Source organism: Onychomys torridus, chromosome 14 (genome assembly GCF_903995425.1).
Source record: "Onychomys torridus chromosome 14, mOncTor1.1, whole genome shotgun sequence".
Lineage (NCBI taxonomy): Eukaryota > Metazoa > Chordata > Mammalia > Rodentia > Cricetidae > Onychomys > Onychomys torridus.
The window spans coordinates 46,761,662-46,833,750 of NC_050456.1; the positions used below are offsets into that span (position 1 = coordinate 46,761,662).

Below are 72,089 nucleotides of genomic sequence, written 5' to 3' on the forward strand. Positions count from 1 at the left end.
AAAATCCTATTTCCAAATAAGGTTATATTCTGAGATCCAGGTAGATTTGAATTTGGAGGAAATTGAAACCCATGTGTAAGACTTTGAAAAGCCAGGCTTTTATTCTATGTGTCATAAGATGCCACAAGTGGGTTGGAAGTAAGGGAGTGATTGATATTATACTTTTTAAATTTTTTTTTTCAAGACAGGGTTTCCCTATGTAGCTTTGTGCCTTTTCCTGGAGCTCACTTGGTAGCCCAGCCTGGCCTCCAACTCACAGAGATCCACCTGGCTCTGCCTCCTGAGTGCTGGGATTAAAGGCGTGCGCCACCACCGCCTGGCAATATTATACTTTTAAAAAGCCATTCTGGATAAAAGGGGGCCAAGTGTTAGGGAAATAATAATAGCAGAAGAAACTAAAATTCAGAGAAGCTGCTCAGGTCATACAGCTTGTAAATAGGAGAGGGGGAATTGCAACCTGGGTAGTCTGGCTACAGAACCATGCATTTAATCACCAAGCTGTAATAATGGTCATTAAAATTTAAAAGGAAGGGCTGAAGAAATGACTCAGTGGCTATGGAGACTTACTGATCAGTGCAGTGCAGCCAGATTCAGTTCCCAGCACCCACATGGTTGCTCACAACTATCTCTAAGCTCAGTTCTATGGGACCTGATGCCCTTTTCTGGCCTCCATGGGCTCAAGGCATGTACATGGCAAACATGCAGACATTTAGGCAAAACATCCATACATATAAAAGTGAAATCAAATTCAAATAAATTTTTAAAGAAGCTAAGATATTTGAAGGGGTGAGAAAACAGTAATAATATTGGCAAAAAATGTTCCATGTGATTTCTGCACAACCCCCATTTAGTCAAGCTTTTTAAAAGAATGCTTTCTTTCTTTCTTTCTCTCTTTCTTTTTGGAGCTGAGGACTGAACCCAGGGCCTTGTGCTTGCTAGGCAAGCACTCTACCACTGAGCTAAATCCCCAACCCCAAGAATGCTTTCAATATCAATGTGTGTCTTCATCCATATAAGGAAACAAACAGTTTGAAAGTGCATGGATTATGAAGAATATGTTTACTTGGGCACAGCCAGGTATTTATTTATTACAAACATTTTTACAAGCTATGTGAAAATCAAAACCTGTCTAAAACTGGGCAGTGGTGATACATGCCTTTAATCCCAGCACTTGGGAGGCAGGGAAAAGCGAATCTCTGAAAAAATAAAAAATAAAACAAAACAAAACAAAAACACCAGACAAACAAACCCCCAAACAACCTGTCCAACATTTCCCCCTAGAAAGTACACTTACCACAATCTTCCCTATTGTGTCTGTGTATCCTTGATCGACTTTCAGGTTAATTAGGACATAATGCATTTATACAATGCTAATTTGTCAATATCCTGATTAAGAATAATCAAATGAATTGTTTACTTTCACCATCAAATTTTTTTGTAACTAAGCAGTAATAACAGTTGACATATGTCTTAATTAGGGTTCCTATTGCTGTGTCAAAACACTATGACCAAAAAGCAAGTAGTGGAGGAAAGGGTTTATTAGGCTCACACTTCAGCATTGCTGTTCATCGCTGAAGGAAGTCAGGACAAGAACTCAAACAGGACAGGATCCAGGAAGTGGGAGCTGATATAAAGGCATGGAGGGAAGCTGCTTACTGTCATGCCTCCCATGGCTTGTTCAGTCTACCTTCTTCTAGAACTCAGGACCACCAGCCCAGGATGGCACCACCCAATATGTACTGGGCAACCCCCATTGATCACTAAATGAGAAAATGGATCTCATGGAGGCATTTCCTCAGCTGAGGCTCCTTCCAATGATGACTCTACAGTTTGTGTCATGTTGACACACAAAACTACCCAGTACAACATTGTACATGTTTTGGTTTGAGTATCAAATGCCTCCTGCAGGCTCATGTGTTGACTGATTTATTGTGAACTGTTTGCACTATTTGGGGAGGTCCTGGAAACCGGAGATGGAACTTAGCTGAAAGAAAGATCACTGGCTGTGGGTCCTTGATGGTATCTTGTCCACACCCCCTGTATCCCTCCCTCCATCTCTGCTTTCTGTCTGTCATTAGGTAAGTAGCTTCTGCCATGTGCCTTCAATACTATAATAACCTGCCTCACCACTGACCCAGAATCAACAGAGCCAAGGATTATGGACTAAAATCTCTGAAACCATAAGCCAAAACGAATCTTTCTTCAATTTATGATATAAACTATTTTGGTCATAGAAATTTAAAAAATCTAACTAATATAGAAAATTGGTGTCAGAAAAGGGAGGTCACTGTTGTGACTATTCCTGACCATATGGTTATGGTTTGACTATCAAAGCATTTGGAACAGGTTGTAGGAGGAATTTGGAAACATTTGAAAATGCAAGCTTCAGAAACTGTATAATGCTGTAAGCAGAACTTAAGCACAATTGTGGTAGATACTCTTATGACCAGAGGCTGAAGGAAACGCACAGTTAGGTTCTGGGTGAAAATGAAGTTTCTAGGAGGAAATGAAAGCTCTGTTGTGAAATGGACTATCATGAATTATATTATACTCTAGCAAATAACTTATATTTTGCCTGTGTCCTTAGACTTTCAGTAAGGCTGAATTTTAAAGCAAGGGACTAATTAATTTGAGAAAATTTAAATACGGCATAGGACTCAGGTACAGGTCTTTCTTTTCTTTTAAATTTTTATTTTTTTATTAAAATTTATATACCATGTATCCTTATCATATTCTTTCCCTGCCTCCTTACCCCACACAACTTCATGTTCTTTCTCTCTCAAAAGCAAATAAATAAATAAAACAAATTGAAAAAATACTAAGACATAAAAATACCAAACAACAACAAAGCACACAAGAAACTCATGGAGTCTGTTTGGTGTTGGCCAATTACTAGGTGTGGGGGCCTTCCTTGGCAGTGTGGTTGACATGACTAGTGACACTCCACTGGAGAAAATGGATTTCCTTTGCCCCCTGAAGATATCAACAGCGAACAGCTTCTGGATTAGGAGTGGGACTTTGTTTCCACCTCCCATTTCCAGTGGTGGGATTTTGTCTAGTTTGAAGCTGTGCAGGTCTTGTGTGTGCTGTTACAGTTTCTGTGAGTTCACATGTGCATCATCAGTACTGTTGTGTCTGGAAGATGGTGTTTCCCCAGAGCCACCTTTGGCTCTTACCATCTTTCTGCTTCCTTTCTGCAGATACTGAACGTTAAGGGGCAAGACTTAAGAAAGACATCCTATTTAGGACTGAGTGCTCCAAAGTCTCTCACTCTCTGCAGTTACCCAGTTGTGTTGATTATGGTCTATTACAAGAAGAAGCTTCTCCGATGAGGGCTGAGCAGTGATCTAGTCTATGGGTGAAGGAATAGGATGTTAGGAGTCATTTTATTGTGATGTTCCTTTAGCAGAGTAATTATGGCTACTTTCAGTCAAGTTTATAGTGAGAATTGTGGGGGGAAGGTATTAAAAAGAGCAGAAACAGTTGAAAACTGAACGATGTGACCAGAAATAGTGAGTGAGTTGAAGTTATGAGCCAAGAGGATGAGACCATTAAATAAACTAGTGCCATTAGAAAGAAAGAAAGAAAGAAAGAAAGAAAGAAAGAAAGAAAGAAAGAAAGAAAGAAAGAAAGAAAGAAAGAAAGAAAGACGGGTTGGGGATTTAGCTCAGTGGTAGAGCGCTTGCCTGGCAAGCACAAGGCCCTGGGTTCGATCCTCAACTCAACAACAACAAAAAAAAAAAAAGAAAGAAAGAAAAAGAAAAAGAATAAAAAGAAAGAAAGGAAGGAAGGATAAATTTACAACTTTGCACTGAGACAAAAGAGAAGTTCACAATAAACCAACTCATTGTGGGGTCGAGTTTAAAGCTGCTAACTCCCTTGAAAGACTGCTTTGAAAAGACAGTTCCAGGGTGCCCTAAACACACAGTACCACAGCCTAAGGAAGTATTTCCCCAAGCTCAGTCACCCTTCAGAGACCACTACAGATGTAGTTTTGAGTGGGTGAGTGTGGCTGGCTACTACTGCTCAAGCTGGTGACAGACCTTGACCTCTCCATGTAGTGTTGATTTTTCAAACAGGCAGCAGGATGCAAGACTTGCAGGGTCAGGAAGACTACTCCAAGATTTCAAAGAGAGGTGAGGGTGAAGTTAAGTTATAGGGGTGTTAGAGGTGCCAGGGCCGGGAACGTCTGCTGGTGAGAACCAAAAGTAGCAGAGCCAGGCCTGAAAAGATGCCACCTGGGCTGCCAATGGCAAGGCTGTGGACTGGAGCCATTGCTCCTGGACATGTCTTACTGAGCTGCAGTACTGCTCTTATCGGATCCTCCCTTCCTCCCACTCCTACTCTTTTGGAATGGGAATATTTACTCTGTGTAATTGAGTAATGTAGGTATATAATGGTTTTTTATCATTACACTCCACAGCTAAGAGTTAACCTGAGTCTTAGACTTTGAACTTGGGTTTTTGAGGAAGGTTGTTAAGACTTGGTTTGTTTGTTTGGTTTGGTTTTTGGTTTTTCGAGACAGGGTTTCTCTGTGTAGCTTTGCATCTTTCCTGGAACTCACTCTGTAGTCCAGGCTGGCCTCGAACTCACAGAGTTCCGCCTGCCTCTGCCTCCCGAGTGCTGGGATTAAAGGCGTGTGCCACCACCACCCGGCCAGGAGTAGAATATTATGGTTGAATTATAAAACACTCCCTATGCTTGTGTGTTGAAAACTTGGGCCTGGATGGCTGTACTATTTGGGGAGGTTCTAGAAATGTTGGGAAGTGGCCAAGAAGTAAATTCTTTGTGATAGTTTGTCTCTGGCACATCCATTCTCTTACCAGTCAGCCAGCCAATCTGTCTGTCTATCTGTCTCTCTCTCCCTCCTCACCTCCCCTTTGTATGTGTCATGAAGCAAACAGTTCTTCTTTCATACATTCCACGTCATGCTTTCCAGTATAAGAACAGAATCAAATGATCACGAACATAACCCTCTAAACTTTGAGCCAAAATAAATCATTCTACACAAATGTATCTAACACTGTATCTTATAATTGACATAGATCTATTTATAAGATTACATGAATAACGTCAAATAGTAAAATTCTTAAGGTTATAGCCACCATTCCCACTGGCAAAAGGAAATGGGGCATTGGCAGAGAATTAAAACTCTTCAAAAAATAAGACATTTTAGAAAGATACCATGCGCTCCATAAACTTTTATTCTGTAATATTCCTGCAACGTCAGCTGGATGCAAGGCAGCAATGCTTATGTGTTAAAAGCAGGAAAAGCTCTGAGCTCTTCCATACACTACTTGTGGGGCTTTGGGAAACTTGCTTTGTTTTTCTTATCTCCATTACTTGCTGCAGTTATGGAAGGATTAAAAGCGAGATGATACATGGAAGATGCTTAGATTATTACCTTTCATGAAATAAATATGCAGAAAGTGTTACCCATTTTCAGATTTTTCTTTTTATTAAAAAATGTTGGGTTGGGGATTTAGCTCAGTGGTAGAGCGCTTGCCTGGCAAGCACAAGGCCTTGGGTTCGATCCTCAGCTCAAAGGGAAAAAAAAAAGAGAAAAAAGAAAAAAGTGTTTATTTATTTTACATGCCAACCACAGTGTCCCCTCCCTCCTCTCATCTCATTCCCTCTCTCCACCTTCTTTCTACTCCCACCTCCCATCCACTTCTCAGAAAAGGGTAAGGCCTCCCTTGGGAGTCAGCAAAGCATGGCATAACAAGTTGAGGCAGGACCAAGCTCCTTCCCCATGTATCAACACTGAGCAAGACATCCCACCATAGGAATAGGTTCCAAAAAGCCAGCTCATGTGCCAGGGAGAGATCTTGGTCCCACTGCTAGGGGCCACAAACAGACCAAGCCACACAACTGTCACCCACATGCCGAGGGCTTAGGTCAGTCCCAGGCAGGTTCCCTAGCTGTTGGTGGAGAGTCCGTGAGCTCCCCTAACCTGGGTCAGCTGTCTCTGTGGGTTTCCCCATCATGATCTTGATCCCCCTTGCTCATATAATCCCTCCTCCCTCTCTTCAACTTGAGATCCCAGTGCTTGGCTGTGGATCTCTGCATCTGCTTCCATCAGTTACTGAATGAAGGTTCTATGACGACAATTAGGGTTGTCGCCAATCTAATCACAGGAGAAAGCCAGTTCAGGCACCCTCTCCACTACTGCTAGGAGTCTTAGCTGGGGTGATCCCTGTGGATTCCTGGAAGTTTCTTTTTTGTTAATATCTTTATCTTTTCTTTTTTAATTAATTAATTTTTATTTTAACTTCATTTGCATTGGTGTTTTGTCTGCATGTATGTCTGTGTGATGGTGTCGGGTCCTCTGGAACTGGAGTTATAGATGGTTGTCATGTGGGTCCTGGGAATTGAATCTGGGTCCTCTGGAAAAGAAACCAGTGCTCTTAAGCATTGAGCCATCTTTCCAGTCCCTAGATTTTTCTTATACTATCTTTTTTTCTTGGTCTTAGAAATAATTACCTAAGGACAAAGTGGAAAATTTATGGTCCATGCATCTGTACTGCTTTAAGTTAGGCTGTGTTCAGAAGCTGTCTCAGTGTGAAATGTCTGCTGCTGGGTTCTGCACAGCTTTGGAGACTGACCTAACTGGGGTGAAGAGAGACCGAGGAAAGGACAGATAGACACCCATACAGAAAAGCTGAACTGGGGGGGGGATGTGTACTTTCTGATGGGACACAACAGTAATCTGGAACCTCAGTGTGTTTATATTATACAGTTGAATTGAAGAGGTGGGTTTTTGGTACACAGTTTAACAAAGAGGCAGGTAGGAGGTCTCTGCAGGGTAGCAGTCTCAGGATGCAGTCATTCCAGAATTGATAGCTACTACATATACTGTCAGCATTTGCATTAGACCAGAGCAAGGTTTTGCCACTTGAACTGGTCTGAGGCACTGGGTCCTTGACATGGTTATGTCTATGTCAACAATACACATTCACTCAGGGCTTATCTGCTCCCTACAGTCTGTTCTCTCCTACTGATTACGTTAGTGTCTCTGCTCTTGAGGTCCATGTGTTTCCTCCAACCAATCATTCAACAACACCAATGTCAAGCAGCAACTTCCATTCTAAAGGAAATATTACAGATTTTCTTATCAGATTTAGCTGTGATTATGTTACTAATAACACTGAATGAATGAATAAAGAAAAACTTGGTGTCCAGCAATAAAAGAATGGTTGGCCAAATATCAAATGTATAGTACAATTTTGAGAAACTAAAAAAAAAGTTCTATAAAGATAGTGTTGAGAAAGGAAGTTCTTTTTTTATTCTAAAAATTAGGCTCCTGTGTAAGATGTGCCATTGATATTATTGTTTCATGTATATCTTAGTCAATGATCTATTGTGAAGAGACACTGTAACCATGGCAACTCTTATAAAGGAAAGCATTTAATTGGGGCTGGCTTACAATTTCAGAGGTTTAGTCCATTGTCATCAAAGCAAATAGCATGGCAGCATGTAAGCAGACATGGTGCTGGAGAAGTAGTTAAGCATTCTACAACCCGATCCACAGGCAGCAGGAAGACAGAAAAGCCACTGGGCCTGGCTTGGACTTCTGAAACCTCAAAGCCCCATCCCCAGTGACACACTTCCTCCAACAAGGCCACACCTCCTAATCCTCTCAAATAATGCCATTCCCTAAGCATTCAAATATATGAACCTATGGGGGAGGGGGCGTTCTTAGTCAAACCACATCAGGGTATCTATCTATAAGCACAGGCTATGTCTACATCATCACTTGACCCTCTAGTACAACTGGGATGGTCATACTAGAAGGTGTAAATCTTAGCTTCACTCCTCCCCTGAGAAGCAGAGATTGAAAAAAAAAAGTGGGGACACTACTAATAAGTGCGTAGAGTAGTATGATGGCTAAATCTTGGATCTCAACTTGACTGGATTTGGAATCGTCTAAAAGACAAGCGTTTGACTTCTTCACTCTCACTGGCAAGCCCATCTGTTCTGTTGCTAGCACTGTTGAATTTCTTCACCCATAGCGGGACCAGACTCCCTGGTCTTCCAATTTAGACTGAAGGCCAGCAGCTTCCAAGAAATTTCCAGTCTTCAGCACCAGATTGAGACTGCCAAGACATCCAGCCTCGCGGACTGTTCTCAGTCTTGCAGATTCTCGGTCTCTCAGGTGTGAGCCAGCCATGGTTGGACTAGCCAGACTCTAACCCGTAAGCCGAGCTAATAAACCCCCTTAATTCTATTCTTCCTATCAGCTCTGTGCTCAGGAGAACACTAGTACAAGTCCAACAGTCTGTAATTCTCTGCTTCTCCCCTATATGCTTTCGGCTTTGAAGGTTATTTTGTTTGTTTTGGTTTTTCCTGCCCCTGAGGTCACTTTTGTGACTGCATCATAAGCAGCAGAAGATGGGGCTGGTTACAGAAGCCAAGCCACACTTTCTGTGTTGGACTTTGTCCATGGTCACTGAGATGGCTCCTGGACCGCTCAAGTGATTATAGTCATCTAGGCATTGAAAATTATTCAAGTAGTAAGTGATGTATTTTAAACGAATTATAGATCTATTTTATTATTATATTTTTAACCACAGTAATTGGGAGTGCTGTTTCAATGTCAGAAATGGAAGAGACGGCTGTGTGTTAAGGTAATCAATATTTAAGGCCATTAAGTCTTCTTACAATATATTCAGATGGTCATTGCACAGCCTCTGGTAGGAGATTTGTGATTAACCATAAAAGCCAGTAGTAAATGTGTCAGCTTCCTGTGTTTTAATGAAGGTGCTGTAATATTTGTTCTGATTTCTGAGATCACTTTAGTTCTCTGGCATTTAGAAGCAAAGAAGAGCCTTCTTAATGAACACTAAAGCACATTTTCTCCAAGTTTCAATGTTTCCATCACTTGAAACTGGAGGTCAGCACTAGCTAAGAATTTATATGCTAAGATCTAACCTTATGAAGCCATCCATTTTTAATGTATAAAAATTAGCAATTTCCTGAGTCACCCCAGTAGGGAAATGGAAGTATATAAACTATTTTTTAAATGTTTATAACTTTTAAAGGCCTAGATATGTCTGTTACATGCCACAGCTGACCTACTTTTCATCTGCTATTAACCAAGAGTTTCATATTGCACTAGTTTAATTCCCTTATGTTCTAAGATTATGCTACTGTGATTCACCAGAGAAAGCAAACAGGTCGAACAGACCACTAGGAAAAAATCCCAGAGTGGAAAGAATCTTACCACCCATTCAAAAATATTTCTTGACTACAGACTGTGCTGAGAAGATGCCAGTGAACAAGTCAAAAACTATGTCCTGGCTTTTTACTTAGTCCTATATAAATATTCTCATTATTGTGGTTCCTTTTTAGATTTTAGGAAACATTTAGCTCCTGGTTATTTTTTCTTTTGCTGATAAAATATTATTTATTATTTTGTGTACAATTATGACACCACAACTTTTGCAGTTTATAAGTTCATGTTCTTCTTTACGTACCCCCACAGACTAATATAGTAAAATAGACATAGAGTTGCCTTTTTAACCATTCTGATTATATATTTATCATTAAGCATGCAAGGAAAATATTAAGCATATGTGCACTTAGCATTGTAAATAACTGGCCCTGTCTAAGGGTGCCTCAAAAGCTCAAACCATAGAAAACAAAATCCAGATCAGCATATCCTTTAAGAAACTGAGAGTCAGGGCATGGCAGCAAGTTCCAGATGAGTATTTCCCAACATGTTTGATCCTGAAATACATTATAATGTGGCAATGAAATACCAGCATGAGCTCACGGAAATATAATACACATTTAAATTAAAGTGGGCAATAAAAATGGTGTCAAAGAAAGCATCGCTGTTGCTAAATATAATCAAAGTTTAGTCTATATCAAAAATATACACAATGGAGGCTAAAGATCATGGACTAGTAGTACACATACATTGAAGATTCGAGTAAGACAACAAATTGATTGCTAGTTATTTATCCTTCCAGAGGGTTGCCTACCACTTAATAAAGACAGATTTTAAAATAATAATAATAATAGAAGAAGAAATATGCTGGAATGTTTTTCCTGCATATACTTTTATACTCTTTTGAAGAAAATGTTGCTAATAGGTTTGTGTTTTATTTTTGCTGAACCCATAAATAACTTAGGACAGTTTGGGAGCATTGCTCTATATGCCACACAAAGCTATAAAGGATTAATAAAATGGGCCTTAGCCATGTGTGGCATGTCACTTAATTTTTTAAAAAAGATTTTATGAACATTGAGACTATCTTCCAATTTATGTGGCTGTGGCTGAGCTCACTTGCTTCTTTATCATATTGGAACATTAAACAGAAAGGTTAAGTTGGCCACTTAATTAATTAAGGGCAGTTCCTTCTTTACATTATATACTCCAAGAACAAGATAATCAAGGCTTCCTTATTTACATCATGAATCAGCTCCTTTTTTATACCCTTAAAGTACCTAGCATAGCACCTTGAATATAGTAGACATTTAATCAATATCTTTGGAAAAGAAGCAGTGTGGCCTAGTTAGGTCCTCCTGGTTTAAAATTCTGATTTACCACCTGAGCAACCATAAGCAAGTTTGTTCATCTCAGGATTTGTTTATGATGGTGATAACTTGGGCTGAAAGATTAAACCCGGGGCCTTGAGCAGGGTAAGCCGCTGCCTTACAGTTGATATGAAATTGATGTAATTACAATAAATAAAATATACAAGGAACACATAACAGAGATTCCATTAGTGTTAGAGGCCTTCCCTTCCTTTATGTATAGTTCTTACACCAGAGGCAATCCTAAGGGAAAGTGATGCTCAGGTGATGCTCAGGTGACCTCCTTTTCTACCTTCCCCTTTAGTACGCTCTCCCAAGTTTCACCCTGTTTTCACCATCTTACACTGTTACACCCCCCCCCCCCCCCGCTTAATAAATTGCTGAAACGGGGCATGGGGGGGGTAGCTCAGACTTGAATTCTCAGCCTGTCTTTATCTTTTTCTAGCTATAAATCTTGGTCAAGCTATTTGGTTTGCTGGGGGAGGGATAGCCTTAGAAAATTTTATTTGGAGATTGGTGAGCAGTGTGAGGTAATTTAAAATCACTTTATATTGGAAATAAGTAAATAAAACAAGACCTCAGATCCCCAAGAGCTCAAAATCACCTCTCATCATTAGAGATACATTGCTGAGACAGTCAATGACCTTTGTGTGTTTCTCTCCCGTTTTTCCTTCTTTCTTCAGCTCAGGAATTCTTTTAGCTCCCCTTTCCTTCTATTCTCCCACCAAATTTCAACTTAACCTGATAAAGTAGGCTTCAGGGAAAACCTACTGCATATTGCCCAAGGCTTCCAGAGGCAATTTTCTGGGCACAAGCAATTAGCTGCCCTAGGCAAAACTGCACAGTAGGCAAAGCCTGCCTCCTCCCTCTCCTGCAATACCCACCCCCTCTACCTGCAGGCTTCATCATCTGCCATCAGCCTGCCACAGCACTCACACCCACCTACGGTTTTGACTTCTACCCAAGCCTCGTGTTCTAAACTTTTCCCCTCTTGTTCCCCCATAGAATGTTCTATTCCCTTTTGGGGTTAATCTCAGCTAGGTTATCCAAGGTGATGTTTTAAATTTTTTCTGATTGACATATGCATTTTAAAGAATATGTTAGCATAAATAGTGAAATATTTATAGGCATTATTTTTTTTTAACTCTTCCACCATCAAGATGCCCTCTGCTCACACTGGACTACCAGATCTTGCTCAGCTAGTTTCTATCTTTTCAAAAGAATAGAGGTCATTTCTTACACCCCTACTGAAAAACTGCCAAGCTCTGTGGTAAATCAATCAATAGCAATAGGGTTCTCTTAAGTAGCATGCAGGTCACCTCTTCCCTCTATTATTCTTTCAAAACTGTGTTACCTCACTATCCCTCCATCTACTTAAGTCAAGGGTCTCACAATGGTTAAAGATTTCTGCAGGACATTTAGTATGTTTCTTTTGGCCATGACATTGGGTTTGTAATAAGTAATAAGGTAGATATGACTCTTACCCAGGAACAAAAGCAATTGAGCACCTGCTGAAATGTGTCTGGTTCACTTCACATACTTATGCTAATGGCACAGGGTTCTCCGGATGTGTGACCCTGCTCTTTCTTCAACATCTCATCCAAGTCATCTTTTCTACAAAAGTTTGAGGATCAGTTCCCCATACTTTCTAGCCAGCTGCCAGTTGCATTCAAGACAAATACCTAGAACTTGTGCAGGAGTTCACAGTTTCATGCAAGTTCCTAATAGAACTGTTGGCTGCAAATACAATCCAAGGGAGTGGTCTCATGGTGAATATTTTACACTGTGGCACTGAGGAAGAAAGATATTTTGAGACTGGACTTTTCTGTGCTCCTAAATTGCCTGAGATGGGATGTGAACCTACTTAAATGTAAAAATGCCTAGTATTAAATTATTCTTCCCAGTGTCTCTGGAGTCAGTTTGTACCCTTATGTCTTACATATATATACACAGTATCAAGATTTAGACCAACTTCCTGTGCATTATACATCATTGTGCCTTTTCTCTTCCTCTCTGTTTAAATTATTTAGACATTGGACAGTGGGCAGAACTCACTTTTCTATTGTCTTTTCCTTCATCACAGTACAATAAGTGATGGCAGGATATCCCATCCTCACTGTCCTCCAATGCCATGACTCTCCCCAAAGGGCCAGTGTGATCATAATGACAGCCATCATACAAAAAGGCATGAATCTAGTGGCTTAGATATCTTTAGTGAACTTACTACATAATACTCCAAGTACTTGCTAACTGAACCTCTTTGGACTCTGGGGTGAAAGGAGCTGATTGATATTCTTCTGAACTGCATCTTTTTGCTTACAGAATAATGGCAAAATTCCAGCATAATAATACTGGGCATTTCCATAATGCCCTTTTCACAGGCATTCATAGTGTTTTGCAAAATTTCTTATCCATTTTCTCAATATTAGATAAGGAAAGCGAGGAGATGATTGATTCTAGATGGGAAAGGAAGGATAGGAAAAGCTTGAATCAAAAAGCCCCTAATAATAATAAAACGTGAGGCAGAAAGCTTAACAAGGGACTCCTGACTCTGTGCCTCATGTTCTTTCTACTATCCTGATAGCAAAGCCTTTTCCCCTTTCTTCTTCTGTTTGCTATTCACTGCTACCAAGTGAAGCCTGAGAAGAGAGAGCATTAAGATGGTCCTTAGAATTGGATGTGAACAGGAAGAACATTGAGAAGTCAGGATTTATTTTTTTTAAGTTCCAAATAAGCCTATTTTAGAAAAGAAACCAATAGCAAGTCAAAATTAGAGGAAAGTATGGAATTCTCACAAAACAAGCTGCTTCTTTGTGTACCCTAATGCCCTCATATACAAGGAATTGTGAGCTTGACAAAGGACCAGATTATGCTCAAATAACCATGAAACAATCAGTGAAAATTATAACTCATTTAATAATTTCCTCAAAACAAACATACATCTGGCTGGAGTTACTAGGGATCATTCAGAGCTCTAAATTTGGGAGGGAAAAAAATACTTAAGAAGCCGTGGAAACACATGAACTGTGAACCAATAGCTGAGGAGCCCCGGTGGAACTGGATCAGGCCCTCTGCATAAGTGAGACAGTTGATTAGCTTGAACTATTTAGGAGGCCCCCAGGCAGTGGGATCGGGACCTATCCTCAGTGCATGAGCTGGCTTTCTGGAACCTAGGGCCTATGCTGAGACTTTTTACTCAGCCTTGGTGTAGGGAGGAGGGGACTGGACCTGCCTCAACTGAATCTACCAGGCTGAGCTGAATCCCCAGGGGAGATCTTGCCTTGGAGGAAGGTGGGAATGGGGGAGGGCTGGGGGTGGGAGGAGGGAGGACAGGGGAATCCGTGGCTGATATGTAAAATTAAATTAATTATAAAATAAATTTTTTTTTTAAAAAAAGCAGGACTGGAGATGGTGATATACAGAATTGCTGAAGCTTGAGTCTAATTTTTTTAAGCCAGTAAAAAGAACTGGTGATGTAATAACAGCCCCAGGGACCTAAAGTTTCCTCTCATATGTCTGAGGTGCAGGAAACACTGGAGAGAAAATAAGCCCATTAATAAATGACGAATGAGATAAAAAGATATTTTTAAATAGTTGGGCTACTGAGTTGTTTTCTAAAGAATAGGTGGTTTAATAGGGAAGAAAAAGGGTGAGGAGGGGATCTTAGGACAGAGAAGGGACAATACTTGTCAGCAGAATGCTGATAAATAGCAAGCAAGGGAATTCAGTCCTTGCAAAAGTAAGGATTTTCCAAATCAGCAGACTTGGGGGATGTGTCTTCCAACTGGTGATGTGAAGGAACTGAGTAATTGATATTCCGGACCACATTTTCTCTTGCTTCTTCAGCCAGCCAGGATGATCAACCACATTATAACACCAGAAACGGATTTCACCTCGTTCAGATAACCTGCTTTGCACTCTCATTTATAATACCTTCAGACAATCCTGTATGATTTGAACAAATATTAATTGTACTTAAGCATACAAAGAAAAGAGACATTAACATCTTTCCTAAATCTTCTCCTTCACCTTGGGCTCCTCAGCTCCAACTCAGGGTTCCACCTGCCCTTCCTCCTGATCTCTGCACTTATCTATAAGCATAAAACTAAATATGTTTTTCTTTAACATGAGGCTTACCTGCCTTTGTTCCTAAATTGAGAACATAGAAGTTAAACTTCCTTGTATTTGAGCAAGCCAGTCATAACCCAACCAAGCTCCTAGAAGGCGAAAGCTTTTATGAAAAAAAGTATTAATGAGAATTTCAATTCAAAACAATTAATGTATGTGGTTAACATTTTGGTTTATAAAAGGATGGCTATATCAACAAAACTATGTGTTCCTCCCCATTCTAATTCACCAGGCTGCTCTCCTGAAGCAATCAGTTGAATTATTTATATAGCTTTTTATGTACTTTTAAAATACAAATATGTAAAAGCACAAAGCTCTGATTTTAAATGCTGTTTTAAAGTTTGTCCTTATAATATCAACACTTTCTCTGGGTCATATGGTAGTTCTGGTTTTAATTTTTGAGAGATCACCAAACTGACTTCCACAATGGTTGTATTTTCACTCCCATTAACAGTGAATGGGTTCCTTTCTCTCCACACCCTTTCCAACATTTGTTATCAGATGTACTGATGCCAGGGATATTGGACATCTTTTAAAATGGATATTATCAATTTGTATTTCTTCTTTTAAAAACCATTTCTTCCATTCCATTTGTCCATTTATTGACTGGCAGTTTTATTTCTTTGGTACTTAATTTCTGCACTTCTTTGTAAATTCTGAATACCAGCCCCTAGTCTGAAGTGTAGCTGATAAAGACTTTCTCTCATTTTGTGGGCTGTATGTGTGTTCTGATGAATTTTCTTTGCTGTACAGAAACTTAATTCTCAGAGAGTCCTTGGGTATATACCCAGAGAATGACATAATCTACTATAGAGATATTTGCACCCCCACACTTACTGCTGCTTTGCCAACTACAGAGAATTGGAATCCACTGAGTTGTCCATCAACAGATGGATAATGAAAACTCTGTATATATAATGGAGTGCTGCTCATACAAAGAATGCTGCTTTATATATAAAAAAAGACAAATTTGCAGAAAAACAGATACATTTAGAATGTAAGTGAGATCAAACAATCAAAGAGAGAAAAGAAATTGCATGTTCTCCCTTATATATGAAATCTAGCCAATAACATATGTATATAGCTAAATAAATATATGTATGGGCATAGTACTATATGAAGAACAGAGAACAAGAAGGGCTAAGAATAAGGTGACAAGGAAGGACTGAATGCAGGCAGTGCATACAAGTTAGGAGAGAAGAAATAAAGCTAATTGTTTTTTCTGGTTATGATTGTGTCATGAACTTTTTGGTTTTGGTGATGGATAAGTGCATAAAATATATTCAGTGTTGGAACTACAAAACTGAATGTGACACTCCACGCCTATTTTAACTGTAGAGTCCATTGAGTTGTAAAAACTTGGAATCTAGTTATTTTTGGTGTGTGGCATTTTTAATATTTGCAAGGGTTTATTTTCTTTTATTTTAGGGTTGTTTTTGAGACAGTGTCTGTGTAGCCCTGGCTGTCCTCAACTTCCTCTGTAGACCAGGCTGTCCTTGACTCACACAGACCGGTCTACCTCTGCCTCCTAGTTGGACGTGCTACAATCACAGGTCTGCATCACAGTGCCCTGCTTGCAAGTTTCTGGTTTTGTTTTTTTAAAATAAAGTGTAGGAAAAAAAAAACCGCAATGCTTTCTCTTAGGTAGTGTTCCATATCTGTACACAGAAGTCCTTACACTAGCTATTTAATTTGTCATTTTAAAATGAATTCTTGTAATTAATATAGTAAGTTTCCTATATTGGATATATTGATTCTTTCCTAACTTTGGACTGTTACAGTGAATTACACTATTTATGGATTTGTCAAAGAAAAAAAACAACAACAACAATCAGAATATACTTTTACTCAGGGTTAAATATAAGGGATAATTCATGTGAAGACATTTAGAACACTTGGGACATATGAGCTGTTTTCAGTACATGTTGGGTAAGTAAATGTGCTGTGGAATAATCCTTCTGTACACTGTGAATATATATTACTCTCATTGGTTAATTAAGAACTGACTGTCTGGTAGCCAGGCAGAAAGTATAGGTGTGACAGCCAGGCTGAGAATGCTGGGAATAAGGGTAGAGTCAATAGAATAGCCAGCCAGATGCAGAGGGAACAGGAGATGAACGTACCATGCTAATAAAGGTACCACCATGTGGCAGAATGTAAATAAGGAATATGGGTTAACTTAAAATGTAAGAGCTAGCTAGTAATAAGCCTGAGCTATTGACTGAGCATTTATAATTAATATAAGCCTCAATGTGTTTAATTAAGAGCGGCTGTGGGACAGGAAAACCACCTACATAAATGAATGAGTGAACAAATCCGACAACAATATTTCAGTTTTGCTTCTTGTCTACTAGCTGTATCCACCCACTGGAAGGAAAGTAGAGATCAGTCTTCACTGTTGTAATTTCTTTGAGAGGTTTTGTTTCTGGTTTTGTATTTGTTTTTTGTTGTTTTTTTTTGTTTTTGTTTTTGTTTTTGTTTTTTTGTTTTTGTTTTTTGTTTTTTGCAGAGACCAGGTTGAACCCGAAGGCCTCACCCATGCTAGACAAGTGCTCTACCACTGTTCTCTTCTCCAGCACAGAGGTCAGTCTTGTAGGCCTCCCTTCAGCACTGCTAAATTCCTAGAGCTAGAACAGAGTCTATCTATTGTGAATGCTTAAATAATTTATTGATAAATGAATACAGGTTACCAAGCATCATTCTTTCATCTGACTCTGATTTCAAAGCAAAGGAACCCATTCTAAATGAAAATATAGCCTCCTTGCAAGTGATATTATTTGTAATTTGATCTGGAGAAAAGTACAAGGCCATACCCAGACAAGTGTGGGCCTCAGGCTCCTCACCCCTTGCCTGCCCAAGATAATCCTGCTTGAAAGGAGACTGCACTGTCAGCTGCCTTGGATATCATTATAGACAGAAATCTTGAAAGTGGTTTTAAAAGACAGAAAGAATAAGGTGTAACACCTACACAGTCCTGCCTCTTAGTCTGAGCTTCAGGAAATTGCCTTAGTTGTCCTGCCCAAAGATGAGCCTGTTAAAGAGCCGAAAGTTATGAATGAATCACCATTTTCTAAAGCAGACTGAAGTTCAGTGAAGGTTTCTTTATAACAAACACTACATTCACCAGTATTAATTTCTTAGCTTGGTGAGAAAAAATTAAGAGATATCTCAATACTACATATACCATGGGTGTGTGCATAGGAGAATGTCATCTGTCCCAGGTATAGTCAGAGAGAGAAAAGCATTGACAACCGCTAGTCTAGACTAGGGTTTTTAAGGTCATGTGAAAACAGTGTCCAGATTTCTAAAGCTGCATAACTACCTACCAGGGGCAACCAAGGTATTAAGTTTGGGGATGGTGCTGTACCTCAGATAATTTGGGTTAAGTCTCACTTCACCCATTCTCATAGTCAAAGACCCACGGCTGGGGAGTCACAAAGTAATCATTAGCACTCTTTTCATTCTTCATTCTTTGGGATTCTTGATAGCAACTCTAAAGAAAAGAATGCACTCTGAATACAGAACATTAATGTTTCGGTCCTTTCCCAGCACTCTCTCCAGAACAGCAGCCTTCCCGAAACACTCTTAACCTATCTGATTTTTTTTTACAAGGGGCGTGTGTGTGTGTGTGTGTGTGTGTGTGTGTGTGTGTGTGTGAGAGAGAGAGAGAGAGAGAGAGAGAGAGAGAGAGAGAGAGAGAGAGAGAGAGAGAGATATGGAGGCCAGAAGAGGGCATCAGATCTCTTGGAGATGGGGTCCCAAACGTTTTGCAGGATGCTCTTCTGGCTCCATGGATGGTGGGATCCGAACTCCCATCTTCACGATGTGTGCAAGCACTCTTAATCTTAACGGCTGAACCATTTCTCCAGCCCCTTCTCAATGCCTAACACCTGCAGAACAGTACCCCACAACCATCCAGGTCTCCCTTCTTCCCCCATCTCTATGATACCTACAGTGGCAGTCCATGCCAGTCAGTCCACTTTGTTTCATGGGATGAACATAGTTTTCGAATTTAATGCTAATTTAGACAGTTGTCCTTTGTCATCAGAATGTTTTCCAAGTGACTTGACTTGAAGAACTTTGTTTTTAATTTCATATTATCTTTATAAATATGTGTTTCCATATCTTCTTTCTTTTACACTACACCTTTTCTTTTCAATTTTAAGATGCCTCATTTTAAAAACGATTTCACAATACTGAACTTGTGGTCCATTCTGCGATTATACAAGCCATAAATGCTCATTTAGTGATCATGGGGTTCCCTTTAGTAGCTTGTTTGAAAAGCTTACTCACTGTACTTTCTACAATTAGTATGATTTGATTTTATAAGAACAGTTTTTATTTTAAAGATTTACACATGCTCATTAGAGAAACTGGAAATTTTCAGAAGAAAATGGAGGATTGACATACTTACTTTAAAAAATCTTGATTTTAATGCATTTTTCAGACTTCCAAAAACATACACAAATGAAGTCTAACATCTCATATTATTTTTTACTTGACATTGTACTTTTAGCTTTTTCTCAAACATCCCTAAAATATTATTCTAATGGCTCCATTAAATGTCATTGCCTAGATACATCAAAATTAAATCATTTATCTCACAGTTCCTAGACTTTTAAGTTGTTTCCAATTTTCACAAATCTATAATTAATGCTCATTAATCTTTACAGCTATCAAACTTCTATAAAATTAGTCACCAAGATTACAATTTTGACATGAATACTAAGTGGGCTGGTAATATGGGTCAATTAGTAAAGTGCCTTCCAGGCAAGCAAGAGGACCTGAGTTTGTATCTCCATCACTCACATAAAAAAGGCATGCTGAGTGGTGCCTGCCTATAACCCCAGCACTGGGAAGGCTGAGAGAAGCAGGACCCTGCAGCTCTCTGGCCAGCGGGCCTGGCATCATTGAGTGCAGTATTCAGTGAGAGACCCTGTGTGGACAAGTAAGGTGGAAAGCAACCAAGAAGATCTCCAGCCTCCACATCCATGTGCTCCTGAATGTACTAATATACACATCCACATGACCATGTACACATACATACACTACAAACAACATATACTATATACCTGCAAAATAAATAAAATTTTGAAAGAAAACTTTTGGGGTGTGTGTGTGTGTGTGTGTGTGTGTGTGTGTGTGTATACACATGTCCATATGGCCATACCCTTTTTATGTAGGTGCTGGAGAACTGAACTCAGAACCTCATGCTTGTGCAACAAGCACTTTTACCTGCCATAAAATCTCCCCATAAACATTTCTTTATCTTTTGCAAACTGAACTGTCTCCTCAAATAGAATCATAGTAAATTATTTTATTCATATTCTGCCACAGTTAACATATCAAAATTTTGCAACACATTTAAGTTTTTTGATATGTAGTATATCACCTAATTACTTTCCAGAAATGTTGCAGTTTTAACTTTCACCAGCACTGGGAAGTTTTGACAAATTTTGAGTATTTTCAGTATCTGATCTTTGCTGGCAGATGTGGCCAACTGTTTCAGACTTGAGTTGTCAGCCTTGTATTGTCTCAGGGGTTCAGCCACTATTCTTTAAAGAATGCATTTCAACTCACAGTGCGATTTCTATCTTTCAAGACTGTCCAGTGATTTTTTACTCAAGTAGAAGATCTCAGACTTGGGCTGACAATTCTTTGGCCATTGGAGGACGACTGTGGGCAGCTCATTCCCTTTGTGAGAGGATCCTTGATGCATTTGGGCAGCCAAAGCTCATTCTGATCATCTGGTTACTCATCAGGACTTACTGTGAATAATGATGATTAAAGGTTGTTGGCAGCTTGTGATCTCACGTTCACACTTCCCATATGTCAGCTTTCTTCAAGGGCTGCATCTTTGCTGAATAGACCAAATTTTGGAATATCTAATTAAATGCAGATTATATGCATTATGAAACCTAAGCTGATACATTTATAGAAAATCATGCATCCCCAACTTACTATTTTAATTTGAGGCTAGATATGGCAAGCAATGAATTATTGTTATTATCACTGTTATATAAATTATATAGTGCTCTGTAGTATACTGGTACATTCATTAAAATGGGAATAAAGAATCAAATTGTAATGGCTAATAGAATAGCTAAATATAGGCTGCTTGCCTAACATATGTGAGGTTCTGGATTCTAATCCACCATAAAAAGGTTTTGAAAGTAAGAGTCAAATTGTAAAGTTGACTCTGCTATTAATTAGTTACACATATTGTTGGGTTGGTTTTAAAATAATTTGAGATTTTATTTTGCTTCCCTTAAATTTACTAGTCTCTTTCATTTCTAAAATAATGTAACTTAAAATGTTTTGACATACTTATTATCCATTTGTTATTTGTAAGTACAGAATAGTCATGTATGAAATTTTCAAGAAAATTTTTAATTTAATAATTACTTTAAAGGATGATAGGGGACTGATAAGATGGCTCAGCAAATAGAGGCACTGACTGTCAGGCCTGATGAACTGAGTTTCCTGCCCAGGACTCTCATGGTAGAAGGGAGAGAACCAACTCCTACAAGTTGTCCTCAGATCTCCACATGTGTGCAACAGCATATACACACCCATACACGTGTGCACACAAAATAATGACCCATGTGCATGCAGTGCCTGCTGAGGTCAGAAGATGACTTTGGATCCCTGGAGCTGGAGTTACAGACCATGGTAAGCTCCTGTGTGGGTACTGGGAACTTAACCCAGAGCCACTGGGAGAGCAGCCAGTGTCCATGACCATTGAGCCATCTGTCCAGCCCCTCATAGATGTGATTTTAAAAACAGTCATATGTAGCAAAGTAGTTGTTACTGTATTTTTCATAGCAATATGGTGCTGATAAATGATTAACAACCTGTTCTCTGAGGAAACAAAACCAAACAGAAATTTGTACTTTTGGTCCAGTTCTATAACATAACAACTTCCATCATAGATCATGCAAAGTTACCAACTTGAAGTCACTGGATATGGAATTGTGGGGGTGTTTATTTTACAAGTCAGTATGAGCCATCTCTGGCACAATGCAGACCATGTAATTATATGGTATTACAGGTAAAATACATTTAGCTACAAGTAAAAAGAAATTCAACCAGCCATTGATTAAACAATAGCATCTAATTATGTCATAAGAAGCCTGGACCTAGTGGTTCAAAGGTTATTTCAGAATCTCAAAGCTCCTTCATCTCAAGTTGTTTGGTTTCTTTGTGATTCTTTTGGCTTTCTATCTCATTGTTTCCAAATGGCTACCTTCGCTCCATGTTTTCTGTCCTTCTGGGACAGTCCAAAGTAGGAAAGAAAGTAGAGAGTAAATGTATGTTCTCTTTAGGTTTCTTTCTTTTTTCTTCCTTTTTTATTAGAGAGAAAAACTCTTGCCCAGGAACACCAACCGTCTTCCCTTTGTGTTTCATTCACCAGCATGGAATCAGACATAAGTCCTTAGACCTCTTTACCACTGGATAAGGGAGCCTGAACTCAAACCAGCTGTAAGTCTAACTCTGGACTAGACAATAAGAAAGTGAAATGAAGTAGCAAGGCTGTGCATTAATGATTGTTATACATGACACATGAAAAGTTTTCAGCTGAAAAAAATGCTGACGCTTTCAACTCTCCACTCCAATTTGATTTAATGACCAGTGAGTCTGTTCAGTGAACAAGACAAAAGAACACATCTGTCTCTTAGGATCTCATGCTCAAGAAAGGGTTCATGGGAAACTTCTCAGCATAGCTATTAACATACTTAATCTTTTAAAGTGCCTCTTTTTAAATTTTATTATGTGTGTGAGTGTTTTATCTGCATGCATGTCTGAGCACCATGTGTGTGGGTAGTGCCTGTGGTGGCCGGAAGAGGGCATAAGATTTCCTGGGACTGGAATGATAGACAATTATAAACCACCATCTAGGTGTTGGGACTCCAATCTGGGTTCTCTGCAAGAACAAGTGCTCTTAACTACTGGCAGGACAGACATATTTTTAAATGTTTATCTATATTATAATTTCCAAAGGAATTTTAATTAACATAAACCCCTTAGATCAAGCTTTGTGAACATTTGGATAGTTTAAATAGTTCTTAATGAATTACAAAATGTAGAGTTAGAGTTTCTATTCTAATTCAGATCTTTTACTATCATGATATGCTACTATGAAATGTGCTTTAGTTTATTTATTAGTAAAAGCTGCTTAGTTTATAGATTAGGTTTATAATATACATACCCATGCAGTAAAATTTCATTTACTTAAAATGTTTTGTAAATCATAATGTTTTGATAGCTTTTTAAATAATGTTTAGAGGTTGCTATAATGCACCTAAACTAAATTGTAAAGCAAGTATGACTTAGTGTCTTAAACAAGACTAAATAATTGGTGTATGCATGTGCATGTGTGTAAAAAAGCAGTGTATACACCCAGAAGATTCTTGAATTTGTCATCAGAACTATAAAGTTGTTAAAAAAAATAAAAGCTCAGCCCTGACATTGCTTCTATGTATATTCCTAATTATTATTTATAGTGCCTTAATTATTTATTTGAAAATGCAAATGAAAACATCCTGAAAATGCTGATAATACAGAAGAAAGTCTTACTACGACAAATGCCAGTTTTCTTTTAGCATTAGATGTGGAAGCAATATAGAGGCACATAATTATCTATTTTTTATAGAAAATTACAGATGGTTATTACTAAATTAAAAATAAAACTAGTAGCAAAAACCTCTAGACTAGCCAACCATTTCTATTGAAGTGGCGTATGAACACAAAGACATAGCTAAAGCAAATTTAGAGAATTCTTTGCTCTGTTTCAGCTACTGAATGTACATTTCATTTCGTTCATGTAATGTGACTAGGTTGCTGAATTTGAGATCCATTATATATCTTTAAGCCTTGACAAATGTTACATTTTATCTAATGCATGCTTAGTCTGCGGTCTCCTGTAATGCCTAACAATGGATACTACTACACTTTGAGTCTGCACTGTCCTCCATGGGCTTACGGCACTGTTTTGAAAATGGTGGAGCTTTTCAATAGTGGAGTCCAGGTGGAAGAAGCAGATCACTTTTTCTGTCTTCTGTGTGCTGCCCTATGAACCACTCACCTCTATGAGCTGAACCATTCTGCAATGCCCTTCCTTTCCATGATAGGCTGAAATCTCTGTGAAACCATGAGCTAAATCAGACTTTCCTTCCTTTGAATTGTCCTGGCACATATTCTGATCACAACAGTGAAAAGTGGCTAATACAGGTATCTAAAGTATATGTTGCTCTGAGTTTGGTTTAGTTTGGAAGGGTTACCTACCATTCACTTGACACATTGAGTCTCAATCTATCAAACTGAGAAATGATAGCAAGGAGGTATTTCATATATTTTAAACAAAATGCAGTTTAACTGTTTACATGTAAATGTTTCTTTTGAAAACTATTTCAGTGCAAAAAGAAAATCTTGGTATAGGGGAAAAAAAAACCACAAAACAAAACCAAAACAAAACCTGATGTCATTGAATTGACTTTCTCAAATATGCAGGCTGCAAGTTAAATGTAGCCCTCAAAGAAACAGTTGGTTCATACAGTACTTAAAAGTCAGACATCTGCTGGGCGGTGGTGGCCTGCTGGAAGCCTTGCTCCAGATGGGTTCAATGACCTGGGATGGATGTGTGAAGGTGGCACCATGATGAAATTGTGACCACCTGTTGTTCAAACGAGTGGCCTGGATAGCCTGGGCTGTTTTTATTTATGCAGTTTCAATGGTTTGCATGGACTGTTTTACAATCAGTTTTACTCCTTTAAGTTTCTAAAAATGGTTACAATAATTACCAGTTGTTCCTTGCCTCTTTTGCTTTCTGTCCCCCAGCTCTCCCACTGGTAGCCATTATCTTTTAGATCTATAGCTCTACTGTTGGAAGCATAAGCTGTCTTGCAAGCTACAAAGGGAGTTTTCTAACTAGGCACACCTACAGGTAGAGCAGTGTGCCCAGTTGGCAGCATTCACAGTTACAGCGTTATGCAGGGTGAGAGAGAGTTTTGTCTCTTGTAGTTAATATTTACATCACAATTAAATCACAAGCCAAAGCCAGATCAATTCATTATGTACTACTTTATCTCCTCTGGGGATATACCAGGTTTTTCCTTTTATACTATAAGCAATATAACTTGGAAACTTACTTTTAAAAGCTGGCAGTGTTTATCCCTTGCTCTCATGTTCTTCTCCCTTAACTTCTTGGGGGGTATTGGCACAGTTACTAGAAATGAGGAAACTGTGGGTTTCTATGATTCTACTTCATCCCTTGTTCCTAGACTGTTCCCATTAACTCTTGATACCATCTATTTAATAACAATTCTCCAAGACACTTGTGATTAAAATCATTCTTTCCAGAACAGTTATGCAAATACATAATATTAAACTTCATGACCTACTGTGATTCATTCAGGCTGGCAGTATGACTAGTATGGTGAAAGCAAGGAGATCGGGTAGCACATATGCTCCTGGGGTCATGCCAAGAATCATGCAGCAAACTGTCCATAGGTCTTTGCCAAGTGGATCAGGGTCTCTAGGACTTTGCCACAAGGAAAGCTATTCTTAGGCCTTATTCTCCAAAGAAGTCACATGGCTCCCACCAGTGGCCCACACTTTTAATCCCAGCACTTGGGGAGGCAGAGTCAGGTGGATCTCTGAGTTTGAGGCCAGCCTGGTTTACAGACAGTTTCAGGACAGTCAAGACTATATAGAGAAACCCTGTTTCAAAAATTAAAAACAAAAACAAACAAACAAAAGCAAAAAGTCAGGAGGTCACACAAAACATCTAGACTTCTACCTTCTCTTGAAAATGATTAAGTATCAACAGGACTGAGTTGTATTTTCAGAGGAGCTGAAGCTCTACCCTCATAGCACACTGTAGACAAGGCCTCTGCTGTCTTTTGTGAGATCCCCATGTTACATCACATCCTACTTCTCACATTTAACGTGTTTAACCTGTATGTGGGTGTGGAGCTCTTTCACTGATAAGGATGGTCTCATTAAAGAGCAAGCGAAAGCTGCCTTCCCTCGTTTCCCCTGCCAAGCCTTGCTCCTAAGGTGCCCTGCTGACTATGAAGAGCATCCTTCTCCTCATATTAACAAAAGGAGACTACCACCATCCTTTGCAGGACCCCACTCTAAACCTGGCAAATCCTAAGAACAATTTTTTTGTCTCATTTTTCTGAATAAACTTAAGGCTAGGAAAGTCTATTCTAAAAAAATGCAAGATGTGGGGGGAGAGTAATCAGAACACATTATATACATGGATGAAATTGTCAAAGAATAAATAATAAAAACCATAGGACAAATAAATGGTCCTTGAGTTCCTTTCTAGCCTTTATCTTTTACAAAAAAAAAAAAATTGTTGTCAAGGATTCTTAAAAGATTTTAAATGTATTTGGATAAATACTGCCACCATCATAGTTACATAGTTAAGAATCCTCTAGATTTTCTTTCAGGTGAATTCTGTGTACCTATAAACTCTTACTGGCTGACTGAAGTACTCCATCTTGAGAGATTCCACTTTCTTTTTCCACTTGCTACTTACTGCAGCTGTACAGTCCTTAATGGGGCTGAAGTCTGGGCACTTAACTTCCATTTCTTCTGAATGCATTTGATCTCTTACTTCCCTCAACCTGACTGTGGTCCTGAAATCCCAATATGCCTTTCAGTGGAGTGCCCCAAAATATTATACTGAAGTTCATCAGTCCAGCCTTCTAGAAGCAAAGTTTCTTTATAGGCACATATTGAGTAAACCAATACCACTACCACCACCACACCAACAATAACAATAAAAAGCCCAAACCAAACCAAACAAAACAAAAGAAACTTTTGGTCTAATCTATGTATCTACATATTTAAAAATATACACTTATTTTTCTCTATACTTACTTACAAAGGATCAGGTGGTTTATGAAAATATGAAAAAACTAATTTAAGAAACTAATTTAAAAAATCAAGACCAAGAAATTAGGTCCTAAGCAGGAGTTAGGGCTGAAATATTCTAAGTTGCCTCTGAGCTCCCTATTGAAATAGAAGGAAATAAAAACAAATGTGGCCTTGCTGTGGGAGATTCTGTATGTCAAATGTGTTGCCCTGATTGGTTAAAATAAATAAAGTGCTGATTGGCCAGTTGCCAGGCAGGAAGGATAGGATAGGCGGGACAAGTTAGAAGAGAATTCTGGGAGGTGGAAGGCTGGGGCAGAGACACTGCCAGCCGCCGCCATGACAAGAAAGATGTAAGGTACTGGTAAGCCATGAGCTACATGGCAAAGTATAGATTAATAGAAATGGACTAAATATAAGAGTAAGAGCTAGACAATGGTAGGCCTGAGCCAATGGCCAAGCAGTTTAAATAATATAAGTGTCTGTATGTTTATTTTATAAGTGAGTTGTTGGACTTAACAGGGCTTGGCGTAGGGCTGGAGAGAAGGTCTCCAGCTACATGGCCTACTAATCTGTCCAGTGTTCCCCCACCCAACAAAAACATTCCTTCACTTATTCAGAAAGAAATGTGTGATACATGGCTGTCTATGGGCAGTAGAGATGGCCAAGGAGAGTTCACCGTGGAATCGTGTTCTGAATAATTTTCTTTACAAATGCTGGAATGGCTTCCTCCTCTGCAGCAGAACTCTGAGGGCATCTAAGTGAAGGGTGAAAGTGTGACAGAACATAAGTGTCAGAAGCAGCACTTCTACAGATGGCCCAGGAAAAAACAAAAAACAAAAACAAAACCTGACCGAAGTTATGTTGCTTTTCTGCTGATTCATTGTGATTGAAGAAGAAAATTTGAGGCAGTTTTTCCTGAAGACAGGTCCATGGAATTCATGTCAGAATCACTAGGGAACACTTGTTAAAGCCACACAGTCACCAGTGAGAATCTCTGGGGCCTGAGCCTGAAAATCTGCTGCTTTCACAAGTTCCCCCAGGGTATTCTAAATCCCATCAGAGACAGAGACGTCTGCCCTAGAGCAGTGGTCTCCAAGACATTTTGCTTATGTACTACAGAAAATTTTGGGAAAAAGTAGGTAGTAGGTACCATGTCACATGTTTTTAAGTTGACACCTGAAATGTTTGATTTTAGGGCTGGCAAGATGGCTCTACAAGAAAAAGCTTTTGCCACCAAAGCCTGACAACTGAGATCAATTCCTGGAACCCCCTAAGGGTGGGTGGAGAGAACTGATTCCACAAAGTTGTTCTCTGACCTCCACATATACTCTGTGGCATATTCCCCCAACCATACACTGATAACAAAATACATATTACATGTTTTCACTCTAAAATAGGTACAAAAATATAATTTCTGGAATGCTATAATATTGATATTTTCAAATAGATCTGTCTTTTCTTTTTTGAGACAGGGTCTTACTATGTAGTTCTGGTTGGCCTAGAACTACATAGACCAGGGTTGTCTCAAAGTCACAGACAAATAAATCTCTCTCATAATCACGTATATTTAATGAATCTTCTACGCTCATATCTGACAACACCTAAATAAAATAGACTCTCACCCAGCAGTTAAAAACTGTCAAAATCAGACTGTTTCCAGCTCTAAAATACTCCATATTTGGTATTCAAGCTTGCCCCAAGTAGCTCCCATGTTATAAGCAGCATTTCACTCCATTTTTAGTCTCAAGCATATCAAACTGAAAAGAGGGTGTAACACTTTCACTTGGACCCATAAAGAGGGTGAGTCCCCACCAACCCAATGGGATGTGTGCTTGAGGGACCAACAGGCAGAGAACTCCCAACTGTTCCATAGGCTTCAGCTCAGTCCTCACAGCTGATACAGCCTACTTGCCAATTTATCTGTCTGGATCCAGGTTTGTAAGGTCTATGGTCTCCATGGTCCCACTCTAGGTAGCTCTACTGGATCCTCAGGCTGCTCAACTCTGGTCGTGACCAGCCCTTCAACAGGGCTTGTTGACTTATTTAACCATTGGCAATGAGTCTCTCCCCATCTGTATCAACCTGCTTCGCTTTACAGGAAGGCCTCCTCTCTGGCACTCCTTGAACTCTGTGGCAGCCTCTTGAGCCCCTTTGCAGCCATCCTTTGGCTTACATCTCCAGACACAGAGAAGTACATTTTCTGGGCAACATGCAATGTGTGATCTGAGAGTTGACATTGAAAGTCAAGACCGGAATCAAAGGATTGTGTATTCCTTGACTAACTACCGAGGGAGACTGAGACTACTTGGCAAACTTCAGCCAAGGAAATGGAAGGCCCTTGGGAATTTATTATTATTCAATCAGTCCTCACACTGTAGAAAGACACAAGTCGATTTGTCTGTTTCTGATACAGCATGTTTGTGACAAAAGTTTTGTTTGTTTCAAAAACAGTTTCTAAGTAAAACAATTCTATTAAATACGATAGCATCTGCCCCCCCCCCCATTGATCCATGAGTTCATACTTCTTGAATAAGATAGGCTTTTAGAATCAATTCCATTCGTATTGTTTGTATTAATGTAATCCTCACTGGGGGGGGGGGACTTGTTTATATAAATAAGTGAGATAAGATATTTATTATAGCAGTGTCTTTCAAATGTTTGAAACTCCTTCTGAATTATAAGCCAAAATTCAAATAGTGATTCATTATCAAGATTTACCTCAAATAAACCTAAGCTGGTAATTCAAATTAGATAGCTCTTCTTTTTGCTGAAAGCAGAGAAGTGGAACCAGACTTCCTGGTCACTAATGGTCCTCTACTCTTATTAGCCTCAACACCAACTTTTTGAATTACAAGTTTTGAATGCCTTTAAGAATTTACACACTCTCAGACTAGGCCCTCTGCATACGGGAGACAGTGGTGTAGCTTGGTCTGTTTGAGGGGCCCCTGGCAGTGGGATCTATCTCTGGTGCATGAGCTGGCTTTCTGGAGCCCATTACTTATAGTCGGACACCTTGCTCCCCTTGAGGCAGGGGGAAGGGGCTTGGTCCTGAATATACCAGTTTTTTTTGTCCCCCCACTGGAGAACTTACCCTTTTGGAGGAGGGGTGGGTCAAGGGGGGTTATTGGGGTGTGGGGGAGTGGGAGGAGGGAGGAGGATGGGATCTGTTGTTGGTATGTAAAATGAATAAAGTTTTTTAAAATAAAAAAACTAAAAAAAATTAATACACTCTCAAAACAAGTCACTGGAATAAGATTCAAGATGGTTACAATGCATTCCATTCTTTAAGTGAGCAAAATGCACTTAGAAAGGGAGGTGGGAACGAGACTAAGAAGCACTCTCGGGTACATCCATATTAGTGGGAAATTCTTGTGGAAACTGAGGATTCAGAAAAAAAGATCTCTAAAAAATATCCTTTTCTTCTCTATTTTTCTTTCTTCTTTTATGTGTGTTGTGTGGGTGGTGGTGGTTGTGAGTGTATGCATCTGTGCCCTGGAGGTCAGGGGAGGGTGTCTAGTGTCCTGCTCTATTATTCTTTGCCTTATTCCCTTCAGACAGGATCTCTCAATGAACCTGGAATTGTCTGGAAACCAGCAAGCATCATCAATCCTCTTGTCTCCACATCTTACAGTGTTTGGGGTTACAGGTATACACATAGCCATGTTTGCATGGGTTCTGGGATTTGAGCCCAGTTCTTCATGCTGAGCCATTTCCCAGACCTTGCTTATACTTTTCTTGAAAAGTCTTGTGAAAATTTATACACTTGTTTGAAGACCATTATACCAAGTATCTGGAAACACTAAGACAAAGTATTACTTTAAAAAAAAAAAAAGCAAGCCGAAAACTCTCAAGAGTTCATCTCAACTGCCTCAATGATTAGGTTTTTTTTTGTTTTTTTGTTTTTTTCTTAAATGTAGGCACAGACTAGGTTGGGACAACTATAAAAAGAGCTAAACAAGGGTTTGGGGGCACTAAAGAGCTGGCTTAGTGGTTAAGAGTGCAAACTACTCTTTCAGAGAACCCAAGTTCAGATCCCAACATCCAAGTCAGGCAGATAATCACCACCTGTAACTCTAGCTCCAAGGAATCCAATGCCCTCTTCTGGCCTCTTCGGGTATCACACTCATGAGCATATACCCACACATACACATACAATTAAAAATAAACATGGGAGTGTGGTGGTGCATTTAATTCCAGCAGTTGGGAGGCTGATATAGGTGGTTCTCTGTGAGTTCAAGGTCAGTCAAGGTCTACTTATTGAGCTCCAGGCCAGCCAAGGCTACACAATGAGACCCTATCTCAAAACAAAACAAAAACCCCAATAAATTATTTAAAAAAAAAAAAGTTAAGGGGAAGGAGCCAACAAAATGATTATAACAAACAACATGGGAATGTAATCTCCTCCCGCTCTTCCTCTCTCCCTCTTCCTTTCCCCCTAATCTCTGGCATTAATATGAAAATAATTGCCTCTACTTTTGGAGACCTGACTTAATTAGACTAATTTGACTTTCCGCTGGCAAAACTAACACTAAAATGGTTCAGAGTTCTCTAATTATAGAGCAATCACGCTTTTTCTTAACAGATACTAAAACCAAACGCTCTAACATTGGATGAGGTCATTGTGAATAACCTGTTGTAAGGCCTATTTCGAGATATCACATGAATTTCAGTGATTATGCAGTGAAAGGAAGTGAAAGATACAAAGTTACTGCAGAAGACATTATGACTGTTACTATGATTATCTAACTGGTGATGAAGCACCACAAGTTATTTCATAAGATGTACATCCATTGACTCAAACCTCTATTCTTCTCTCTCTAGTCTTCTCTTCACCCCACACTCTTCAACCTCAACTCCTTTCTTGTTTGTTCTCTCTCGGCCAATGTTATCACTTTTTGTATCCTGAACACCCCAAAGACTTAGACAAACTTTTTTTTTTTTTTTTTTTTTTTGAGACAAGGTTTCTCTGTGTAGCTTTGAAGCCTGCCCTGGAACTTGCTCTGTAGATCAGGCTGGTCTCGAACTCACACAGAGATCCACCTGCCTCTGCCTCCCGAGTGCTGGGATTAAAGATGTGCGCCACCACCGCCCAGCCTTAGGCAAACTTTTTGATGGACATTCTCACCAACATTCTCAAACCCTTCTCCCTTGAATTTCTGCTTATTGGTTCTGCCAGGTTCTAGCCAAGAATCCACCATGTTTTTCTCAATTGTAGCTTTCAGTTTACTAGTTACGGGTAGGAGAAACCGTATAACTACCAATTCATAGCATGACAGATCTTCAGCTCCCAAAGTCTATTTGACCTTTAGCACGACAAAGCAGTGTCTTGTACTTTTGCCTGGATGGCTTTCTTTTCCCACTGCTCAGGCGCAATTCCAAATCTCATGCCATCACTCTTCCAGGGGTTTCTCACCAAACATTTCCAATCAGCAGATGACCTAGCTTCCTACTTCAAGAAAAATTGCTTCAAGTTCTTCCACCTTTAATGATCTTCTAAACGTCACCCTCCTTTCTTCCTGTACTAGATTCTGATACAGAACATCAACCTAACTCCCCGTCAATACCACGGGGCTTCTAGTTTGGAGGATTGCTTCTTGTTAAAAGCTTTTCACTGTAATATCCACACACATCATTATAAGGCAAAGATACTCCTTGGAATTCATACTCCAGGTTGAAGACATGAACATCAGAATGTTAGGAAATAGACATTGCTGATTGGCTGTAGAAAAAAACTGCATCAGAATAGCAAGTGTTCTTCCTCTTGGAATCATTCACAAGCAAGGGCAGAGAGGAAGGTGAGTTGGGATGCTGCCTGCCCATTAAATGTTTTAATATTCTATCATAGTTCTGCCTGCCAAATGTCACAACATGAAATTTAAAGAGGCTATGCTTCAGTGAGCCATGCCATTTTTGTCCTTTACTATTTGCTACCACCTGCCACATATGTAGTCTAAGATGCTATTAATAATAACTAGTCCACCCACCACCACCTCCTTTTAACAGTGAACATTTTACTCACCTTCATTCAATTGAAATTTTTTGTGGTCCATAGTCCTAGGACAACCAACATGAATTAACATGCTGCGGCTTTTCTAATTTAATGTCATATTTCTGTCACACACAACCTTCAAGTGACACGTGAAAACTTTAGCAAAAGTATTTGTAAAGATTGTCTTAAAAGAAGCTTTGATGTAGAGGATATATCGGGAAGGCTTATATCCTATCTAACCCAGGGCAGATCCATATTTTGTGGGACTCTGATCATATATAATTTGGGAGAAGTCTCTAGTTCCAAAAATGGTTGGAAGTTTTAAATTCAGAAAAGGTTTCAGAGACTTTGGGAGAGATCTTGAAAATGAAAGGCTCTTGTGATTAAGCTTCACACGTGTCAGCTTTAAAAAAAAATCTGGCCACTTAATTGGGGCATTAAGCAAACCCAAACTGAACAAAATCTCACTAACTGTGAATGAAATCTGACATGAGCCAGGCATGTTATATATTTCAAGCTCACAAGTTGATCAGGTCAATATTTCATTCTTTTATAAAAATGGAAACTTCATCAGGCTCAAAGAATTTGGAAAGTTGCTCACAGGCAGCCCACTGCTCACCGTGAAACTGAGACCCAAACCAAGTTCTTGTAAATTTTTCAATACAATAGTTTGCCTTTCAAATTTCCCTAATGATAAAGGACTTAAATTACTTTGGAGAACTCATAGAAAAAGGCTGGAAATGGTCAGTTGGTATTTGAAATGGCATGTCTTAAGTCACATCTGATATCACCTAAAAATGAATCCATAAAACTTTTTTCAAAGGGCACATTTAAAAATGTATAATCCTTTGGACTATCTTATACTTCCTAAATAACATAGATAAGAGAGTTAATCTTAAGAATCCAAAAGATATGTGATTCTAATGCAGGTTGAATAACAGAGTCAGAATCAATCTGTGGAGGAAAGCCCAGGAAGTATAGCCTTCCAGAACAGAATCTGGCTGGGAAGACTTCTGACAGTGTGGATCTTTCCAAATTCTATCCTCTCCTTATATGCCAAATATTCTTTCCTCTTGATATTAGATCAAAGTTTTGTTTTGCATTGGCGTGGGCTAGTTTTGAAGGACAGTCTTGCTACATAGCCCAAGGTTTCCTTGAACTTCCAATCCTTTTTGCCTCTTCCTCTCTAGTGCTGGGATTATAGGTGTGACTCATCACATCCAGCTGACACAATGGAGTTTTTAATGACAATGGTTCATCTATTACTCCATTACACTCATAGTGTTGGCCAGTTTAACCTCTGTCCATTTTTAAATGTTGGTTAGAAGTATCTTTTCCTTTGCCAAACTCCTAGAAATAGGTGCTGTTATCTTTTTATCTTTTCCTCACTCACAGAATCCAGCATTTTGAGCAGCAGGCTTTCCACGGAGGTTCGTTACCATGGTGTTGATGACTTCCTTTTGATAAGTCACTATTTTTTAATCCAACAGTGTTTTATAATGCAGGTATGCTGGCTGTGATTCCATCCTATTCATTCAAAGATTTCCGAATAACACTTGGGGAATTTGCCTAAACATAAGACAAGAAATAATCTTGTAGTTCAGTATTTTCAGTTATCAAGCAGCTACTGATGTTACTTAAAGCTCTGCTTACTTTGTGGTCTTGGTACTATTGTGACCTCAAGCTGTAGCTCAATTCAGTCCAGTGCAACAGGAGCTTCAAGAACAGCAGCACAAAATGATGTCTTAACTGGTTGGGAAAAGAAGACACGTATTTTCAAGAATTTCCCTTCAAGATGACAAGTGGTACAAACTCTTCAGGATCTTGCTTGTCCTCAAAAAAGTGAGTCTTTTATGGGGGAAGTCAAATGGCAGCTATCTAGGAGGGGGAAAGGTCTTTATTTACCCAAGCTAAAGATAGATTATTGTATCTCTTTCCATAGGAATCCAAGAATGGATGACAACTACTTGAAAGAATTGAATGAAGACTTAAAGTTAAGGAAGCAGGAACTTCTAGAGATGCTAAAACCTCTAGAAGATAAGAACACTCTGTTACTTCAGAAGCTAATGGCTAACTTGGAGGAAAAACAAAGGAGGTATGGCTCCCTACTCAGTATCCTAAAGAGAGAAAGGCTGGAGAAAGCAACCACCATAGATTAGTAATAAAATAAAATAGTTAAAAATAAACAAATAGCTGATTTGTTTGTTTTTCTTTTTAAATTGGGACATTCATTTCCAGTAGAAATAAAAGAATTTATCACTACAAATGCAGGGTCCATAGGAATCCTTTATTTTTTAAAATAAGTACAATTTTCCTCATCTTATGAAGCTAGTTACTCTTCCTATGCCCACCCAAGAAACAGGTAAATACCTTTAATTGTATAGGTCCATCATTTTATGCTGATCACTGATATATGTTGCTTATTTATGTTGGTAGAATTACTTTAGGAGAAACACTTGCTTCTTCTATACCAAGCCGAAGAGTGAAGTCTTTTTCTGAGCCTGGGAATTCTCTGGGTTGGGGAGACCTGAAATCTTTGTTAGAACACTCATTGTTCTTAGGAACTACTAAGTCCCTGTTTCCTTTCTGGTCATAGAAAATGCCACTTCAGTTGATCTGTCTTCTTTCTATCCCCTATACCAAGCCCATAAGGAACTCAGACTTCAGAACAAAACCAGCAAGAGGTGGTCAAACATCAACTGTTAGCAAACCAGCAATATAGACTTCTCTTGAGTCAAGAGAGCAGGTTACACGGGGCATTCTCCTCAGGTCCAGAGAGAAAAAAGACAACACAAACATAAATTAATGATTGCCTTTAAACAGTATCCTTCTCATAGTCAGACTTGATACTGAATCCGAGCTGGATACTCACAAGGGTAGAAGGAAGTGAATCTATCCTACCTGTGAGATGGGGAATAGTTCTGAAACTAATTTGAAAGATGTCAAAGTTTCCAGTTTCTTCTATACAGAGGCCCAAACACTCTTTCACTCAAGTCACACACTAAAACATTCTTTTCAGAGTGGAAAGTACTTTCAGTGGTCGTTATAGACCTTTGTTTTGATATTAAAGAGTACAGAATTCACTACTGATCACATACCTAGACCTAATGTCAATTAGTAATGGAATCATACTAGTGACAGACTTTCAATGTTTAGGACTTCTCTCATTCCTAGGATTTGAGGCCCCAATGAACCTCCATGGAAGAATACTTCCTGATTGATTGCAGATATTAACTTTATGTTTTAAAGGGTGTGTAAACTTTACGTTTTCTCTCTTTTCTTCTAGTCTGCAGATCATGAGGCAAATCATGGCAGGAAAAGGATGTGATGAATCTTCAGTCATGGAGCTTATTAAGGAAGCAGAGGAGATGAAACAGAACCTGGTGAGATGTTGTTAGTAGATACAGGCATGCCTTCTTGAACCGCTGTTGACACATATGGAAATAACAGATGCTCATCTATAGCCTCTGAAGCTTCAACGACGTGTATCTCTTTGATATAGGAAATCCAAGGTGATGCTAAGGAAATCAGGCTGGATGTTGGAAAGAGCAAGGGTTAGCTAGAAAGATTCTACTTTTTTGACCTAAAAAAAATAGTTTCATCTAATGGTTAGTGGATATAAGCATATTAGCTCTTAAGACTTAGAAATACCTATCAAATTAAAAGAAAAAAAGTTTGTTTTGAAAATCTCAGATCTTTTTGAAGTCAATATGTAAAGGATCTTAGAAGTTAATGCTCTAAAACCTCAAGGGACTGTCATATACAAGCATCTTAAATGTTAAGACTTTATTTCTGATACATCTCACAACCACCATAAAAAGTTATTTCAAGAAATAACTTTTTAACCACCACCACCACCACCATCATCATCATCATCAAAAATCATCTTTTATGTTTCTGTATGAAATGCTAGGTCCATTTATTGTCTTCCTTTGTGGTTTATTGTGTCCACAAATCCCCTTCCTACCATTAATTAGACAGCTGTTTTTTCTAACTTGATTTAACTGTCAGACAAACACATCTGTTTGTTTGGTTCTTCTTCTTCTAATAGGAAAAGAAAAACAAGATGCTCCGGAAGGAAATGGAGATGCTATGGAACAAGGTGTGCCTCTAAGGATCTCTCAAAAGTATTGTCCTACAGATAATGCAAAGAGCCTTTCATTCCTCTGGCTCCTCACCCTCAGTGTTTCAGGTCTCATCGTCCAGTGCTGATCCATTTGCATAACAAAGTGACCTTTTAAAAACACTGAAAGTGTTTCAGTCACCTGATGAAAACCCTTGACAGCCCACCCTCCTGTGACTTAATTGGTCTGTACCCACCTTTCCAGCCTCCCCTCTTAAAAATCCTGCCCTCTTTTCTCTTCCTTTCTTAACTTGTGACATGTATTTTTATTAAAACATTTTCACATTTCAAATTGTTCACAATGGCTAAGAACATAGTCTTCAGAGTCAGAACGATTCAGTTTTTGCTCTAGCACCATGTACCTTCCCCAGCGGTATGACAATTAACAGGTGGCTTAACCTTTCAAAGCTCAACTTCATCAATGATAAAATGGAAACAAAAACAGTCGCCAGAGTTGTGAAGATCAAACAAGGACTGTAATGTGGTAGTGAAAGTAAGTAATGAGGCGAGAAACTCAGCTGTCAGTGGTATACTATATGGGTTCACTTAATAGTTGTTATTATTATAAGGAGCATTAAGGAACCATTTTGAATCCCCTGTGGTAGGTATATGATTTCCATTTTGAGCCCTGAGAAGTTGCTGACTGGCAGGAACCAAAAGCCTTGACTTCATAATTACCACTAATTTAAAGCTTTGCCAAAATGTCTCTCCACAGACAATTGAGTCAGAAGAGCTCCAGGATCAACAGAAAGCAGTACCAACAAAGCCCAAAGCAGACTTGAAAGATGGAAAGGTGAGTGGACTTAGAATGTCATAGAAGTTGATGGCATACAGTTGGAAACTGTCCTTTAATAATCAGGGTTTATTTGGGGATCAGGACTTTTAGGGTATATTTGATTTCTAGTCTGCCAAGAAACTGCGTTTTCCCATCTGGAATCGTCTATTCCTTTAGTTCTTGAGTTCTCTCTTAGGCTCTGGAATCCCCCGTATCATTTAGGAAGGCCAAGAGTGAGCCAGAGCCAGCAGATGCAGAGAACGTGGAGGAGATAAGGAGCATAGGAGCACAATCACTCTGAGCATAGTGGCTTTGGCAACTGATAAATCAATTATCTGCTTCAGGTGTGCTGTGCTCCTAAAGTGATGCACATTTTATAAGCAATGTAGTATCTTTGGGATACTATCTTTATGTTAGCCAGCACCACGGGTTTCTGAAAAATCATGTTAGCTATCTTAAAATGAGAAAATCCATACCAACAATGACAATTCCATATACCAAGAGCACTTATTAATTTATCGTGGAGATTTATTTAGAGATACTACATTTGCATCTCATCTTCCCCCAAACAAATCGTTCACAGAAAATGAACTGTTCATTCATCTCTTAGCTTTTAGAGAATGCACTACACGGGGAGGTCAAATCAAGAAGACTATGAAGTAAAAACCAACCTAACAGGGAATCTATGATACTATAATTTTGCTATAAGGTTGTTGCAGGATATTGAGAAAACTGATCTTTATCTCAATTTACTTTGTCACCCAGAAGGTCTTTCTTCCACCAGGAAAAGCAACAGAGGAAAATAGAATGGGTCAAATATGAGGAACATCCCAACATCCTTCAGGTACTAAGGTTTTCCAAGGTTGACCATGGGATACATTTATTCATACAATGGAAAAGCTTTTAACTTCATATTGTTAAGGCCAATTCTCACATCCTCCATTGCCTATCAAGAGAACTGGATTGTGGGAGAGAGCTGAAGTCACCCATCTCTGGATTTATCTTGCATAATTTGGAATAAATACTTCTTCTCATGTTTTTGATTTTGTACTATTTGAAATTGGGGGAAAATAACATATGTTATCTTCCTAACTCTAAAAGAGGGCTTTATTATTTTTTTTAACATCTATGTAAATAAATGCAGGAGTAAATTTAGAAAAGTCAGTATTGTGAATGTTTTGAAAAATATCTTCTTGCAGAATGGCTTTCATGGCAAAGTGATTGAGCTGAGAATTGAAGCCTTGAGGAACTACCAGAAGGCCAATGACCTAAAATTATCACTGTACCTACAGCATAATTTTGAGCCAATACAAGAAGCTTTGAATCTTCTGAGGCCTCAAGGTGGGTAGAGTATCAGAGGTACATAGTTGGAGGTTTTATTTTGTCTGTTACACTGAAGGTCCCATTATTAACAGTGAGCATCACAGTGCCCTGGCACACAGTGTAGGTTAAATGTGGTGTAGATACATTTTTTCACTATCATCATTAATAGTAGTATTCAGTAATGATTGTATTAAGATAAGGATTCTTTGTGGAAGAAATTAAGTTTTCCTTTGTAAGCATAAATATACCATATCCTTAGTATATGTAGACGATAACAGTTGACATTCAAAAATATTTAGTTTCTTTTCATCTTTACCCCCTACCCCTAGAACTAGAACTGGTCTCAGAAGTCATATTGGATAGACTGTTACTTCAGAGCTGAAGGTGTAGGAGATAGTTGACAAGGGCTCTGAATTCACTAATTCAGATGTATTTCCAGAAATGTCAGTGATTTCCCCTAAAGATGTTCCGGTATCATAGGAAATCATAGTATTTCATAAAAGTAAAATAATGGTTATGATGTGTAGGGAAAGGATTCTTAAATTTTCAAGGATCTATTAATCTGAAGTCTTATTTTTAAGAAGAGACATGCCATGAGAAATCCTACCCCAAGAGTAGCAATGCTTTACCGGTATCAGTATACATGTATCTAATTTCTTCTCAGTCTTAGTCCATTAAGGACTTGAATGTCTTATAAAAATCCCAGACAACACATATGATTAAATAAATAGGTGAGGGAGAAGATACGTTTTTGTCAAAACATGATAATATATGATAGAAATGATAGTTAGTTAGTGGAGGCAGGTTATAAATGTGGTTCTGAATTCACCAGCAAACATGGATGTCAGTGTTCATGAAGTAGTTGATCAGGATGAATACAGACTTTCATGGTAACAAGGCACGAGAGTGGTTTCTCCTGCAGGCCTTCATAGAGGAAACAAGACCTCACTAGAGAAATGTCAGTAGTCAATATACTCAATAATAGTTCCAAAATGAATCCAGAATCCAAAGTCCCTAGACTGTGTCTTATCTGTTCCTTGATACAATATGGTAAGAAGTCATTATTGTGAAATTTTTTTTTACTAGAATGCAGCAACTTAGCATGATTTGGTCCAGGTCCACAGCACTCTATCTTCTTCAATAGGTAAAATTTGGAAAATCTAGAAAACTGGATGGACTACATGTCCCCAGGCAGAGTTCCACACATATTTTTCATTCTACTTATATTTTGAGAAGAACTGGACAGCAGGAAGTTTGAAAAAGCCTGGAGGCAGTAAGTCATTAATATAGAAATTTAAAAAGACAAAGAAGTAGTATGAGGAAAACAGCTGTGTTTTTGTGCCATTGAAAATTAGCCAAAGACCATCTCAAGGGATCCACAGACTAAGGAAAGAGTTTTTTAAATTTCAGATTTAAGTCAGTCCCCCATTAGTGATTCCATTCATCCTGAGTGCCTCAGGAGACTGACTCCCCTATACACACTCACTTATAGCACTCAATCAGTTTGAACTGGGGCAGCCCATAGATCCATACTTTCTCTTCTCTTTCACTTCTAGCAAATGAAATGATAGGTTTCTATAGTGCTCAGCCACTACATATTACCATGGGCATTGGCAGGAGCCATCCATCAGTCCCATGGTTTACTGACTATATTCACTGAGCAGAGACTATGTGCCCACACATATTTAAAATCCTTTGGTTTATTTGAGCCAAAATGGGTCTGAAATCTAACAGTCATAGATTTGGGTTATATTGACTTATTTATAAACTCTATTTTTTTATTATAAAAAACCCAGAAGTGCTAGTTCTTATGGTGGCTGTGCTGGTTATTTTTTTATTCTTTATTTTTGTCAACTTGACACAAGATAGGGTCATCTGGGAGAAGGAAACTTCAACTGAGAAAAATGTCTCCATCAGATAGACCTGTAGACAAGTCTTTTGGGGCATTTTCTTGATTAATAACTGATTTGGGAAGGTCCAGTCCTATGTGGAGAGTGCTAGCCCTGGGTATGTAGTCCTAACGTTGTATCAGAAAGTGGGTTGAGCAAGTCAGTAAGTAACGTTTTTCCATGTCTCTGCTTTAATTCCCGACTCTAAGTTCCTGCCTTGCACTCTTGCCCTGACTTCCCTTCATGATAGACTGTGGTTTGGAGTTGTAAGCCAAATAAACCCTTTCTTCCTCGAGTTGCTTCTGGTTAGAATGGTTTTTCTCACAACAGAAAACAAACAAAGACAATGGGAGAATTGTTAAAATAAATTTACTATGCTCAGCAATAGGGAAGTAGTGTGCTAGCATTACTGGTTTTTTAACATCTTTAAACTGTTGCTTACTTACTCATTTTTGCTACTCAAGTTGATTTCATTTTCATATACACATTTCTTAAAAAAGAAAGTTAAAAAAAAAAAAACAAGACAAAACAGGATCTCACTATGTAGGTAGCCCCTGCTGACCCCAGACCAGCAGTGATCCCTCCACTTCAGCCTCTTCAGAGCCAGTGTTACAGGCAGGAGCTACCATGCTCCAGCACAAAATTCGAATTACTAAACGACAAAACAATATAGCTTTCACAAGTAAACTTACTAATAACAAAAACAACAAAATCATCCTAGAAAGATGGTCAAGCCTGGAGCCTGTTTCATCATCATTGGAAAGTAAGATTAACAAGACAGATCATCTTAAAGAAACCAGGCCCAGCTTTGAACTTTCTCCTCGGTGCTCTCAAGTCCGAAGCATTGGAAAGGGAACAACTGAGCTGGGGGTAGAAGCATCTGTTTATGATCCCAGCAGGTAGGACACGGAGGCATAAGGCACTGGAGGGCCAGGCCTGCCTGGGTGGAGAGTTTGTTTAAAAAAAAAAATCCCCCCCCCCCTCGCCACTGTGATTTACAGGATTTCAAGACATGTTACAACACCTCTTAAATTTATTACAGGTATCACCTAAAATTATTTCAATACCAAACTTTGAGAAGTTTTCATTCAATGGGAAAAGCCATGGCTCTGGGGTCAGAGAGATGTATGTGTTGTAGCCCTTACACGACATGGGCATATTCATTTTCCACTTCAGTGGGCTTCCATGTCAATTCACAAATGTAGCACAGTCTCTCCATCCAGACTACGGGTTCTTCTCCTAAGGAAGAGATTATTTGATTTCAATTGTTCTGTATCTAATATTTGCAACCATCACGTGTAACAGGGCACATTTAAAACTTACCACTTTGTGTAACCCTTATAATGACACTGTAAGATCTGAAATATGGAACAAGCAAACTCAGAAAAGTTAGGCTTCTGTGTCCCTAGTTAAAGCTGGGGTTCTGGACTGAATAATACAATGGCAGTGTGAAAGTTTGATTTATTATGCCTCTTCCAGTCCTAAAAACTGTGATGGGAATCCAAACCTCGCTATTTATAGTATCATCCTCCCAATAAAGAATCATATTCCCTAAGGCTGTTTTCAGAGAATGTTTACAAATGGGATGGGAGTCCTGCAATTATGTATTTAGTCCGGTAGGTGGCACCAACCACATCTATGCCAAGTCCATAACAAATGGTAATTCAGGAAACGTGAAATGCTGTAGGAGACTGGTTTTCTATTACCCTTAGGACAAAATGTGCCACATTTATATACCAAATGAAAAACAAAGAAAAGAACCTATTGATGTTTTGTGTTATGCTATGTGGCACCAAGATGTATTACTGGCAGCCTTGATTAAACATTAAACTCCGTGTTCTGTTGTACAACTCTCAACTATTATTCCCCTCCCTGAACTATATTCTTCACCCCATTCCAAACCAAGAAACAAAAAACAAAAGCAATTGCCTACTTCCTCCATAATTCTGGTCTAAGGCTTTTTCTCTCTGCCACAAATAAATCAGGCAATTAGGGCAATAAAGTAAAAAGGGGCTGGGCTATTACACAAGGACTATTTGAAGGTTAAGTACTTAATAGCCCTCTTGGATGGCGTTCTGGTTCTTCTAGTTTCAAAAGAACTGAATTGCTTAAACTTATCGTGGAGGAAGGGTGGTGTGTCTTTTTGGACATATCTCCTAGGCTAATCAGGCAAACACAGGTCTTTCCTTTTCAGATATTTCCAAGTGGAAGAAGTTTTGCTCCAATGGTCTTAGCCAAGAATCCCTCCTCCCCTGTTTAGTGGGCAGTCTGGCTGAGTTAATGGTGCCTTCTATTTTGTTGGCAAATACTAGAGACTTTGTTACAGTTCAAGCAATTCCTATTTGAGAACTTCCCTGAAGCCTGGGACTCGGCATTACCAGAGTCTTAGCTCTGAGTGTCATCTGATCTTCTAAAAGAAAATGTTTCTGTTGTTTCACTCAGGGATAGTCTCCCCCCCACCCCCACCCCAGACAGGTCACAAGTGAAGGAGTTTGCTTCTTACAGTTTGGCTCAGGGTTTGTGTCACCCCTCACTCCCTGGCATATTCTATGTCAAAACTGCAGTTTGTAGCCTTTGCTAATCACTTATCTTAGAAAACACAGGCACTAAGCAATCTCTAAATTCAGATGAATCTCCCCTCACACCTGCTGGTGTTTAAAGAATTAAGGGTTTGTCTTCAGTGATAACGTATCTGTGATAAGCTATTTGATTTTGACAGTCTTGATGTCTCCCACATCCCAGGCTCTTCTCAGCATATCTTTGAGCTTTCTGAGCAGAGATGGGAGGTTCTCCTTAGGAGAAGAACCTGAAGTCTGGATGGAGAGATTGTGCTACATTTGTAAATTGACATGGAAGCCCACTGAAGTGGAAAATGAATACGCCTGAGCAATTACTTACTCACTAACCCTCTCTGTTCTGAAAGCAATGTCTTCCTCCCGCCTTTACTTCACTTCATTCATTGGTTTATCACACACACACACATACACACACACACACACATACTTGGTTTATCATCCCACTTCTTTGAAATGTTAGGGGTTCACTTCTGAAGACTCTCAAGGTTTTGTTTTTGTTTTTGTTTTTCATGTAATTCTCAAACAAGTTTTCCCACTATAGAACATAAGCTTTCAATAGCAAAAAAGGCCTACCACCCCAACTTTGAAATATCCTTTTATTTTCTAGGATGACTTGAAAATTCATATCAATGCTATTATTTGTCCTATAGTTATACAATTAAGTAATGCCATGATGAATGTTAATAGCCCTCATTTTCCAAATGTTTTCCACCAGGTAAAATGGATACAACTATGGAGAAAGCAACAACCAACATAAATGAGCCCAATATGGTGAGAACGGCTTTCCTCTATTTAAAAAAAAAAAACAACAAAACTCTAATTTTAAAAGGCTTGGATAATGGGTATGGATTTTTGCAGTACATTTCTTTGTTTATACATTTATTGATCTACTTTTGCCATGCTCAGGATCCAGCCCATGGCTTTGTGCATGGCAGCCAGGGGCTGGATCATAAGCAACAACCCAACCCTGCAATGCATTTAAAATGCATTCTAATTTAGTATTGTTTATGTTTGCAAAGCACTCATTGGAATGCTTTCCCTCTTGTTCTTCCCCTTCTATTTTAAAGACAATCCTGAGATCAAAGAACTACACAGAACAGCAAGAAGGAACTAGAGAAAGGCAGCATGTTGATGTTGGAGAGAGGCTCTTTTTTCTGAGGTCAATGCCAGATGAAGTTCTGAAGGATTAGAAGGCTTTCACTCCATTTGCTTTGGACAGAGTTAAAGACTAGGTACAGCCATTTCTGTTCATTAAAATCTCTCAAACCTTGATTTTAGTTCCATTTTCCAGTCTACCGCCAATCTAGGGAGAGAAACGTTGCACATTTGACCCTAAGCATGTTGGGACTTCAGTCATGTAGGTATTGTAAATTGCCTCTAATTACATTGGTAAATTTTGGATGAAATGACCGGATTCAAATCACATTGGTTATCATTAATTTCATAGAAAGTATTTTCTACCCCTGAGGTATTTAATTCACTGCTGACAAGTAAGCTTTAGGTAAAAAGTAAAGAAAACTATATTCCCTAGATGGTTTTACTCTCTCACATCTTATTGCTTATTATCTAGTCCTTGTTACCTAGTCCTTGAGTATCTCTAGCATTATGTTTTTAGTTTAGGCCTCCTTTTCTGCCTGAGTTACCACAGTCTATTAACTGACTTTGCTGCTTCCAGGCTCTCTAATCCATCCCTCACAATACCACAGAAACTATTTTTTCTAAAAGAGAAATGAGATCAGGTCACTCCACACCCCTTTTATTATGAAGTCCAAATCCTTCACAGACAATAGTTGATAGTCTCCTGCTTAGCTCTCCAGTCTCGTCTTTCAATTTCCCTTTTCCTCACAGTCTTAGAGTAAGCTCTACAGAACTATTTCCAGTTCCCCCGGTGCATCATGGGTTCTAGGTACAAAGCTGAAAAACTCTTTTCTCCTTGTCTTGACAACTGCCCCTTTTTCTTTAATCTCTGTGTGAGTGTGCACATGTACTGTGTTGTACATGTAGAGGTCAGGGGTTACCCTTCCCCCTTGTTTGAGACAGGCTCTGTTATTCATCACTGATGCGGAGACAAGGCTAACTGGTGTGAGAGCCTCTGGGTAATTCTCCTGTCTCCACTTCCCACTCTGCTGTGGGAGTGCTGGGAATAGAGGTACACACTACCACATCTGGCTTTACATGGGTTCTGGGAACCTTGGGCCCCATGTGTGTACAACAAGGGTATACCTACAGAGCTGTCTCTCATTTTTTCTTTTCTTTTCTATTTATTTTATTTATTTATTTAAGACAGGGTCTCGCTATGTACCCCTGGCTCTCCTAGAACTTGATATAAACCAGAGATCCATCTGCCTCAGCCCTCTAAGTGCTGGGATTAAAGATGTGCACCCCTATAACAGGCCTCCATTTTTCCTTAAGAACTAATTTTATTATCTTTTTCTCTCGCAGTGATTTTTAATCCTTACTGTGTACTGGGATCTCCTTGTAGACTCTGAAAAATAGCATATCACAAGGTCACTCCCCAGGTGATTTAAATCAAGATCTTTGAGAGCTAAGACAAAAACATATGTAATTTTTAGTTAAGAGCCTCAGAAAATTCTAATGTTCATTCAGGCTTGAGTTTTGTTTTTGTTTTTGAGACAGGAGCTCACTATGTAGCCCTGGCTCTCCTGGAACTTGATTTGTAGACCAGGTGGACTTGAACTCAAGAGATCTGTTGGCCTCTGCTTCCTGAGTGCTGGGATTAAAGACATGTGCCACCACCACCTGGCTAGGTTTGAGAATTTTTGTTCTCAACTCTTATATCATAGCAATAATGAACTATGTCACAGTTTTGTTCGTCTACCCAGATCTCTCTCTCACCAGATGATGAACTCTTTGAGACACAGAACTATGTCTTGTTCAACTTTTCATTTTAATCATAGCCTTTAACATAGGCTTTAACATAAGTTTAGTAAATGATATCATACAAGGATTTTTTTTATAGCTAATTATGATATGGCTCCCAAAGTTCACGTGTCAAATGCTTAACCCACAGCTGTTAGAGCTATTCGGGGAGACATGAAAACTTTGGTGAATATGGGCCTAGCTGTATGTAGTAGGCCTTATGGTATGTGCCTTTAAATGTTCCTCACTCTGATTTTTGTCTGCTATTAAGTCAAAGAAAGTCTGCATACTTCTTTTGTCATGATATCTTTCCCAAGTGCAAGGGGCCAAATTACCATGGACTGAACCTCGGAAACAGGGAGCTAGATTAACTCTTTCTCCTTAAAGTTGTTCTCTCAGGAATTTTAATTATAACTAAACAAAAGTAATAAAAAAAATAATTGTACTTTTCTGGTAATGAGCAAAGTAAGCCAATTAATTAATATTTTTTCATCTGGGGGGAAAGTTAAGTTCTTAAAATGCATTTTATGTTTTAAAAATGATTATTACTTTAAATATGTATCTTGTGTGTGGGAGGGTGGGTATCTATACCAATGCTGGAGCTGGTGTCTGCAGAGGACAGAGGCATGAGAGTCCCATGGAGCTGGAGCTACATGTGATTATGAACCATCCAATGTGGGTGCTGGGAACTGGGTTCCCCCTGGAAGAGTAGTTTGCCCTCAGTACCTCTCTTCAGCCACCTTTAAAATGTCATCGGTAACTAACGACTTCTAGGAGAAGGAAAATTAGTCCCTCTCAGGGATGAGCACCCTCTTGGTTGTCCAATGAACACACCAACAAAAACAGACTCAACAAGTTCTATATTTATATTTGTGCATATACATACACACATATGTATTTAACAACAATAATCAAAGAAAAAGACACTATAGGCTTGAGAATGGGGGAGAAATGGGAGTGTTGGAAGGCAGGTACTTGAAAGGGCTAGAGTGAGGAAAGGGAGGCAGAAAACTGATGTAATTCTATGTCAATTAAAACATGTTCAAATTAATTTTAAAGATAAAATTTTAAAACATTAGTACATATTATTTGCACAAAGTGATGGGTTTTATCATGACATGGTGATACATCTATGCAAAGTACTTTGGCTATATTAGCACCCTCAACACAAAAATCTTGTCCTTTAGAGTGGCTTATTTCACTTAAAAGTGGTACATATCATGTAGATCTCATCCATTTCTCTGTTGTTGGGCGATCCCTGTGTCTTTCTTAGGGTCCTCTTTACTAGGTAGCCTCCCTGGAGTTGTGAGTAGCAGTCTAGTCATCCTTTGTTTTACATCTAGTATTCACCTATGAGTGAGTACATACCATGTTTGTCTTTCTGAGTCTGGGTTACCTCACTCAGGATGATTTTTTTCTAGATCCATCCATTAGCCTGCAAACCTCATGATGTCATTGTTTTTCTCTGCTGAGTAGTACTCCATTGTGTATATGTACCATATTTTCTTTATTTATTCTTCAGTTGAAGGGCATCTAGGTTGTTTCCAGGTTCTGGCTATTACAAACAATACTACTATGAACATAGCTGAGCATGTGCCCTTATGGTATGATTGAGCATTCCTTGGGTATATGCCCAAGAGTGGTATAGTTGGGTCTTGAAGAAGATTGAGTCCCAATTTTCTAAGGAAGCGCCATATTGATTTCCAGAGAGGCTGTACAAGCTTGCATTCCCACCAACAGTGGAGGAGAGTTCCCCTTGCTCCACATCCTCTCCAGCATAAGCTGTCTTCTGTGTTTTTGATCTTAGCCATTCTGACAGTTGTAAGGTGATATCTCAGAGTCGTTTTGATTTGCATTTCCCTCATGATTAGGGATGATGAGCAATTCCTTAAATGTCTTTCAGCTATTTGAGCTTCCTCTGTCATGGGGGGTGGGTAATGAAGGGCAAGTGTCGGGGGAAAGAGAGCTTAGGGGAGCAGGAGATCCCGGCTGGATCAAGAACAGAGAAAGAGAACAAGGAAAGAGAGACCATGATAAATGAAGACCCCATGGGAATAGGAAGAAGCAAAGCACTAGAGAGGTCCCCAGAAATCCACAAAGATACCTCCACAATAGACTACTGGCAATGGTCGAAAGAAAGCCCAAACTTACCTACTCTGGTGATCCGATGGCCAAACACCCTAACTGTCATGCTAGAACTCCCATCCAATGACTGATGGAAGCGGATTCAGAGATCCACGGCCAGCCCCCAGGTGGAGCTTCAGGAGACCAATTGGAGAGAGAGAGGAGGGATTATATGAGGGAGAGATTTTGAGACCATGATTGGAAAAGCACAGGGACAAATAGCCAAACTAATGGGAACACATGAACTGTGAACCAAAAGCTGAGGAACCCCCATATAACTGGAGCAGGCCCTCTGGACAAGTGAGACAGTTGATTAGCTTGAACTGTTTGGGAGGCATCCAGGCTGTGGGACTGGGACCTGTCCTTAGTGCATGAGCTGGCTGTTTGGAACCTGGGGCCTATGTAGGGACACTTTGCTCAGCCTGGGTGAAGGGAGGAGGAGACTGGACCTGCTTGGACTGAATCTACCAGGCTGAGCTGAATCCCCAGGGGAGTCCTTGCCCTGGAGGAGATGGGAATGGGGTGTGGATTGGGAGGTGGGGGCAGTGGGAGGAGGGAGGACAGGGGAATCCGTGGCTGATATATAAAATTAAATTAATTATAAAAGTTAAAAAAATTAGGATGGATAAAAAAAAGTAGTCTATATCTATTATTCCATATTTACTTTCTTGAAAATAACAATTTAATTTTTTTATGGTCGGCTAATTCCACACATATTTACACATTTTCTTTACCCATTTATGCACTAATGGGCCTCTAGGCTGATTTTATAATTTAGCTATTATAAATAGTGTTGTAATAGACAAGAATGTGCAGGTATTTCTACTATATGCTGAGTCCTCTGCATATACTCAGGAGTAGCATGCAGCAGGATCATGTGGTAGCCTTATTCTTAGTTTTAAAAAAAGTTATTGTTTTGTGTGTGCATGCATGATATGTGAAGGGAGGGCATGTCGGCTATGGCACACATGTGAAGGTCAAAAGAAAACTTTAGTGGGACAGGGGTCTCTCCTCCCACCTTTAGGTGGGCTCTAGGGATGGAATTCTGGTTGCCAAACACATGACAACTGCTTTTTACTTGCTGAGCCATCTTACTTGATTTTACGCTTAGTTTTGTGCGGAATTTCACATTGTTTCCATGGTGGCTGACATATTTACCTCCCCACCAACAGTATGTAAAGGTTCTGTTTCCCTCTTGCATTCTTGGAAGCATTTTTTTTTCTTGATAACAGTCATTCTGACTGGGCTGAGTTGGAATCTCAGTGTGGGGTTTAATTTTATTTCCTTTATAGTCAAGGGATTTAGGTGTCCCCCCACCATGTATTTATCAGCTACTTGTACTTCTTTTGATATTTTTTTTTATTTATTATATTTGTGTTTTAATTTTACACATCAGCCATGGGTTCCCCTGTCCTCCCCTCTTCCACCCTCACCCCCACCTTTCCCCTAGCCCCTCCCTTCCATTCCCATCTCCTCCAGGGCCAAGATTCCCCTGGGGATTCAATTCAACCTGGTGGATTCAGTACAGGCAGGTCCAGACCCCTCCTTTCAGGCTGAGCAAAGTGTCCCTGTGTAAGCCCCAGGTTCGAAACAGCCAGCTCATGCACTAAGGACAGGTCTGGGTCCCACTGCCTGGGTGTCTCTCAAACAGTTCAAGCTATTCAGTTGTCTCACTTATCCAGAGGGCCTGATCCAGCTGTGGTCTCCACAGCTTTTGGTTCATAATTCATGTGTTTCCATTAGTTTGGCTATTTGTCCCTGTGCTTTTCCAATCTTGGTCTCAACAATTCACACTCTTACAGTCCCTCCTCTTTCTCAACAATTGGACTCCTGGAGCTCCACTGGGGCCTGGCTGAGGACCTCTGCATCCACTTCCATCAGTTATTGGATGAGAGTTCCAGCACGACAGTTAGGGTGTTTGGCCATCTGATCACCAGACTAGGTCAGATCAGGCTTACTCTGAACCATGCACCGGAGATCACTTTCTAAATATGACACCAGTAGCACAGACACTGAGAGAAACAATCAATCAATGGGACCTGTTGAAACTGAGAAGCTTTTGTAGAGCAAAGGACACGGTCAACAAGACAAAGCAACAGCCTACAGAATGGGAAAAGATCTTCACCAACCCCACATCTGACAGAGGGCTGATATACAGAATATATAAAGAACTCAAGAAATTAGACATCAAAATGCCCAACAGTCAAATTAAGAAATGGGCTATAGAACTAAACAGAATTTTGGTAATTTTTTTAATTCACTTGCTCATGTAATCATTGAATTACTTTCCCTTATATTGAAAACAGATTTTTAAATTTATGTTTTAGTGCTTAACTTTTTTGAGTTCTTTATATATTCTGAATATTGATGTCATATCAATGCCATCAAAATTCCAGCTAAGTTCTTCATGGAAATAGAGAAAAAGAATCATGAGATTCATGTAGAAGCATGAAAGACTCTGAATGGCCACAGCAATTCTGAACAAAAGGGGCAATGCTGGAAGGAACATGGTGTCTGATTTAGGAAGCCACAGCATCAAAACCAATGTTGTACAGTCATGGAAACAGTCACAGAGCCCAACAGAACAGATCAGAGGACTTGGAAGTAAACCTAAAGAGCTGCAGCCACCGATGCCTGACCAAGGTACTCCAAGCTCATACAGGACCAAAGACACCACCTTCACAAATGGGGCTATGCAGAAGACTGAAACTAGACCCTTCCTCTATATTCTCTGTATAAAAATCCAAGTGTGTCAAAGCCTTGAATGAAAGAGCGACACACTAGAAGAAATTATATGGAAAACACCTCAAGATATAAACACAGACAGTGGTTTTTGGAACAGATTTTCAGTAACTCAGGACAAAATAGCACACATTGACAAGTGGGATTCAACCGAATTAAAAAGCTCCTGCACAGCCAAGGAAACAATTACTGGGGTAAAGGAAAGAGCCTGAAGATGAGAGAAAGGTAGACTTTCTTAAAAACAATGTTGGATGTGTGGTGTGCTGAGGCGGTCAGATCTAGTTCTCTCCTCCCACCATCTGTGTCTTGGGGACCAAACTCCGGATGTCAGGCTTGGGAGCAAGTGCTAAGCCATCTCACTGAACCCTGGGAGAGCTTTGAAATGTGCTTTTCAATTGGCAAAGTTCTATGAGTTCATAGAATGTTAGCGTTCTAAGTATAAAGTTCCTTCACTTTACAAAGGAAGAAACTAAACTTTATGTACTTTGAAAGGGTGTCCAAAGACCTATCGTTAACTCAAGCCAGAGCTGGCTGGTTACCAGAGTGTAGAGATCATTGCTGCTAGCTCACACTCCCGCCTAATTCTCCTCTTTCCCCTCTGACTGTAAAAACAAGTCTCCAAAGCCCTAAGATGATTAGTTTCATTTCCTGCCAACTGTGTTAGTCGAGTATATAATCCACATTCTGTTTCAAGAAAACCACCTCTTAACTTAGACCCTGAGAGACTCTGGCAGGCCTGCGATTTTCGAAACCAATTACATTAGATAGAGCAAAGAGAACAAAAGACAATACAAAATCTAACTACTACTGACTCCCCTGAACTTGTCATTTAACCTAAGGGCCTTGGACTCCTAATCTTAACACTATTAAAACAGTGCTCTTTATTTTAAAAAATTATTTTTACCACTACAATGAATTGAGATTAGTATATGAATGCCTACTGTATTGTTAATTAAGGTATGAAATAATCTGTTTTGCTTGCTAGCGGAGGTTTTCATTTGTATTAGAAATAAGTCCTGTTAGCTGGGAATAGTGGCACATACCTGTAAACCCAGAACTATTTCAGGAGACAGAAGCAAGGGTGTCATAAGTTCAAAGTTAACTTTGACTACATATTGAGACCCTGTCTTATTATCTCCAATGTATTGAAATGATAAGTTCATTATCACTCAGACATGTCAACTTTCCTTCAAGTGATTCAAAATTTTCATTTTCTTCAAAACACAAACTGATATATTTTAGCCTTTTATCCTACTTAATTTAAAAAAAAGATTTCATATTGGCCTCTGACTTTCCCCTATGACAACACAAAATCATCTCCTAGACGGACTGGCTGCTTACCAGTCAGTGTCAACAAGGATAAGGTTCTCAGCTTTATGGACACAAATAAATTTGTTTGGTTAACTTATTTAAAAGATGAGCAACGCATTCAAGCTACTAAAACTCTTGAGATTAAATGATAAACCAAATATCAATTTAAATTACAGACAGGATACGCATCTATAATTCCAGCCACCAGGGAAGTCGAGGCAGGAGGATCGAAAGTTCAAGGTCATCCTCACCCACATAGTGAGTTTGAGGCCTGCCTGGGATATACTCCTCAAAAGAAAATAAACAAAAAATTCACAGAGAGGTATATCTTCCAATTGAGTTAGAATATGCCTATACTTAAGGTACTCTTATCACTTATTCAAATTATGGGGAACTGAATTGGTGAGCAGGGGAGTATTTATGTTTGAAATATCATTAGTTTTATTAGTACTCATATTACAATGTTGCTTTGATAATAAACTCCTAATATCCTTGAATGTAATTAGTTTAAAAATACTTGTAAAATTTTTGTTTGTGTGTGTATGCCACATGTGTGCCCACAGAGGTTAGAAGAGGGTGTTGGATACCCTGGAAATGGAGCTACAGGTGTTTGTGAGCTGCCTGATGTGGATGCTGGAACCAAACTCGAGACTTCAGTAGTGTTCTTCAGTTCAGTGTGGAGTCATCTCTCCAGCCCCAAGAGACTTTTTTTTTTTAATGTCAAGGCCACCTGAGGAAAACCCTGTCCTATCAGCAATATATTTATGAACCATCTCTTTAGGAGATATTATTCATGAAATACCTCATTTGTAGTGTCTCAACTTCCTAACTTTACAGAGGATATTTACTAACATTTCACCCCCCAAATTGCCTTTTGCAATGACCACAAATAGACTTGCAATGTTTACCCCACTTTTCTGATATCTTCGGTACAGAACTACAATCATCAGAGGGAAGGCGGCAGTGTATAACATTTAATTTTCACTCTTATCTAGACATAAAGTCCACCTTTAGTATTAATTAAATTATAGCCACTTTAGACGTCTCATTTCAAAGGCAGAGACTTGTGTAATCTGTTGCATCCCAGGCAAACATCTAATAGCCTCTCTGGCACCTTAGGAGGAGCCTGAATTGCTTCCAATTCAAAGTCCCTATTGCCTCATATGTTCTGTACTTGTTATCAAACATTAGGGAATGGAAAGGAAATGAGGTTCTGGTTTGAAAGTTAGACTTACCCTACAACCAATCAATTCCTCACATCAAGGAGATATGCAGGTAGATACAAATATGATAATTAATTGTGATTTTTGTGTGTGTGTGTGTGGGGGGGGGGTGGGAGGGACAGAGCTGCTCACCTCATGATGGCCTGGAAACAGAACGACTACCAGCTGCTTTTCTCCCTTTTACCATTTTGTCCTATCCAGGCCTCCACCTACAAGACTGAGATGATGTAGCTCACACTTAGGGTGGGCCTCACTGGAGGTGTGTTTTACTAATCTCCTAGGTATTTCTTTCCTTTTTTAAAGAACATTTATTTATTTATTTATTTATTTATTTATTTATTTATTTATTTTTATTCATTCATTCATTCATTCATTTATTATGTATATAGTGTTCTGACTGCATGTATTCCTGCAGGCCAGAAGAGGGTACCAGATCTCATTGTAGATGGTTGTGAACCACCATGTGGATGCTAAGAATTGAACTCAGGACCTCTGGAAGAGCAGTCAGTGCTCTTAACCTCTGAGTTATCTTTCCAGCCGCTTTTAGGTATTTCTTGATCCAATCAAAATGACAGAAAGAGTAGCCATTATACTTGGTAAAATAAAATTTTTTTAGGACAACTAAAATATCCATCTTCTTTTCCTCTTTTACAAATTTACCTATGCTCCCTTTTAAAACTTTTTCTTGCCAGGCAGACATGGTGCATGCCTTTAATCCCAGCACTTGGGAAGCAGAGGCAAGTGAATCCCTGTGAGTTTGTGGCCAACCTAGTCTAAAGAGATAGTTCCAGTATAGACAAGGCTACACAGTGAAACCCTGTCCAGAACCTTTTTCTTAAAGTTCATTTCAAGAAGAAAACACAATATAAACATTCTATAAACCATGTTTCCTCCAGTTATCAGTCACCTGGTTAAAAAATAAGATTACTTATGTTAAAATATTTTTTGCACATCATTTTTTAACTCTAAATTTTTTATTTTTATGTGTGTGTTTTGCCTACATGCATGTCTGTGTACTGCATATATATCTATGCACAGCAGGGGCCAGAAAAGGGCACCATATGCCTTGGAACTGGAGTTATGGATGTTGTGAGATGCCGTGTGAGTGCTGGAATTGAACCCGGGTCCTCTAGAAGAGCAGCCAGTGCTCTTAAGCACTGATCTACTTCTTTTGAGGCATGCCTTTTATAGAGAAATATTTCTTTCTATAAAGTTAGATGTTAAGCTGTTATTTATTAGGAAATCAATGAATGATGTAAGGAAAGTATGATGCTTTTGAATTGAAGAAAGTTAGTTTGAACATAATCCATGAAAGTTTTCACACTTGGAACTGTGCTTTTTTTTTTTTTTTTGACATATATAGATTGAATCCTTAATAAGTGAAGGCATTATAGACAGAACTCTTTTAAGAAATCAATTAGAAATAACAACTGGGATATCAGCAAGATGGCTAACTACAGATTCCTAATGCCTGTGCTCCCCACCAAAAGAAGACCAAAACATAAACAACTATTTGGGGGATAGACTATGCAAGGGAAAATACTGAATTCTAGCAGGAAGTGGGAGGTACATAATGGAACAGGAAGACTAAGGATGACCCTATAGAATAAAATGACATAACCTTTCTCTGCCATATTGTATTCTCTGTGGAGATAACTCAGAAAGAAGAGAGACTTCCTATACAAACAAGAAGTATCTGGGAAGCCCATCGTGGTACCCATTAATATGGTAGACACCTGTAGTCTATATTGATGGAGAATTTCATAGTTTTGACAGGTCCTGGGCCCTATTTAGAGAGGTGTCTGGAACTTACACATTATCCAAGGAGGAATCTATGTTGTCATTTACCATTGACACCATACTTTTGCTTCTGAACCCACCATCTTGACACTGGATGCATCAGTTTAGCATATTTTTCTGACAGCTAGTAGCTACTGTCTACCTTCCACTATACCAAATTAAACTTCACACATGGTAAAGTGCGATTCCCACAGAAGAGCTAATACTATAGATCCCTCCCCCTAGAACACACTGTTTGGGAGGCACTCCACCAACCATGGCCTGTTGAAGCCTAGGTGCAGTGCTCTAGCACTGGTTCACATTGTACTGTGTCCAAAAGAAACTAGTCCTTGGCAGTTTCTGAGGAACTGAGTCCAGAATGGCCACACACAAAATGGGCATACCTAACAGTCTAGTTCACCAGTTCCAGGGAAGCCTCACCCAGAGCGGGCAGACCAGTGTGACACATTTCCATAGCTTAGACCACTAAAGCATTTCCACAAACCATGTTCAATATAGCTGAAAAAGGCTGCACAGAGACTACATTACTGCACATACTTCGAACCAGAGCCTGAACACCCTTCCTTCCTACCTACCAGTCATCTTAAAATGGTGGGAGCCATGTGACTTCTTTGGAGAACAAGCTCTGAGAATAGCATGAATGGTTCTCCTTGTGGCAAGGCCCTGGAGACCCTGATCCTCTTGGCAGAGACCCATGGGCAGTTCGCTGCATAATGCTGGCAGGACCCTTTGGGCATATGCGCTCCCGCTCTCCTTGCTTTCACCATCCCGGTCATGCTGCTGCCTGAGTCACAGTAGGTCATAAAGTTTAATATTAGGTATTTGCATAACTGTTCTGGAAAGAATGATTTTAATCACAAGTGTCTTGGAGAAATGCTAATAAACAGATGATATCAGGAGTTAATCGGAACAGTCTAGAGACAGGGAATGAAGTAAAATCATAGAAACCCACGGTGCTCTTGTTTCTCGCAACTGCCAATACCCTAAGAACTTAAGAACAAGGGGTAGACAGTGTCAACTATTAAGTTTTCAAGTTATGTTGCCTATAGGATAAATGGAAAAACCTGCTATCTCCCCAGAGGAGATGAAGTTGTACAGAAAGTAGAACGGATTGATCCAGCTTCAGCTGGTGAGTTGCTTGTGAGAATCCAGACCCTACCAGATGTAAATATTAACCATGAGAGACAAAACTCTCTCTCACCCTACATGACACTGCAAATGCTACCACTGCTCTACTGGTAGATGTGCCTACTTAGAAAACTCCCTTTGTAGCTTGCAGGATGGCTTATGCTTCCAAGAGTGGAGCTATAGATCTAAAAGGTAATGGCTAGTGGGGGTCATCGAAGCCGTCTGGAGCCAGGCTCCCAGCACTAAAACATATCGACAGATGTATTGTCTTCACCTACAAAGACCTCTACAAAACTGGAGGAAGTGGACATACTACTAGATATATAACATTTGGGTACAAGAAAGTTGAAAAGCAAGAAAACATGACACCCCCATCCAAAAAAATAACAGTTCTTCTTCTAACAAATGGTTGCAAAGGGATGAAAAATGTATGAACTGTCTGAGAGTGAATTCAAAATAATGACCATAAGGAAACTCTGAGGGATACAAGAGAATACAGATAGACAGGTTAATGAAATCAGAAAAACAATTCTTACCTGAATAACAAATGTAACACAGAGACATCCTAGACTAGAAACAAGTAGAAATATTAGAACTGAAGAACTTGATGAATTTACTATACATGTAATTGAGATGATTGTGAGCAAATCAAACAAAAATTTCTAAATGTTAAGATAGGTCAGACAGGTCTTTTGAAATAATCTAAAACAATGGATGAAAAAGAGTGAATAAAGCCTCTGGGATTTCAGGGATATAATTAAGCAGACCAATCTTTATGTTGTGGAAATTCACAAAGACAAAGAATACTTATTTGATAAATAGGAGCTGAGAGATTCCCAGGTCATAGGGAATGGAAGAACATCCATATTCTTGGATCTCAAAAGACTCTATATAGATTTAACCAAAAACTATTTTCTGATGCACATTACAACAAAAATTTCAAAAGCTAAAGGGAGAATTCTGAAAGAAGAGTAAATTATAAAGTTACATATAAGGAAATCATCGTGAGAGTCTCAGCAGATTTCTCAGATTAAACCTTGCAGGCTATAAGAGAACAGAATTACATATTCCGAGTGTTGAAGGAGAAAAAAAATAAAGCCAGCCAAGAATTTTATGCCCTGAAAAGTCATCTTAGTTTTTTCTTTTTTTAATGAGTATTATCTCAAACCAGCAAAAGCTGAGCTACTAGCCTAGCATTTAAAAAAATTGGAGGTGCTTCAACAAGAAACAGAAGTATTTTTATTAACATAAAAACATCCGCTCTCTCACCCTTTCTCTTGACCACGTGTGTTTCCCACAGGCCTGTTCACGTCTGTCTCTTCCTATCCTATCTTAATAAAAGCTCTTCTGTAGAAAAAAAAAGAACATCCAAAAGTACAAATTTCACTAATGGATATAAACTCATAATCAAATTCAAAGTAACACATGGTGGGAGTAGAATATAACCTTTGAAATACACAGTAGTAAGTTTAAAAGTGAAAGTTATCATTGGCAATTATATCTATAAAGTCATTAAGGAATACAAAGTATATAAATCTAGATTAGGGCCATAAAATTATAAACTGTGTGTGTGGCATCTAAGTATTTGTCTTTTTAAAAAAATGTATGTATACAAGTGTTTGCCAGTTTGTATGTATGTATATCATGTATGTGCCTGGTACCTAAGAAAATCAGATGAGTGCATTAGACCTCCTGGAACTGGAGTTACAGATGGTTGTGAACCACTGTGTGGATGCTGGGAACCGAACCTGGATCCTATGCAAGAATAAGTGCATCTTTGAAAAGTAGGTGTTGTTGTTGTTGTTTAAATGGATATTGCTGAGTGTTGTTTTAAAAAGTAAGAGGAGGGGCTGGAAGACGGCTCAGTGGTTAAGAACACTGACTGCTCTTCCGGAGGACTTGGGCCAATTCCCAGCACCCACATGGTAGCTCACAACTATCTGTAATTCCAGTCACAAGGGACCTGACACTCATAATGCACATAAAATAAAAATAAATTTTAAAAAAGTAAGAGGGGGCTAGAGAGATGACTCAGTGGTTAAGAGGGCCCACAAAGGCCAGAACAAGGAGTTGGATTTCCTAAGAGTGGAGTTACAGAGTCACCATGTAGATTCTGGGAACTGAAACTGGGTCCTTTGGATGAGCAACCATTAATCTTAACTAGAGCTGTCTTTTCAGGCTCCCAACTATTTTATTGATTAATTGATTGATTGATTGATGATTTTGTTGTTTGTTTGGGTTTTTTGTTTTGTTTTTTGTTTTTTGTTTTGAGACAGGGTCTCTCTACGTAGCCCAGGGTGTCCTGGAACTCACTATGTATACCAGGCTGGCCTCAAACTCACAGAGATCCACCTGCCTCCTGAGTGCTTGAGATAAAGATGTGTGCCACCATGCTTAGCTATACAACTATTACTTTTTAATAGGTTTATTTATGTGTATGGGTATTTTGTGTACACATATGTCTATGTGCCATGTATGTGTTTGGTGCCTGTGGAGGTCAGAAGAGGGCACCCAATCCCCTGAAAGTGGAGTTATGCACAGCTGTGAGCAGGCATGTGGGTTCTGGGAACTGAATCCAGGTCCTTTGCAAGAACAAGTACTCTTAACTGTTGAGCCTTCTTTCCACCCACAATTATTACATTTTAAATGAGTTTTAGGTCTAGGTGTCCAATTTGCAGCTCCTAGGCTATAAATAGGAATGCAGCCCAATACATTTTTAGATGACATATCAAAATGTCAAAAGGTTGAACTGATAGAATAGCCACAAAGTAAAGAAATTACAGGATATACAGGATTGAGAAACTGAAAAATCAGAGCTTATCACTATGAAAACTAACAACAGCAAATAATAGAAACAACAGCAAATAATGAACAACAGCAAATAATAAAAGGAGCAAAGGACCTACAACAATTATAACACAGCAAGTAGTAAGTACTTATGTGTCAATGACAATTTTGAACGTAAATAGAATAAATTCTCCAATTTAAAGATCAAGAGGTCCGGGGAGATGGCTCAGAGGGTAAAAGCTCTTGCCATGCAAGCCAGACTGGGGATCTGAGTTTGATCTCATGGTAAAGGACTCTCAAAACTTGTCCTTTGACCTCTACACACATGCTATGGCATGTATATGAACCCCCAAACCCCTGTATGTACACACACACACACACACACACACACACACACACACACACACGTAAATGAAAATTTTAAAGCCATGAAATAGAGGAACGAATGCATAAAAACACAGGATCCAACAATATGCTGCGTACAAGAAACTGACTTTACCTATAAGGACACAAAGACTGAAAAAGTGAAGATAAAATATTCCATGCAAATGTAAATGAAAACAAAAGCATGAACAGTGTATTTATATCAGATATAACAGGCTTTAAGTAAAAAATCATAAAAAGACAATCATTGTATAATAATGAAAAGATCACTGAAGGACATACATACAACTAATACTGGAACACATCCATACAGCAATTATTACATCTAAAGAGGAGACGCTGCACTCCAGTAACAGTTTCAACACTCCACTCACAGGAAAGGGTGGGTCATTCACACAGAAAATAAACTTTGCCTTTACACTACACTCAAAATCAAATGGGCCTGAGAGATGTTTAAAACACCCCACTGTGAGGATATATACACATAATTTCCCTCAGTGTAAGTCTTCTGATTAGGTCATATGTTAGTCTACAAAAGAGCCTTAATGTTTTAGATACAGAATCATCTCAAGTATCTTTTACGATGACAACGGTGTATATAGAAACCAACAGAAGGCACTTCAGAAATTTCAAATACATGGAAATTAAACACTGTATTAATGAACAGCTAGTGTGTCAAGGAGTAACAAGAGAAATTAATTAAAAAAAATATGGGAATGAATGGAGTAGAAATACCATATACCCAAACCTATGGTACATAACAAAAACAACTCTACAGGGGACATTTATGCCAATAAATACCTACACCAGAAAAGGAAAAAAATCACAATTATGCAACCAAGTATTGAATTGAAAGAACTAGAAAGTAATTAGTTAAAAATACAACAGATAATATGCTTCTTAAAGTACACAAAATATTAATGAAGCAAAGAGCTGTCATTTGAAAGAATAAAAACTAAATGAAAAAACAAGAAGAGTCAAAATCAGATTTAAAGGTAGACATGACATCCAATGCCAAAAAGGATGAGTTGTGTGCTCAGATTGGCTAATTTGAATAAATGATAGATTTCTATATATGTACAACATGCCAAGATAAAATATCTGAAAAGAAGTAGTCTTAGGACCTGATGGCTTCATGGATGAATCCTACAATGATTTAAAAATGATGAATACTTCTCAAACTACCCCAGAAAATTGAAAATCAGGGAAATGAATCCATGAGACCAGCATTCCCCAATACCAAAGCCCAACAGAGACATATAACAGCAAGACAAAAACAATACAGGTCAACAACCTGGACAAAAATATTTGAAAAGATTCCCATTAGTAGCAAAGTGAATGACACAGTCCTTTAAAAATATCCTCACTGTAACCAAGTGATACTCATCTCATAGATGCAAAGATTGTTTAACCTATATAAAACAATAATATATAGTAATACAAGACAGACACTAGAGGCAGGAAAAGTAGTTGACAAAATTCAACAACTCCTCATGATAAAAATTCTAAATAAAATAAAATGTCGAAGACATGCATTTCAAGATAATAGAGTCAAAGTATGATAAACCCACAGGTACCATCACACTAACTGAAGAATAAAATAGAAAGCTTTGTAAAGATCTGGAATAAGCTATGGATGCTATTCTCCATTACATCTGTTCACTTTAATATTGAAAGTTCTAGCTGGAGCAATTAGTCAAGAGAAAGAAATAAAACTCAAGCAGGAAAGAAGTCAGGCCAACTTTCCCTGTTAGCAAATGGCATGATCTTACACAAAGAAAACTCTGAAGATGCAACCCCCCAAATCTATTAGAACTAATTCAGTGAAGTCACAGGATACAAATCAACATACAAAAATCAAGTTTCATTATTCTTTTAAAATTTTTATTTACTTTTCCAGTGTTGGTGCCCAAACCCAGAGATTTGCCTAATATAGTCAAAGACTTTATCTCTGACATATAGTATATACATAGAATATATGATGTATAATAGTTGTCCCCACCTTTTTTTGTTGCTAAATATATACAATTTTCACCATTTTATCCATTTGAAAGTACACAATATAGGGTTTCTATATACTAAAAATGAATTCTCTAAAAAGGACATTGAGAAAACAGTCCTGGGACTAGAGAGATGGCTCTGTGGTTAAGAGAACTACTTGCTGCTCTTGTAGAAGACCCGGGTTTGGTTTCTAGCACCCACATCAGACAATTCACAATGACTTGTAATTTCCGTTCCAGGGGAATCTTCTGGCCTGCAAGGGCACCATACAATTGGGTACACATATGAATAAATAGGACCACACATGTACATATAAATAAATTTTTTTAATGTTTAAAAGAAAACAATACCAGTTATAAATAGCTACAAAACACTCAGGAATAAATATAACCAAGGAGATAAGATTTTTACACTAACAAGTATAAAATATTGATCTGATGATAGAAATTAAAAATAATTCAAATAAATGAGAAGATAGCCTTATTTGGTAGGAAGAATTAAAATATTGTTAAAATATCCCTATTACCTGAAGAGAGGATTAAATGCAACTGGTATCAAATAATCAATGATATTTATTTTTCACATAAACAGAAAAAACAAAAACCTAAAATTTGGAGTCATAAAAGACCCTAAATTACCAAAGGTTCAAAAGAAAAACACTGAAGGTATTACACTATATGAGTTCAAAATACGACAAATCTATAGTGACCAACACAGCACGATCCTGGCATAAAAATAGCCACATAGACTAGTAGAACAGAACAGAGAGCCCAGTAATAAATCTATACATCTACAGCCACCTCATTTTGGATAACACTGTTAAGGATGTAAGTTGGGGGAAAGAACATTCTCTGTAATAACTGATGTGAGGGCTGGTGATGGCTTAGTGGGTAGAAGTGTCTGCTGCCAAACCTAAGGATCTGAGTTTGATCCCTGGGACCTATCCAGTGAAAGGAACACAATTCCTGACGTTGTCCTCTGATCTCTACACTGTATGCAAATGCAAACACACGCACGCGCACGCACACACACACAATGTAATGAAAACCTGTTGCAGACAAATGAAACTGTGAGTATTTGGGGAAAAAATAACATTAAGAAAAAGGAGGCTGAACTATGTAACTACTACAAGAGAAAGGATAGAGGAAACATTTTGCAACAGTATACTAGGCAAAGACTTTTGAATAATAGAGAAAGAAAAAATTATAGAACAGGAGAAATATGTGAAGACTGTACATCTGACAAGATTAACCATCCAGAATATATAAACAACTCAATTTGATAGCAAGACCCAAGTAATCCAGTTAGAAACATGGAAAGGACTTGATTAGATATTCAAAGGAAGATCTGAAAATGGGCAACAGATATGTAATAAGGCAGATAAATGAAAATGAAAACCACAATACGATATAGCTCACCCAAATAGACTGGCAGTTATCGAAAAGACAAAAGACAGTAAGTGCTGGTGGACACATAAAGAGAAGGGAACTCAGTATTAGTAGGAATGAAAACTAGTAAATCTATTACTGGAGAAACTATGGTGTTCCTTAAAACAGGAAGATTAGAGCTGTTGAGATAGCTCAGCAGGTTAGAGTGCTTGCTGCCAACACTGATGACTTGAGATTGACCTTTGGAATTTACAAGGTGGAAGAACTGCCACAAGTTGTCCTTTCGATACCCCTCCCCTAACACACACACACACACACACACACACACACACTCACACACACACAGAGACACACACACACACACACTCACACACACTCACACACACACACGCACACACACACACACACGCGCACACACACACACACACGCACACACACACACACACACACACACACACACTCACACACGGTGGGGGAGAACAAATGTTTTAAAAAAAACTAATAAAACTAGGAAGATTAAAAAAAGAGGACATGAGATCAGTATGTTGATGAGGTATCTGAACTTCCAGGTTCATTCTTTGTAGTTAGAGTTGTCCTGCCTGGCCCACAGTCAGGACAAACCGCTCTTACCCGCCAGTCCCACAGCCGCTCAGACCCAACCAAGTAAACACACAGAAACTTACATTGTTTAGAAACTGTATGGCCGTGGCAGGCTTCTCACTATCTAGTTCTTCTATCTTAAATTAGCCCATTTCTATTAGTCTATAAGTTGCCACGTGGCTCGTGGCTTACCGGTACCTTATATCTCACTTGTCATGGTGGCGGCTGGCAGTATCTCTCTCCTCAGCCTTTCACTTCCCAGAATTCTCTTCTCTGCTTGTCCCGCCTATACTTCCTGCCTGGCTACTGGCCAATCTGTGTTTCATTTATTAACCAATCAGAGCAACACATTTGACATACAGAACATCCCACAGCAATAACTAGTCACAGATAACTAGCCAAGGCAGAGAACAAGCTAGGTGTTCAATGACAGATGAATGGATAAAGATGTGAAATATGTGCATAATACAATATTTAGTGATAAAAAGAAAATCCTGCATTTGAGTCACCATGACGAACCTTGAAGGTACTATGTAACATGAAATGTTAGATACAGGAAGATGAATTCCACATGATCTCACTCATAAGTGGAATCTAAAAACATTCTCATATAAGTCAGAGCAATTGTTAACACAGACTGGTAAGGGAACATGGAGGTGATGTGGAGAGTTAGTAAACAGCTGTAATTGGATAGGCAAAAGATTTGCCCTTCAAGTGTACATCATAGTGACTATAGCTAACAGTAATGTAATTTGAAAATACTTGGAAAAGTAAATGCAGAATGCTTTTAGCACAAAGAAATGGTAAATATTTGAAGAGACAGATATGCTAATTACTCTAACTTTACCACTATACAATTCTATATTATCAATAGCAGACTGTATATACCCAATAATTGTGTCAGTTTTCTTTTAACCAACATCAAATAACTTAATATTATTTTAGCAAAACTTTCACTTTCCTTATCTAGCAGCATTTTCTTCTTTTTAAATGTAAATCATTCTATAAGTTTGAATTTTTTATTAAAGAGAAAATTTGATACTTTCTTTACAAATCAGAAACCCCTTTTGTAGTTGTTTCTGGTTTCCTTTATATCAAATAAGCAACCATATAAGTTAGTCATGACTTTCTACATTTGTAAATTTTCAGTACAGGCCTGAGAACTTCTCCACCTTCTATCAAAAGATCATGTGGGTGGTGGTATGTATTGGGACCCTCAAGAATGAATGAACACTCTATCTTATAGTAGAGAAAGTTGGGGGATGTGATGATTGATCTTAATTGTCAAGTTGACAAGATTTAGAATCAGCATGAAAGCAAAGCCCAAGGGGAGGTCTCTGAGAAATTCTCTAATTAGGTTGTAACTGGAGTATTCCTGTGTCCACTCGGCTCCTGTAGCCACTCAGGTCCAATTAAACACACAGAGACTTATATTACTTATAAACTGTATGGCCATGGTAGGCTTCTTGTTATCTGTTCTTATATCTTAAATTAACCCATTTCTATTAATCTGTAAGCTACCACGCAGCTCGTGGCTTACCAGTATCTTACATCATGCTTCTCCCTGTGGCAGCTGGCAGCATCTCCTAACCCAGCCTTCTTCCACCCAGCATTCTCCTCTCTCCTTGTCCCGCCTATACTATCCTTCCTGCCTGGCTACTGGCCAATCAGCGTTTTATTTATCAATCAATCATGGCAACATATATTCATAGCACACAGGACATCCCACAGCATAGGGTAATTGAGGAGGGAAGTCCCATTATAACTTGTTAGGTTCCTGGAGTGAAAAAGCAGAAAGTTAGCTGAGTACCACCCGTGTTTCCTGACTGAAGACACAATGTAACCTGCTGCCACAAGCTCCTGACACTATTACTTCCTTACCATGATGGACTGCTTTCCTCAAACCAATGAGCCCAAATAAACACTTCCAAAAGTTGCTTTTGTCTGTTAATTTGTTTCTGCAATGAGGAAAGTAGCTAATTTAGAGGGTCTGGAAGAAGAGTCCACCTAACTGCTAAGTTATCAAGGAACTAGCTTTACCCAGGTCCATTCTCCTACAACCTCAGCCCACTTGGTAAAGATGCAGTTAGTGGATCCCCATCTTCTGGGTGAGTAGCTAACTAAAAGAGGCAAAGAAATGTCTCTCCCTGGAGTTATCAGAGGATGCATAGTTCTAACAACTTGATTTTAGATTTCTAGCCTCTAGAACTATGAGATATAAATTTGCTATTTCAGACCATAGTTTATGGTATTTTGTTATGGTAATCCTAGGATAGTGATGCAATGCCTAATTTAGCCAATATGAAGTTCATCTTGATGATTTAACTTTCTTTGTAAAAATACAGGCTAAAATCAAAGCTTCACTTTGTATCTAACTTCCTCATTGTAGTAAAATATATACAATTTCCACCATTTTATCCATTGTAAAGTACACAATTTAGTGGTATCAAATTTTTTGAAAGGGCACTTGCACACATTTTTAATTGAGTCAGTTTTAGTTCTGGGCATTAGCCAGTCAGAAAACACAAGAGTGAACAAAGCCTTAGAGGAAGTATATAATACAGTCTCAAAGTAATTTTTGATAGTATCTGGGGCTGAGGATTTTCTGACTCCAGTAAAGCCCAGTGAAATTTTGCCTTACTTATATTGAAATTTTGATAAATTCAGGAAAAGTAGGAGTTAGAAAAGTGTAAATACACTACTACTAGAAACAACCCCTCAAATTTGTCTCCTACTGATAAATACAATTTTTCACCTTCATAATGAAACTCTATACATTTACCTTTTATGTTGTCTTAGATGATAAACTCATTTTTAATGATTAAATCTGTATCCTCACATTAAACTGGCCGACTCAATTCCTTACAAACACATTCAACTTTTCTGTTTCTCAAATTCACCTTTCCCCTGGTCCTGTGAGTTTCCCGAGACAGACAGTTAACATTTGAAATGGCTACTTTTCTTCTACCATCCAGAAAAGTCACCTTGATACTTCATGTTAGAGTTCTGAGATGCTTCTATACTGTAACAGCAGTGAAAGTCTATAGACTATAATTCAGCAACTCCACGTATCATTCCAAGACTCCCAGTGCATACCTGAAACTTCACAGTATCAAATCCTACATCGATTTCCCTTTTTAGTTTTTACTGCACACCTTAGTAACCTCAGCTTTAGCCTCTCCACCATTGGACACACTTTACAGCTTCTCTTTGGCCTATCTGAACTACCACTAAGCACTTGGTACTGGGACAGCTGCTCTGATGACCAAGATGAACACTCAGTGACTAAGGGATGCTTTGCTTAGGCAGGTTGGACAGGATGACACACAGTGCAGGCAGGACCAAATGGAATTACACGTGATTGTGTTACACTGAGACTGGCGTGCATTTTAAACTTTTGAATGTTGTGCCTTCAGGCACTTTGTTTCTTTAATTTTCTTTATCCAGAATATTATACATGCATACAATGAGATATGATCATACATACTCCCTAATTTGAGGAATTTTTATTTAAGTTTTGGAGCCCAGATATGGGGAAAACTGAAACCATAGGAAGCAAAACTGCGGGAACTGGGGACAGTAATGTGTTTTCCTGCGTAAATTCCAATTGTTAAAGCTTACGGAATTTGGGAGAGGAAAATACATCTTGAACAAAATAACTGGAAGACAAGCATCTACTACAATTACCTAATTTCGTTACTTTTCATAATTTTAGTACTAATATTTAGTAAAATACAACAATCCATGTACCTGAAGAGCTCCTTCATAGTCACCATACTCGGACACACTTTAGTGAATTACATTAGTGACAGTAGTAGTGTGTGTGAGGCCTTGAGTTCAAGCCAGAGCACAGAAATGTAACTAATGTAATTCACCATTACGACTTCTATAGATGCAGAAAGTCCCTTGTTCTGTTATTGATTTGTCAAAGTGTTAGTTAACTTTCACATGAAAAACTAGTATATCAGCTGGGCGGTGGTGGCCGCGCACGCCTTTAATCCCAGCACTCGGGAGGCAGAGGCAGGTGGATCTTTGTGAGTTCGAGGCCAGCCTGGGCTACCAAGTGAGTTCCAGGAAAGACGCAAAGCTACACAGAGAAACCCTGTCTCGAAAAAACAAAAAACAAACAAACAAACAAAAAAACCAAAAACCAAACCAAACAAAAAAGCAGCATATTCTAAGTTGGAGGGGGTGCTCATTTATTCTGTTACCTTTAAAGTTTGAAGGAATCCATCAGCGGGCAGGTTTAGAAGTTATTTCCAAATATTAAACTTTTCGAGTCATATAGAACTTGCATGTACCACAGAGAATAAAATAGGCGTGAAAGCTTATTTCATCAACTACTTTATTTCATCTTTGGTTTGGAGGATTCATTTTGAAACCAGTTAGAACTTCTTTTTGCTGCCAGGGTCTTTGGTAATAGTTATGGGAGGTGAGTTCATGACCTGGCTTAAAAATTTAATCCACTGTCAGAAATACTAGCTATACACATCTCCAAAAACTTCATTATTTTATCCTTCCTCAACTCCGTCCATCATCTCTTTTGTACTCTATTATTTAAAGACACAATGTGAATCTTCAGTGAATAGGATGAGTAATATTATGTTCCAAGTAGGAACACCAGAAACCCCATATAACCATCAAAGCAAATCTGAGATGTTTGTGTTTGAGTGTGGATTATTAAAACATTTTTGACACTTTAAAAAAAAAATGCGTCTAGGTTTTCCTATGGTGAGCAAATGAGAAAACACACACACACTTAAAGTCATTAAAGGGCAAACCTACATAAGAGAGTTAGAGGTGATTAATAACACTTGATGAAGAGGACACTGAACTGCATGACCACGTTTTCATGGTCATTTCATAGTCCACAAATCCTGAAATGAAACTTTAAAATGTCATGGCAACTGATCGTGTTTCAAAGTGTGTGACACCGGCCCTCACTCTAAACCGATGGGATGCATTTCACCCCAAAGCACAGGTCGTGGCTAGAATGCTCAGGGCCACAAGCAGGGGGCGGCGGCGAGAGAGAAAGCCACGATCTCCACTCCACGTGCCCTGCCGCAGACCCACGGGGAGAAGACACTCGTCCCGGTGGCCACCGTCCTGCCACCCGTGCAGCTCCCTAAGCCACCTCCGGGTCCACCGGCGCCTTCAAAGGAGCCGAGCCCATCTCGCTACCGCCCGGAGTCCAGAGAGGCTCCGCGGCGGGGAGAGCCGGCCAGAGGCGGGCGGAGAAACCGACGAGGCTGCAGGCTCGGCGGGGGATTGCTTCTGTCTGGGGCCCGCCGAGGCTGCGTTCGTGCCTCGCGCGTCCCCGCACCGCGTCCGCCCAGCCAATCCCGCGCTCCTCGCGCGCCCCGGAGCGTCTACCTCGGTCCCACTCAGGCTGGGCCGGCTTCTTCCCGCTCCCGGCACTCGGCAGCCGAGCCTCTCACTCCTCCCTTCACTCTCCACGAGTTGCACGCCTCGGGGTGTCGCTCCGCCCCGGTCCCCGACCGAGCCCGCCCCCGCCACCTCCAGAGCGTGTGCTTCCTTTTCCCCTTAAGTCTCTTCGCCAGCCAGGCGTCTCGGCTCTCACTCCGCAGAGCCTCCGGGTCTCGCCGGCCGGGCCCCCGCCGCCGCCGCCGCCGCCTCCTCCGCGTGCGCTCTCGCTCAGCCAGGCAGCCAGGCAGCCAGGCAAGCAGGCAGGCAGGGCCCGCCGCTTCTCCCACCCCGCCGGGGCTCGCTCCTGCCCCTCCGGCCTCGGGGTCGCGCGGCCCGACTCCGCCCCCCTCCGCGGACCCGCGCATTCCTGGCGCGGCCTCCTCCTCCTCCCGCCCCCCCTCCCGCTCCAGCCTCTCCCCCCCCCCCCCACCACCACCCCGCCACCCCGCCCGCCCCACGCAGGCCACCGGGCGCTCGGCCCCCTCCTTCCCGCGCGCCTCTCCGCGCTCCCCGCTCTCGCGCTCTCCGAGGCGAGCGCGCTCCCGGCCCGCGCGCTCCGGGCTCCGGCTTCTCCCGGCTCCTGTCAGTGCGGTGACTGCGCTGGGAAACATGGCGACCGAGGGAATGATCCTCACCAACCACGACCATCAAATCCGTGTCGGAGTCCTCACAGGTAAGCCCGGGGGAGGGAGCAGGTCCGGGGGTTCGGGGGTGGGGGGAGAGGGCCCCGCCACGGCCGCTGTCCTGTCCTCGACTTGCCGGCCGTTCCTCGCCTGGGGTGGTGCTTCCCTGCGGCCTCGGGAAGAGGGGCAGGCTGAGGAGGGGGAACCGGGCGGTGGGGTGTGTGTGTGTGTGTGTGTGTGTGTGTGTGTGTGTGTGTCGGGGGGTGTATTTTACAACCGCGGAGAGCTGCTGGGGAGTCGGGTGTCCCCGGGGGAGCCGGGGCAGGCCCCAGGGGTGTCAGGCCCCCAGAGCCCTGGCCGCCAAAGTCTCTGGACCCCCCGGGGGACCGAGGGGCCGGTGCGGCGGGCGCTGCGGGGCTCCGCGCTGCCGGTGCGGGCGGCGGGATCCCGGCTCCGCAGTCTGAAGCATGCTGCTCGGGGTTGGCCGGGCGCCTCCTCCACTAAAGCTCTTCCGAGAGAGAGAGAGAGAGAGGGGGGAATCCCATCTCCACCCCCTTTGGCTCCCCTCCCCCCCACCACCCAGCGGCCCCGTGGCACCTGCCCGACACGACTCCCGGCTTCGGCAGGGGAAACTCTGCTCCCTCCGCCTCTGCTGCCCCTTGGCAGGCGGGGTGTCCCCCTCAGCAGCCGGTGGGACACTCCTCGCCTGCCCCCCGGGAGCCAGGTGATAGGCTCTAGTCCGGGACCCCGGAAAGTGCCTGCCTTCTGCTCTTCCCAGCCCAGGGCCCTCTCGCTTCTGTCTGCCTCTTTTCCTTAGCCAGGACCGGCTGCTTGCCGTGGCCGGGAAATCCAGCCCCCCCCCCCCTTTTTTATTTCTTAAGAAGGAAGGATTCCCCCAGTCGTCGGGCTCTGTTCTCTCCCTCCCTTTTGGGACCCTTCCCCCGCCCAATCCCCACGCCCCGGGAGATGGTCCTGAGACTGGTGAAGAGCCGCGCACTTTTCTCGGGTCGCGTTTCCCTCCCTCGCAGAAAGTCGTGTGTGCTTTGCATGTCTGATTCCATTGCGTTGTATTTGGGAGATATCCCTGAGTTTGGAGATCGGCAGTTGCTGCAGGGCATGACTTCCAAGATGAACAGCAAGCCTATTCGGAGGGGTTTCGGCTGTGGTTCTGTGGTTGGCATGGTTTAAGTGTAATTGAATGAAGAAGCGGGGGTTAAAGAATTCTATTTGGAGGCTGAGGCTTAGTTTGGAGTAAAGGAAATCCAAGACTTAGTGGTGTGATTTCGGAAAAAGAAGCAATCCTAGCGTCTATCCTACTTCATTTAAATTTTTTTTCTTCTTGTCGGATTCTGACAGGTTGAGATGATGCTCGGGAAGGAACTAAATGGAATGCAACTTGCTTTTATTATTGGGTAGAAACAAATCTTTGATTCTGCTAGCAGATACCGACTACAATGCTTAATTTAGCCCCTGACTTTTACGAAAAGAGGATACCCACTGCTCCGGTTTCCCCTTTTTAGTAGCTGGATATCCTTTCCATGATACCTTTGCAGATGTTAGAGCAGTTTATTGAATTTTCCTGAGTCAAAGCCTCTGGAGTAAAGAAACTAATCTAAATCAGTTGCAGAGAAGGACATGCCGCCCCCCCCCCATCAGAATATGCAGATAGCATGCATCTTTTCCTGCTGCAACTGTTTCCTTGTATGAAAACTCAGTTGTAGCTCACAATTCTTAGAGTTGATCGTGTTGACTTCAAAAGAATCTGACTGTGTGATGTAAAGGTGCATACCTTTTACTAACCGTCAACTTTTAATGTTGGCCGTGCTTTAAAAATTAAGTCGAGTGAAAGTGAAATTTTAGAGAAACCAAAATATGTCCGCTGTCTGTGGAAACTGAAAGGCCCTAGATGTCTAAAAGTTAAGCTGAAGGGTTTATTTTTAAAGAGCATGCTTTGTTTATTGACTCTTACCCTGTATTTTATTTAATTATCTTAATTCAGTCAAATGATGGTGCATAGGTGTTGCGCAGAGAGCTTTGAAAGATACAACCCTTGTCTAACCATGCTCTGATAGGAATAACATTGATAAGTAAACAGTTTCAAGGATGCATCATTATTGTATAAAAGTTTTCTAAATACATTGCCTATAAATTTGGGTCGCAAATGCTAAGGGGATTCTGTGTTCAAATTGATTAGCAGAAAATGTGACTACCTGAAGGAAAAATTTAGTGCATTTAATAGGGTCAAGAAGAAACTGGCATTTTAAAGGGGAGTTGAAAGTCAGTGGCAGCAACCTTATAAATAAATATGTGATTGAAGATGAGGCTCTCGAGCGGAATAAAAATGCAGCATAAAGGCCTTGAAAAGCCCAGGTGGAAGAGGTAGGTGGCATAATGTCAAGGAGAGAAGAGAAGGTTGGCAATGGTGTTAAAGACAATT

At 39.8% G+C, this 72,089-nt stretch overlaps 2 protein-coding genes across 22 annotated transcripts in view; both read left to right on the forward strand.

The window, feature by feature from the left end:
* Positions 1-34,343: 34,343 nt before the first annotated feature.
* On the forward strand, positions 34,344-44,424 carry Ccdc196 (coiled-coil domain containing 196). The gene is made up of 10 exons (XM_036205624.1): positions 34,344-34,390; positions 34,491-34,643; positions 35,835-35,931; positions 36,600-36,650; positions 37,387-37,464; positions 37,643-37,724; positions 38,229-38,290; positions 38,646-38,787; positions 43,950-44,005; positions 44,302-44,424. Exons 1-10 carry the CDS (start codon positions 34,344-34,346, stop codon positions 44,422-44,424), a joined length of 891 nt encoding a protein of 296 aa, XP_036061517.1.
* A 25,034-nt stretch (positions 44,425-69,458) lies between these two features.
* The window catches only part of Gphn (gephyrin), a 396,859-nt gene continuing 394,228 nt past the window's right edge, over positions 69,459-72,089 (forward strand). For 13 of the 21 annotated variants that reach the window (XM_036205514.1, XM_036205512.1, XM_036205515.1 and 10 more), the window contains exon 1: positions 69,546-69,702. In XM_036205514.1, coding sequence (XP_036061407.1) covers positions 69,639-69,702 — 64 coding nt within the window. In that variant the 5' untranslated portion in view covers positions 69,546-69,638. Of the gene's footprint in view, positions 69,703-72,089 lie in introns of all 21 variants that reach the window. The other 8 variants (XM_036205519.1, XM_036205528.1, XM_036205521.1 and 5 more) reach the window with 3 other exon arrangements.

Bases quoted from the DNA above. Each gene is read 5' to 3' on its own strand.
- Ccdc196 (XM_036205624.1), top strand. From the start codon at position 34,344: ATGACAAGTGGTACAAACTCTTCAGGATCTTGCTTGTCCTCAAAAAA. The intron at 35,932-36,599 runs GTGAGATGTTGT...TTCTTCTAATAG, and splicing joins AGGAGATGAAACAGAACCTG to GAAAAGAAAAACAAGATGCT. The intron at 36,651-37,386 runs GTGTGCCTCTAA...GTCTCTCCACAG, and splicing joins TGGAGATGCTATGGAACAAG to ACAATTGAGTCAGAAGAGCT.